General features: G+C 60.3%; 2 protein-coding genes across 7 annotated transcripts; both read left to right on the top strand.

The window, feature by feature from the left end:
* The first annotated feature begins 7,632 nt into the window (after window positions 1-7,632).
* On the top strand, window positions 7,633-22,239 carry ARFGAP1 (ARF GTPase activating protein 1). 5 transcript variants are annotated; one of them, XM_087444985.1, is made up of 13 exons: window positions 7,633-7,817; window positions 10,774-10,837; window positions 11,042-11,151; window positions 11,413-11,584; window positions 12,105-12,205; window positions 13,045-13,131; window positions 13,735-13,831; window positions 15,649-15,705; window positions 17,273-17,305; window positions 19,108-19,164; window positions 19,737-19,796; window positions 20,463-20,533; window positions 21,559-22,239. In XM_087444985.1, exons 1-13 carry the CDS (start codon window positions 7,633-7,635, stop codon window positions 21,893-21,895), a joined length of 1,431 nt encoding a protein of 476 aa, XP_087301111.1. In that variant the 3' UTR covers window positions 21,896-22,239. The 5 variants fall into 5 exon arrangements, with proteins under 5 accessions (XP_087301111.1, XP_087301110.1, XP_087301112.1 ...); XM_087444984.1 differs by having other exon boundaries at window positions 20,457-20,533; XM_087444986.1 differs by lacking the exon at window positions 15,649-15,705 and having other exon boundaries at window positions 20,457-20,533.
* Window positions 22,240-26,696: 4,457 nt separating this feature from the next.
* Window positions 26,697-62,724, top strand: COL20A1 (collagen type XX alpha 1 chain). 2 transcript variants are annotated; one of them, XM_087444983.1, is made up of 36 exons: window positions 26,697-27,960; window positions 30,477-30,587; window positions 38,368-38,511; window positions 38,820-38,963; window positions 39,231-39,353; window positions 40,284-40,442; window positions 40,773-40,892; window positions 41,489-41,653; window positions 42,446-42,610; window positions 42,863-43,032; window positions 43,463-43,592; window positions 44,388-44,533; window positions 44,616-44,739; window positions 44,902-45,038; window positions 45,595-45,724; window positions 46,210-46,352; window positions 46,502-46,634; window positions 47,007-47,149; window positions 47,347-47,476; window positions 50,195-50,233; window positions 51,244-51,382; window positions 53,476-53,618; window positions 53,926-54,035; window positions 54,543-54,701; window positions 54,803-54,880; window positions 55,407-55,493; window positions 56,287-56,340; window positions 58,157-58,252; window positions 58,349-58,402; window positions 58,544-58,597; window positions 58,945-58,998; window positions 59,789-59,860; window positions 60,627-60,662; window positions 60,780-60,846; window positions 61,087-61,233; window positions 62,699-62,724. In XM_087444983.1, exons 1-36 carry the CDS (start codon window positions 27,786-27,788, stop codon window positions 62,722-62,724), a joined length of 4,107 nt encoding a protein of 1,368 aa, XP_087301109.1. In that variant the 5' UTR covers window positions 26,697-27,785. The 2 variants fall into 2 exon arrangements, with proteins under 2 accessions (XP_087301109.1, XP_087301108.1); XM_087444982.1 differs by having other exon boundaries at window positions 38,820-38,984; window positions 42,875-43,032.
* Window positions 62,725-68,008: the final 5,284 nt, after the last annotated feature.

The following is a 68,008-nucleotide window of genomic DNA, read 5'->3' as shown; positions in this document are numbered from 1 at the left end:
CAAGTCTTGCCTGAAAGCCAACTTACTGCTGGACTTTTCATCACATGAGTCAATAACTTCCCTTTGTTGTTTAAGCCATTTGGGGTTGGATTTTCTGTGTCTAGCAACTAGAATCTAGAAAGACTAAGATCAGTGTGGGAGGGGCTGAGTCTTGGGTGTGTGGGTCCTTACGATCATAGCCCGGGATCTGAGCCATCAGGCTTGCAATCTGAGAAGCTGGCCCAGTCTCAACACATTCTTAGCCGTGACTCCTTAGCCGGTGTGACCACGTGTCATTCAGCACAGCGGCAAGTTCCTTGGTGTTCTAGGATGTAATGAAGGCTCAGGATTTTCAGGAACAGTTGCACTTCTGGAGCGATGCACAGCCTCCCAAATTAGCAGGGCCACATGTCCTGACATCCCTTCCATTTCCTTCTGTCCTGGGCCCCAATTCTTCCTGTGCATCACTCAGAGGCAGTGGCAGGGGTTCTGATGGGTCTGGGGCCAGCCAGGCCCTTCTCCACTTGGGGCCGAGTCCCACCACCCAGCAGGCCAGAGGCCAGAGGCCAGGAGCGTGGCAGCCCCAGCCTGGGCAGACATGAGCCACCCCCGCGCTCTTCTCTCCAGACGCAGGACAAAGCCGTTTCAGGAAGGACCTGGTGGAGGAAGCTGATCAGTAGAAGACAAAAAGGAGGAGAGAACAGTCACAGGGCCTCGGGGGGGACACACTGTCCAGTAACGTGCAGTTGGCCCCCCCACCACTAAGGAGATGAAAACTCAAACAGCAATGACAACACAGGTGCTTATAGTACAGCAAAGGCAAGCCTCCTGATGACACCCCGTCAGGCAGGGTTGTGAGGAATGGGCGTGCTCACATCAGGGCCTTTAGTACCAAGGTTTGGGGAGAAATTGGGTAGAATGTGCCAGCATTTACCCAGGGATTCCACTTCTAGAGGTGGACGCTGTAGAAGCACTCACATGAACGCAGAGAGACCAGTGTACACAGAGGTCCAGCACAACCAAGACGGTGAGGCAGAGTCAAGACAATGACGACAATAATGATGGTCATGGAACCCTGGTCTCCACTAGGGGGCGGTTAGAGAACTATCGTTTGTATCCGCAGTTAGGAGGAACGAGGTTCCGATGTGGAGACGGATGAGGGAAAGGTGCTGACGGGGCCAGGCGCTGAGTGCCAGTGAGAGGATGAGGCAGTGTGTATGTTTACTCGAGAAAACCAGTCTGGGAGGGCCGCCCCAAACTGCTGGTCACGGCCACCTCTGGAGGGCCTGCACCCAGACTGAGGGGCCCCACAGGCGCCCTGGGCAGCAGGATGCACTCTCCCTGCCCCGTGAGGCCCCTGCTGGGGATGCCCGTCCACATGGGCTAGTGGGCTCCCCAGGCCTCAGCCTGTTCCCACCCATCGTGGCTTGAACCCGCTGTGATCTTGGCGGCCAAGCAGGACCCAGCAGTCGGGCAGAAGGAATTTACCAGGAGCCGCCACTGCATGAGACCCTGTGGGGCACACTGAGTGACAGGGAGAGGTCGAGGGCATGGACTGGCACTCCAGCAACTCCCAGACCACGGGGAGAGCCAGGCAGGCCGCAGGGAGGAGGAAGCAGAGGGATGAGCAGGATTCCCACACATAGAGCAGGGGAGGAGGGTGTGGAAGAACACGCAGGGGCAGGAGGGCCCAAGTGCCAGGACCGGAGGGGCAGGGCAGAGACCAGACCAAGTTCTTGGGGGGCCTGCAATGCTAAGTTCAGGGGATTGGACTTTACTCTGAGGATGCTGAGCAGGGGTCTGAGCAGGAAGGAAGAATTCCTGGATAGGAAACCTTGAGTAGATTACGTACTGACACAGGAAGGCAAACCCAGGGGCTAGAGGACACCGCGGTTCTATGTCCCATAAACCTGGGTCTAGTCGCCACAGCACCGCACACCGGCTGTGTGACATTGTGTGAGACACTGTACCTCTCTGAGCCTGTGCCTTCTCCCCTTAGTGGCTCCCACTCCCGGGGCTGGAATGGAGAACCAAAGGGAAGCAACCCAGGCCTACACAGACTAATAGCACATGTGACACCAGCTGTTGCACCCAGGAGTGACCCAGTGTGGTTGGGCTCTATCTGGCTGTGGCTCAGAGTGAGCGGGTTGAAGTCGGTGACTGAGGGGTGATGAAGGAGATGGTTCCTGAGAAACTGCCCTTCGCTGTATCTACCCACCCCTCCCCCCACCACCTCCACTAAGAGCTGTGGCATCTGTCACAGCAAATGGCAACCAAAATGCCAGCTGGGAGGGCTGGGCCGGTCTTGGGTCAGTTCCCCGGCAGCAGGGCCTGAGCGGTGACACCTGTGCAGTGACCCACTGGGCAAGGTCTCAGGAGAAGGGCCGGTGGGACGCAGGATGGGGCAGGGGAAGCTGAGCAAGGAGGTGGTCTCTGCTGGAGACAGGCCTCAGCCAGCTCCCTGGGAGTGAGGGCTCCGGAGCAGGAAGTGGTCCGTCCCACCCACTGACAAGGGGCGGGTTGCCTGTGTCCCCTCCTCGCCACCCGTCAGTCATTGTCTGCAGCCTGGTGGGTGGGGCACGCCTGGAGGAAGGCCACTCTGGAGAAGGGGGCGGCTGTGAGCCATGTGTCTCACAGGCCCACACCTGAGGTGGGTGCACCGTGGGGGATCTGGTGGGCACCACAGTGCCCACTGTGCTCTGGAATGCTGCACGGGGCCAACACTGACCTGCAGGAGGTCCTGCCCCGTCTCCCTGAACTTCGACATCAGGAGGAGCAGAGTGCCCAATGGTGCAGGTTGCTCTGATGCTCAGGTGCTGCGGGGAACAAATAACAGAAATGGGTGATGGGAAGTAAGGATTGTGCGTCCCTTTATTTCTGTGGGCCTCCCGTCATGAGGCCGGGCACCTGGGAGGGGCTTAATTCCTCCCTTGGATCCGGCTCAAACGTCCAACATGAAGCATCTGGATCCCCAGACCATGCCGGGCCCTGTCGTGTTGCCCCTACAACCCAGCACTTCCTTTATCACAGCTCGTCGTCACTGTCGCCCCAGTGCCCGTGAGGTGGGGCACAGGCCCCGCGTCCATCTGGTCCTCCTGCCACCAGCGCCCAGAAACAGCAGGCTCACTCCATGTTAGGGACGGACAATTCTGACCGAGAGCCCTCCTTTCTCGTCTGCTGGTTGTATCTTCCTTGAAGCAATTCTCGGGAGATAGAAAGATGAACTGACTGCCCTGTCAGCTTCAAGGTGGGTTGAAGCTCCCTGGAGGCCAGCGACGGCCTGCATGACCCAGATGCTCCCTAAACATCTGTGGGAGACACATCTGGACGGTGAGCTGAGATCAGCCCAGGGTGCCTGAGCTTAGCCCAACATGGGAGAGGTTTTCAAGATAAGCTAAGAGTTCAGAGGGCTCTGGTGACACTCAAGGCCAGGCCCTACCTCTCCTGGTGGCCCTGGAGCCCTGGCCAGTTGATGCAATTAGAAAGTCATTTCAAGATGCCCGGTTGGTCCTGCCACAGCCGAGGCTCCTGTCAGGCGGCAGGCTGGCTGAACCTTCAAATACAGGCAGTGAACCACCGAGTTCCCCGAGCGGGGCAGGCGCGCTGTCCAAGAGTGGGCAGCAGGGGGCGTGCGGCGGGGGGCGGGAGTGGGGGTGCGGCAGAAGCGCGAGGCCCCTCATTGCCCCTGGCGGCCGGGCGGTGTTCTGGGACGCAGCCCTCTGGCCTGGCCGTGCTGGGAGCGCCGGCGGAGCAGCACTCGGAGCGAGGGCGGGGTGGGCACAGCCGTGCACAGGAACTCGGGCGAGCTGCTGCTGGGATGCGCCTGCGTGTCGGGCCAGGGGACATTCCAGCGAGGCTGATCCCGGGGCCTCTTAGGTCGGAACGGCCTGGGACCGCATCCTTGCGCTGCAGCCACCAGCTAAGGCCATCTCTCAGCCTCCCTGAGCTGCAAGCCTCTGCAGCTGTGCAAAGCAGACAGGGCAGGACCTGCCTCTCTGGGAAGCCCTTGGTAGCACCCACCCTGGGACACACTCCAAAACCATGCATGTTGTCTCTGTGCAGATGGGGGCCCCAGTACGTCAAACCTGAGCCTAACAAGCTGTCAGGCGTGGGCCCATACACGCAATATCCGTGCACACATATGCACCACTCACATGCACACACGGACACCAAATGCACACAAATACACACATGCACAAGCATACACATCCATGTGTGTACACGCACAGCACATACTTGAATGCATACATGCATATGCATACACACGTGCACCTACACACAAGCCCACATGTGCACACTGCACACACATGCAAACCCAAACACGCTCAGACGTGTACACTTACATGCACACACAGCCCTCGCCAGCCCTGAGTAGCCCCAGCTGTTTCTTCAGGCTCTGCCACCACTGCTGGCAGCTGGCCAGACCCCCTGGACCCGGCTAACCACACCGTGGGGCCCAGAGAGGGCCACTGGTGACCAGTGTTCACGGCTGCCCGACTTCTCTGTTACTGGCACGTGTTTGGAATGAACTTGCTGTGGTTCTGACCTCAGTCTGGTGCTGGGTTTCCTGATCAGAGGACATACACCCCCCCACTCCAAGTGAACGCCAAGCTCCACACACCCTCCTTCTTCTACTCTGAGGAGAACGTTGCAGAAGCTGGTGCAAACCTTAGCTCCACTGCTTACTGCCTTTTCGACCGTGGGCAAATTACTTATCTGTTCTGTGCCTCAGTTTCTCCACTGAACAATGGGTTCATAGCAGAAAGAGTGTGCATGGTTGTATGGTTAAAACGAGATCTTTATAAAGCCTGGGGCGCAACTTCCGTCAAGCGCTCAGGAAGTGTGGGCCCCTGGCCTGAAAGGGGAATTGGAGACATCTTTTCACCAATGGGGAAACTGAGTCCAGGAAAAAGTAGTGATTTGCCCCAGGTCCCACGGCAGCTTCACAGATGACCGGCCCTCCTGTCTGGCTTGCTCACCTTGTGGCCTGGGCTGGCACCAAGAGCCCTCCAGTGCTGCAGAGCCGTTTACTCTGAGGCTTTCATTTCACCGCCTCGTGTTCCCTTCAGTTTTGTTCACATCAAGCACTTCAAGAGCCCCGGGGAGGACACCACAAAGATGATCACGTTACTATAACTGAAAATTAATGGACTGCTGGCAGTTCTAAAAGGAAGACAAATTATCTAAATATTTTATATGGAGTAATAAAACGTTTTCAATTTGCAGCTGCATGTTCTGCACCATTCACCACTTTATTGCCCAGCTTCTGCCATTGTCAATGAGCGTTTTATCCTCCCTGTTACGTGGTCACTGGACGAGCCCTGAGACCGCAGAGAGAGGCAGAGGAGGCCACAGACGCTGTGGGGCGGCAGGCTTGCCCTGTCCTTGGAAGAGCCACCCCCCTGGTCTCGGCTCTGGGGATGTGGGCCTCACTCTGGGGGTGAATATAGCCCCAGACCTCCCAGGGCTGGAGGTGGAGTAGGGGTGGACGTTTCTGCTTCATGATCAGAAAACTGAAAATCGAGCCTCCACTCGTTGTTTGCTCTACTCAGTGCCACATGTTGGGTCCAGCTGTGCCCTTTCCAGGAACGCCTTCCCTTTTCCTCACCTCCTTTTCAACATCTCATCCTTCACAGCCTGCCTCCTCCAGGAAGCCCACTGTAACTAATGCAGCACATGGCTCTCACTCTTAGAACTTGTGGGGCCTACACAGTCCCAACTACAGGATGGCGTGCTGAAATCTACATGGTCTCCTATTGCCACTTGTGTAGACCCCACTGGTGCCCCATTCACATCACCTCAGTCCTCGTCATATCTGTGAATGCCAGTGGTTTCTTACTGTGAGAGCTAGTGACTCCTTCCTGAGGACTTCCCCTGGCTGGAGGAGGGTGTTCATGCTCAGCTGGGCACAGAACAGGCTGGAAGTGCCAGGAAGTTAAAATAAGCACCCAGGGCAGCTTTAAACCAACAATGGAGGGAAAGGCACATCAAAGTGCACTGAGATACCACTCTGTACCCACCAGACTGGCTGCAATAAAAAGACTGACAAGACCAAGTGTTGACAAAGATGTGAGCACCTGGAACTCTCACACTGCTGGTAGAAGTACAAAGTGGCACAACCATTGTGGAAGACTGTCTGGCAATTTCACATAAGTTCAACACACACCTACCTCATCTCCCAGCGATTGTACTTCTAAGTAATTAAATAAGAGAAATAAAAAATATGCCCACAAGAAGACTTGTATATGAACTTCAAGGCAGCTTTATTCACAATAGTCAAAACTTAAAAATGACCCCAGTGTCCAATATGTGAATGGATAAACAAAGTGGTATATTCGTTTAATGGAATACTATTCAGCCATAAAAAGGAATGAAGTGCTGACACACGGTACAACATGGATGGATCTGAAAACATGATGCTCAGTGAAACAAGCCAGACACAAAAGGTCACATACTGTATGATTCCATTTATGTGAAATACCTAGAAGAGATACACACAACAACATGGATAGATCTTAAAAACACATTAAGTGAAAGAAGGCTTTCAAAAGAGTACATGTTGCATGATCCTATTTATACGAAGGTCTAGAACAGGCAAAACTAAGATATGGCGACCAAATCAGCACAGTGGTTGCCTCTGATGGAAATGCTCTGGAATTGATTGTGGTGGTTACACTGGGGCATATTTGTCAAAACTCATTGAACTGTACATTTTATTGAATGTAAATTATACCTCAATAACAATGTTTATACTTGATCATTCGAAAGTCACACAGACCCGTGAAGAATACGTGGCATACACAGGAAAACACAAAGTAAAGCCAGAAATCACTTGCAATTATAGCCGAGATAATCACTTTGATAGTTCCCTTTCTACAGTCATATTTTCACATATTTGGGATCCTGCTATTCACACTGCTTTGCAGCCTGCCTGCAACGTCTGCATTACGTGAGGTGCTTGCTCCATCTCTCCCGCTGCCGCTCCATACCCACTCCCCACCCCTCTCCACCTTCTTCTTCTGCACCAACGGGCTCGGACGATCGGAGGCAAAATTGGGAGATCAGAGGGCGAGAGGCCTGAGAGGCCAGGGCGTTTACTCCTGTGGCTTCCCTGCTAGGTCACCTTGGGCTGGCGATGCCCTCAACCAAAGGTGACAGCTCTTCTGGGGCAGCGGCCCTAGGGACTCTGTCCTTCCGGAGTCCAGGAACCTCCCCCTTTTCCTCGGAGCCTATTGACGTCACAGCTCTGCGGCTCCAGCCCCGGTTCTGGCAGAAATTCTGCGGTTTCACTAAGCTCGCCCACACCTTCCGAATCAGCCCCCTCGTAAATAAGCCGACCTTGAGCATCCTCCTTGAGGCCGTCAGTCCCCGTTCAGATCCCGGCGGTGCACCGGACGCGTTTTCGTGTCGCCGTCAACGATGGCAACGCGGTCCCTTGACGATCCGCTCCCACACGCGTCGCTGACCCTCCCGCCCTGCCCGGGACAGCGGCGCCGGGTCTGCAGGCCCCGACCGAGGACGCGGCTCCAGGGCTGTCCGGGCCGGGCCGGGTCGGCTCCCGGGCGGCCGCCGGGACGCGTCCCCATGACGACAGGGGCGGGGCCGGGCTTCCGACAGGCGGCAGAGGCGGAAGTCCCGCTCCGGCTTCCCGTAATGCCTTGCGCGGCGCAACGTAGCCGGAAGCTGGTGGCGGCGGGGTGGGCGGCCGGCGCGTCCTCCGTGCAGCTGCCGCCCGGCTCGGCCCGACCCCGTCGCGGACCCCTCCGGACCCCGCCCGGACCTCCGCTGACCCGGCCCGGACGCTCGCCTGGCCCCGGCGCGCAGGATCGAGCCCGCCGGTAAGCGCGCCGCCCGAGACGCCCCGACCTGGAAGCGCCCGCCCTGCCCTCCCCGCTGCCCGGGCCGTCCACGGGCCCCTCCCGGGCGGCCCGCCCCCGGACCCCCTCTCTCCTCTGAAGCCGCCTCCTCCTACCTCGGGTTCTGGACACTCCGCGGGTCCCGGCGCTACCCACCCCCATCCTCCGGGGGGGAGCCGGCCCTGCCCTGGCCCCTCCCTCGGACCCAGGACCTGGACACAGCGTCCAGTCGGCCGGTCTGAAGGGGCTTCCGCCCTGCGAGGTGGAGCTCCGCCCGCTCGCAGACGCGGCCTCGGCCAGCTCGCGTCTCCTGTCCTCCCCACCCTTTGCCGGCATCGTCGGGGGCGGGGGGTGCGTGAAGAGACCAGGAAGGGGCTTGAACACTTTTTTTGAGTTGACGTGGATTTGGGTGGAAGAACTATGCTTGTCCGAACTGGTAAACAGCTTCATCGCACACCACCAATTTTGGGAGATAATTGCTGGTTCAGTGCAGGTCTAGTCTTCCTGTGGCTCTGTCTATGAGAGCGAAGGCGGCCGAGCGGTGGCCGGGGGTCGTTAGCTCTTAGGTGTGCTTGGGCGCCCTTTCCAGACAGTGCCCTGCGAGGTTCAGGAATAATCTGTCAGAATGAGAAACTGCTGTGCTGAGACGCAGCTGCTGGGGGGGCCCTCAGGCGGTTTCTGAGAAAGAGGGTTATGTTTCTGCCTGTCTGCTGTGTGACGGCCCTGGGGGCGTCACAGTGTCCTTTAGTCATCCCTTTTCATCTCACGTGTGGGGAAGGTCCCAACGTGAGGACCACACGTGATGCAGTCTGACAAGTGGCTGCTTAGGGACCTAAGGAAAAGTGTTCTCATTTGGCTCAACCTTTACTGAGGTTACGTCCGCTGGCAGAACGAGCTGCACTCTACCATCTTGGTTTCAAGCATTAAAACAGGAGTTCTTGGATTATTTTTCAAGATAAACCATATTTGTGGTTTTGAAAGTTAGAGGTATTTGTTTTTGTGTGTTAAACTTAGGATTTCCGAGAACTTGAGGATTCTCACATCCAAAACTGGTCACTGAAGGAAGTTCCTTATAAATCCAAGCCAGGTCATTTATTTTTTGTTTATCTTCTCCAGTAGTTCTGCAGACAAGTGTTCTGCCTCACTTTACACAATTAGAAATTCACAGCAGGCTCACCCCAGTTCTGACTTTGTTTGCCTGTGTCCTGTTGGCCAGAACGTGAGCCTCTGAGGGCCAGCACAGCTCTGTGGAGAGTGTGCAGGGCCTGGTGTGGAGACCTGTATCCGGCAGGTGTGAGTCAGCTCGGCGCAGCAGCCCACATGGGGCGCTCCTGGGGCTGCCATGAGACGAACGTGTGCAAAAGCTTTGTAAACTCAAACCCACCAGGACGGCTCTCCAAGGGTCTCTTCCCTGTTTCTGCCTTTCGAGCTGTGGATGAGTAGACTGCTCAGTTTGATGACAGTATTCCACCTGAAGGAGTCCTGCCAGGGGCCGCGTTCTGGGCGGGATTATGCACTCAGGTGTTTGCCTTGGAGATCTGATGGTTTCAGTAGGACGTCTTGAAGCACAGAGAACTACAGAGCGCAAAGGACCCTAGGGTGAACTCCGGGTTTTGTTTCCGTGAATTACAGAAAACAAACGTTTATTTCCTAACTTCAACTAGCTTAAAAGTGGGCCCTGATGAACATTAGGAGTCATGAACTTCCAGATTGAGGAGGTTTGTTGGTGGAGAGTCAGGGTTCCCTTCGGTGGATAACTTATTTCTGCATACCTAAGCTTAAAGCTGAAATATAGCACGAGATTTTTCTGGGTTTTTTTTAAACCCAGAAAAATGCATTTCAACGTAAACGTCCAACTACACCATTAATAGAAAAGCTGTTCTGAACAGTCGTCTTACGTACAACGGGGAGAGAGTAGAGAGATGGCAGCGTGGAAACATCCAGCGGCAGTCTGCCACGTAGCCTCCCTGAGTGTTCTCAGAGGATGTGTGTTGCCCTGTGAGTTAGAGGGAACAGCTCGCAGGTTCCGTTCACAAGTGAGAATAGGCGAGCTGCAGAGAGGCTGCCCCCTCAGTTGTGGGCTGGTGGCGGTAGAGGTGGCCCAGAACCCAGGTCCGATCAGAGGCAGTGTGTGCAGGACCAGTGGGGGTAATTTATGTCCAACACTGCTTGGCACCCACCCCCTTCCTCCAGCTTGAGTTGTCTATGTCAATTTTCCTGGTCATGAATTCAGCGGGTCACCAGTTGAAGTTGAACTTGGCCAAGGCTAGGAGATCTGTAAAGACGTAAATGCTTTTTCCCTTCAGCCTGAACCTGTGGCTGCTGTTCCCCAGCAGTGTCCGTGTGAGGCAAGGGGGCAGGTCTGCTGGTCCATCAGCCACAGTCCTTGCCGTGGCCATGCCATCTGTCACCTCCGTCTCTCACAATGGCCCCGTGGAGGACCTACCTACAGACCCTCCCGCTGACTTCACATGTCATTCAGGGCTGCTGCACCGTGCTGGGGAGGTGGAGGGCAGGCGTGGAGTGCAGAGAACACGAGGCCCAGTCTGGTGTGTCACTGTTTTAGGTGGGAAATGAGACGTAGCAACCAGTCTCTGCGTGTTTTATAGTGACCACCCCTTGCTATGAACTTCATTTAAAAAACAGGACTTTTTATAGATTATATATAACCAAAGTGGACACGAGTAATTACGTTATTCCTAATAATTGTGTTGCTATTGGCCGGGAGCATCCAAGCTGCTCTGGATTCTGGAGTGTGGGGAACAGATTACTTCTGCAGGTGGCTCCCTGATGCTGCCTGCAGTGAGTAGCGGTTTTAGCCTACAGCTTCAAAGCAGAATTTCTCTGAAGCTGTGTTTTGTAGTGTTTTTGCATTAATTGATTTTCTCATGACGTAACCTATTTGTAAGTTGTAACAGTTTGTTTTTCTGCTTTGTAGCATCATGGCCAGCCCAAGAACCAGGAAAGTTCTTAAAGAAGTCAGAGTGCAAGATGAAAACAACGTGAGCTGCTTTTCTTTGATCCCCTGGTCAGGGTTAGCAAGCCTCTCGGAAGTTGCCTGCAGCCTCAGAGCCCTCCCTCCCTGTTGCTGTTGATCTCACTGCCAGCCTCTCCTCTGCTCCCTCTTGGGGCCAGGCATTGGGTCTTTGGGGTCCCTGGGCCCTGCCCTGAGCCGCTGGGTGAGCCACACGTGGCCCTCTTTGCAGGTGTGTTTTGAGTGTGGTGCGTTCAACCCTCAGTGGGTGAGTGTGACCTACGGCATCTGGATCTGTCTGGAGTGCTCAGGCAGACACCGCGGGCTTGGTGTGCACCTCAGGTCAGTGCCTTCTGCTCAGGGCAGCGGATGCGTTCCTGCCCCTTGGGCTCCGTGGGCATCCTAAGGTGCGGTCGGGCCTGCCGTCAGGAGCCGGGGGATGGGAAATCTCGGGCCACCTCACGTGCCAGTTCCCCGTGCCCTCAGGTGTCACGGCCAGGCGCTCCTGTCACAGGAGGCACATGCGTCTGATTCATGACCTGGTTGGGGTGGGGGCTCTCGGATACCCGTACTCGATAGTTAGATTGCTGCTCTGGTTCCTAGCTTCGTGCGCTCCGTTACTATGGACAAGTGGAAGGACATTGAGCTTGGGAAGATGAAAGCTGGTGGGAATGCTAAATTCCGAGAGTTCCTGGAGTCTCAGGAGGACTACGACCCCTGCTGGTCCCTGCAGGAGAAGTACAACAGCAGAGCCGCCGCCCTCTTCAGGGATAAGGTGAGGACCAGCCGTGTCCAGGCTGCTCTGCCCATCGGAGCCAGGAGTTGGGATTCTTCTGTGGGCTCTGACACACCCACAGAGGCCATGAGCAGTCTGTGTGCAGACAGGATGTGTGGCCCCGTCTTGTCCCAGCCAAGGGGAAGCAGCTGCCTGTCATTGGCGGGGTGGAGGACAGGCCTTCCTCCCGAATGTCCAGGACAGTGTCACATCCGGAGGCCTTTCCACATCCTGGGTAGAACTCCTGAGAACACAGTGCCCACTGGGGGCCATCATTTGGGGGACAGAGAGGTGGGTCCTCATTTGGGGTTGGAGCCACTGACCAAGAACTCAGTGGCCCTGCTGTTCAGCAGAGTCAGAGTGAGACCCAGTCTCAGTGGTCACGCGTGGCAGAGACCCCAGCCCATGCCCGAGGCTGGAGGGGCTACATGCGGGGTGCACGAGAGTGCACTAGAGTGGACGGCATCTGCGGCTGCCCCTCACAGTTCCGGGCTCTCTAACCCCTGTGTCCCCCTGGCAGGTGGCCGCTCTGGCCGAAGGTAGAGAATGGTCTCTGGAGTCATCACCTGCCCAGAACTGGACTCCACCCCAGCCCAAGACGCTGCCATCCACCAGCCACCGGTAGCTACTCTGGCCTGCTCGTCGGGCCCTGCGCTGCTCTCACCTGGCCCTGATCTTAGCCGTAGCTCGGGATCCCCATGCTGTTGCCATAACAGCTCCAGTTGTGAGGTGTTCCTAAAAGCCAGCGAGAAAAGCAACTTTTTAGATTGCGGAAGCAATACAGATTTTTAGTAAAAATTCAACCAGTAAAGAGACATCTGAAACACAGCGTACTATCTCCCCACTCCTCAGGTGCAGCCCAGCGCAGGTCCTTCCAGACACGCACCGTGACGTGTGCGGCTCTGGGGGATGTGGCGCAGCCGGGGTTGCCCGCCTCCCCAGAGCGTAGGCACGCTGCAGGCGAGCTGGTCCCCACAGCGGGTGTCCTTTGTCTTCACACGTTGGAGGCTGGTGTTCTGGGGTGACTGCTCTCAGAGAAGGCTCTCCGTTTACCACAGGGGTGCCCAGCGGCCCTCCCCTCGTATCCCCACCCTTTCTCACGCGGTTTATGTCAAAGTCTCCTTGTTGGAAAGTCTCCACACCATGGCCTGTGTGCTTGTTTTGGCCTCGGTCTCTGGCCTCTCTGCGGCCTCCCTGCCAGCACAGGCAGGCGAGGAGCCCCTGTTGAGGCCCTGTCGGTGAGGCTGCGGTGTCTCCATGTGCTTCTTGTGTCTTCAGCTGCCGAGCCTGAGCCACCTGCCAGGCAGAGCTGAAGGCTGTCTTGGCCTCTGGTGCTTTGTCTCAGAGGAGCCCAGGGGTGACCAGGTGGATGAGACAGCACCTCCCAGAGAGCCGTGCGGTCCCCCAGATGTCTCCCTGCCGTCTTTTGGCCTCACTGACCTTTAACTCTCCCGTTTCAGAGCCTCTGGCCAGCCGCAGAGCTTGACCGCCTCTTCGGACAAGGCTTTTGAAGACTGGCTGAGTGATGACCTCGGCTCCTATCAAGGGTGAGGCCTCGAGATCCAGTGTGGGGCTCGGGAGGACGTGGGGGGTGTGCCCTGGGCAGACCCGGCCATGGAAGGTGGGGTCCCTCGGGGCAGGATGCCCCTGCAGGGGTGGCTGGGGCCTGCTGCTTCCTGTGTGTAGGGGGTGCAGGGTCAGCACGTTTGGGAGTCCTGCCTGCTTCAGCCCCAGGCCAGCCCAGCTTTGAAGAGGTTCTTGAGTCAAGAAAAAAACTAACGTTTAGAAGAAAGAAAGAATACGTTTTCTTTCTTGGATCTGCCTGGCCTGTAAATGAGTTTTTGTCCCTGGAGCCATCAGATTAAACTTTTGGTGCTTCTTGCCGTTACCCTGGTTGTTGACTTTGTGTCTTGCTGGGGCTTCTGTAGCTGGACGCAGCAGGAGGGTCTTCTTAAAGAGCAGAAGAGAGCCTGCCTCCCGCGTGCTGCCAGACCACAGGATGCACAGGCGTGTCCTGTGTGGGGGGAGTCAGCACATCCTTCAGAGGGCACCTCAGGGTGGCTGGGCCATCCACGCCTCTGTTCAGGGCTCTGGGTATCTCCCACACTTGCGGCTTTCAGGAGCAGTGGCTTGCTGCTTGTTTCCATCAGGGCCCCAGAGAATCGCTACGTGGGGTTTGGGAACACGGTGTCACCTCCAAAGAGAGAAGACGACTTCCTCAACAGCGCCATGTCGTCCTTGTACTCGGTGAGGGCACACAGGTCCTGGGATGTGTGTGTGTCCTGTGCCAACCTTGAGGGGCCTCCCAGAGTCTTGGGTGGACGGGCTGGGCCCCATGGGCAGTGCTGGGCTGCCCTGGGAGAGCGTGCTGCCTGTTCTGGTTGAGGCCCCTCTCCTTTACTGAAATTGTATGTGGCTCATGTTATTCCGATCCTAGATGTATTCAGTCATTTACTTGCTTTGGTTACAAGTGCGCATTTCAAATTTATCAAGGTGCATTTCCTCCAAAGTGCTAAGTTCTGTATGGACTTGCCTGGCCGTCCTCTCTCCTGGGAGAGCACTGGGCACAGCTGGCAGCTGACCCTGCCTTACCTCCCGGGCTGATTCTTGGCGTCGTCTGTCGGGCAGCCCCATGAGGACGAGATTTCCATGGCAGAGGCGAAATACACGGAAACTGCATGGGCTCTGGCGCCCTTCAGGGATGGCGCCCTCGGCCATGTGTGTGCGTCCCCACCTGCCTCAGCCGCTCCAGGCAAACTGGCATTTGCCAAGGAAACTTTCTGTTTGTTTAGAACGATTTTTATTCATCACAGCATAGTCTGTGATACCAAGAAGGGCAAACCACCTGAGGAGCCCGGGAGGGCGGGTGAGCCGACAGCTGGTGTGTCGGCGTCTGGGTGCTGTGGGTGTAGACACGCACGAGTACGATGGGTCTCCAGTGCGCCGAGTGAGCAAGGAGGTGCAGAGTGGGGGCGTGTGTGTAGAGGTGACACTGGGACCACCCATGCTGCATGTGTGGGGAGGAGACTAGGAGGAAGCGGTCATGTCTCCAGGCCGTGGACTTGGGTCTTAACTCTGGCATGGTGGGAGGTCCTCTTTGAACCATGTATGTATTGTTCCAAAAATGAATGAAGTTGTCACTCAAAAGTTGTTTAAAAGTTCCTTCACCCTGAGGCGCCCACGGCTGGCCCTCTGGAGCTGCGGGTCATGGGCGGCCTGGAACAAGCCGGCTAGAGCCCTGGAGCCCGAGGTCTCTTCCCTCACGGTCGTTGCCAAATTGTCTCCAGGGAAGAAAGGCAAATCTTTAGTCTGAAGCCTTCTGTGTAGGAGTTTATTTTAAAAGAGGCAGCCCCCTGCTCCTCCAAATGTAGTGTTTTCACGTCTCCACGTGCCCCTCCTGCAGAACTTGAATTCTTAGTGAAGAAGCTGAATGTGGTCGTCTCCCAGCGTGAGGGTCTCTCCGCGTTTCCTTAGGAGGAAGAGGCGACATTAGCTTTAAATGAGATGTTTGTGTTTCTAGATAGCTTTAGTTTATCTTGGAGGCTTGGGAGAGCACAACCTTGAACTTAGAACAGGGTCCAGTGGCCCCCAGCCGCCACCACGGTCTGTGTGTCCAGACTGGGCACTGGATTCCTGGCCACTCAGAGGGGAGATGGGAGGACCGAGAGCAGCGGGAGGAGCAGGCCAGGCTGGGGGTGGAGGCTCTGGGGCGGGGCCGGTGGTCCCATCCTGTGGTCCAGGCCTGGCTCTTCCGAGTCCCTCCTGTCGGGGGCCAGGGACAGATGGTGAGGGCCGGGAGAGACACCGGTACTGTCCCAACTGGTGTGGTGGAGCAGGCCGGGAGTGTGGTGTCCAGGTGTGCCCATTGCAGGAATGCTAGCTCTTTGTGGCAAGTGGAGCTGTGAGCTTTCTCAAGGGCCCTCTGCAGGTGTCCTTCCTGCTGGATGTGGGTGCGGAAGCAGTTAGACCCCCCTTTGCGAGGTGATGGTGCAGCGAGTCAGAAAACCCTTCCCGGGCAGCAGCGTGTGGAGCCTCGATGTGGCCCTCTCTGTTCTTCCCCTCAGGGCTGGAGCAGTTTCACCACCGGAGCGAGCAAGTTTGCCTCAGCAGCTAAGGAGGGCGTGAGTAGCTGGTCCCAAAGTGTCACCAGGCCCTGTGGGCCCACCAGGCTGCACTGGTCTGGGGTCTGGGAGCTGGAGAAGGGTCCTGAAGGGGCGCTGACCGAGGGGTGGTGGCTGTTCAGAGGCCATGAGGCTTCCCTCCCATGCTCAGGGCCGCACACCCACCTGCCCTGAGGGACCCTTGTTCTGCTGGCCCTTCTTGCTGCCCTCAGCCGGAGTTCCCAGGGTCGAGGCAGATCCTCAAGGCCACGGAGAGGTTCTCTGCTTTGATGGTGGGCGATTGTCTTCGTGTCACAGGCTTAGCAGGCTCTAGAAGAAAGACGCGCCATGTTGCCGGGGCAGAGCAGGACCTGGATTTGCCCCTTCCCCGCAGCGTTGACCAGGCCCTGGCCGAGGCCCAGTGAAGGCAGTGGCAGCCTTCGCGTTTCCCCTCGGTCTCCAGAGCAGTTTGACAGTTGGACTTTTCTCCCTCACCCTTGCCTGCTCCTTGGCCTGAGGCCAGGGGAGGATTTGGGGGAGGATTTGTCAGGACAGATGGGTGGGGAGTGGGAACATGCTCCGGCTTCTGGCAGCAGCCTGGACAAGTGCTGGGTGGAAAGGAACAAGCCAGAAGCTGTACGAGGATGTCAGCCTAGAGGGGAAACTGTGAGCCGGCAATGTGGCCGTGGTGGAGAGAGGAAGGTGAAGAGAGGAGGGGTGCCCAGAGCGGGGACAAGAGACTGCCCGGCGAGTGACCCAGAGTAGACAGGCCCAGAAGTCAGGACAGGAGCCTTCTGAGGGCTGGAGCCAGGTGGTCGTGGGCCAGCCGGGTCCCCGCAGCCGCCTCACCGACCAGTGGGAACCACGGGGTTGGCTCTCCGGGCTGGAGTCAAGTCTCGGGGAGCGCTTCTTGGGGCCTCGCCATGGGTCGCTGTGCCTGCATCCGCCCCGTCGGGCCTGTGTGGGCAGAGGGCGCCAGCCCTGGGAGGAGCCTGGTGTCCAGGGCTCCGGCCCCCTTGGCACCCCTGTTTCACCATGTGGCTTCTGGTGGTTCTCCCCAGGCCTGGTCTCTGATGGAGGGTTGTGGCTGGGGGTCCAGACACCTTCCCGCTGGAAGATCACCGTCAGGCCTTTCTCTTCTTCACTTGCTGTAGAAGTGCCTGAGGTGCCGGGCAGAGACGAGCGGGGTGACTGGACTGTGCTGAGCCCTGAGCGGGAGGCAGCGTGGGCAGGCTTGTGAGAAAGGCCAGCGAAGACAGGGTTGGGGTGGCCCCCCCTGCACTGGTGGGCTTGTGGGGAGCCCCATCCAAGGGCGAGGAGGACGGAGTTGGCCCTGCTCCCCCAGCCCTGGGTGCTGCCCCTCGTCCCATGGCCTCCCTCCAGCCAGGAGCTCCTATCGCGGCAGCTTTGCTGGGCCCCTCAGGTCTGTCAGGCCCCTTAGACCTGCTGTGAGGTGAGCACTGGTGCCTCGTGGCCATCAGGACACAGGCCCAGGCCTGAGCGTCTGTTGGAGCCCCGGGGAAGTGCAGCCTGGTGGCCAGAGTCAGGACAGCTGATCAAAAGGCCCTGTCTTTGTTTTTCCTTTCAGGCCACGAAATTTGGATCCCAAGCAAGTCAAAAGGTAATGAAACTTCTGCATCCCATGGTCTGTTAACTCCTAGCATGAGGTCCTTTCGATGTCTGGACCCTGCCTGGTCTGCTCTCCTCGGGCCGTGTGCTTGGGAGGGGACGTTGCCATGTGTAGCCTGGACAGGGACAGGCCCGTGTGCATGGATTTGTGCCCCAAGCTCACACATCAGCAGGTGTGCCTTCAGGGTCCTGTGGGTTTAACCGGTGAGTGAGAGGCTGTACCTGCTTAGGGCCTGTGGGCTGAAGTCATGCCCCCATCCATCACAGCCTGGGAGGGAGCAGGTGCCCGCACCGTGGGCAGGAGGAAGGGCTCTGTGCTGTGTGCGCCCGGCCCAGAGCCCCCTGTCCTGGTCAGTGCTTTTCTTGGAGGTGGTGGGCTCAGGCCTTGGCGTTTGTTGATTCTTCAAATCTTGGTTGCCCAGCAGTCCCTGTGTGGTGCCAGGGGCCTCTCGGAGCGGAGGGTCAGTGCCTCACGCAGAGGCTGTCTCAGGGCTGCTCGAGCCGCCCCCATGCCCCACAGGAGGGAAGGGGTTCCCTGCAGGCCCGGAGCATCGCCTGCCTGGGGTGATTCTCGCCCGGACTCGCCCAGGGACCCCATCTCTGCTTGTGTCTGTGAGCCCCTTTTTGGGCTCCTGAGTCACGCTCCCTCACGCGGTCCTGGAAACCAGTCAGTTGGGAGTGAAGATGTCAGGTTCAGTGGCGTGAATGGGCTCCAGGGTGATTCTTGGGGACCCCTGTCGGGGTGACACTGTGAGACACATGACGCTAACTGATGTGTCAAAATGCTTCCTGGTCGTTGCCAAATGCTGCTCCTACCGCCTTTCTCTCCCTCTCTCTTTGCTCCCTAACCCGTCTCCCTGTGCCGTCTGGGTAAAGCTTTGGGGTTCCAAGCAGCAGCCAGAGCTGGTAAGGCCTGCCTCTGTTCTCGGGTATGCCCTCCCCTCGCCTCTGCTCAGCGCCTGCTTGGCTCTGAGCCGTCCCGCCTGCCGTGGCCTATCTCGTGTCGGCGCTTCCGTGTGCTCACACTCCGTGTGTCTCTCTGGCCTGACGGGCTCCCGTCCACAGTGCTCGGGGATGCGAGTCATGGGCGGGAGCGGTGGGACTCAGAGCCCAAGGGTGCCGCTCCTCCAGGGGAGCTGATAGGCCTGGGGGTGCCTGAGCTCCTCAGCAAGATGTCCACTTTGTGGTTTAATTATCTCGAGCCAAACGATCCGAAGAAGTTTTATCCCAGTGACGTGGTCCTGACACCTATGGGGTTACCCCACCCCATCCCCACGCCCCTCCCCCACCTGAACACGCTGTCTGCCTTGGCTCATCCGCCAGCTCCATCCCGGTCCCTCCAAGCTAGCTCCCCACAGTGGCTGCTGGAGGGCAGGTGGGGCCTGAACCACCCAGGGACTGAGGATGCCCCCATCTGCATCCTGCGGGGTGTGTGACCTGCCGTCAGCAACCGGCTGTCCTCACGGGATCACCTGGGGTCTGACAGGAAGATCCTGGAGGTGGCCACTGGATGGGCAGGCTCTCGAGGGCTTGTTGCCGTCCCTGGGCCCCTTCGTGTGAGCGCATAGGCGGGGGCAGCGGTCTCTGGCCTCTGTGCAGCCGGGGTGGCTGGGGGGGCCACTCACGTGCAGCCACTGCGAGAGCATGGGCATCCTGTCTGCTGGTGGGCTGCTCACTGTCAGCTGCCTTTCCTCTGTCAGCAGAGCTCGCAGCCGCGGTGCCAATGCGTGTGCTGGGGGAACACGCCACGCGGGAACTCATGACACCTCTCTCGTTGTGTCTTCCTTCAAACAGGCTTCTGAGCTGGGCCACAGTCTGAACGAGAGTGTCCTCAGACCCGCCCAGGAGAAGGTGAGGTGGCGACAGCCTGCCCTGCGTGCTCAGCTGGGTTCTCCTTGTGTCTCCCCACTTGGCCCTCGTTTCCGGGTGCAGCTGTACTCGGGGGGCTTTGTTCGGAGGCTCCGACTCCTGGAGGCGCCCTGGAACACACTGTGTTCCTGCGGCTCCCGTCCCAGGCTCAGTGAGGCCTGGCCTTGCACTCTGCTCCTTGGCGGGGTGGGGGGTGGTCCTCTTCTCCCACAGGGCTGGGTGTGCGCCCCTGGCCCACCTGCAGTGTGACCACCACAGTGCACAGAGGGGCCTCGGACTGGGCAGGAGAGGCTGTCAGGGGGCTGGGGCCTTCGGAGTCAGTACTGGCCTGTCTTCAGAAGGTTGTGGGAGACTCAGAGACCCCCGGGAGAGGATGCCGCGTTAGACCAGCCTGGGCATAGGGTGTTGGCAGCCCCGACTCTTCCCGTTCGCTTCTGGGGAGACGGGTTCCTGTGACACGGCTGCCGCAGCTCTTCGCAGCCTGTGTTGTCCTCGTACTGGGCCGCCGTGGGGCTTCTGTCCCTCAGCTGACAACACCGTTCTAATCCTCGCAGGTGAAGGAGGGAAGGCTTTTTGATGATGTGTCCAGTGGGGTCTCTCAGTTGGCGTCCAAGGTAGGGCACGCCCCACCGGACGTGCGGGCGCAGCTGGAAGCCAGTCTCCATATTCCAGGGCGCCCGGAACCGAGAGCGGGCACAGCCCGGGTGCCTCGTGCCCCAGGCACCTCATGCCCCGATCACCTCCGTGGCCTGAGCGTCCCCTGAGGCGTGAGGAGGGTCAGGTAGATGCTCCGGTGCCGATAGCTGGAGGAATATGGAAACAGCTTGACGAGGGCCTCTCACAGCCGCTAACCTGTCGCTTCTTTTCCTTCTGTCCTTGTCTTGCTGCCGCTGATCTCTCCCTGGTGAGTGCCAACTGTCTCGACGTGCTCGGGGACAGCCTGCCATCTCTGCTTTAAAGCCGGGGCTGGGGTGGCGTGTCGCCCTGCTTCCCAGCACAAGGCTCTCCGGGTGGGAGGAAGCCCGCGGAGACCCCCCCGGCGCCTGCCAGGGAGCTTCGCTCACAGCTCAGCTAGTTCAGGTTGAGCTCCTGAGGGCCACGGCCTGTCGCTGTCCACACGGGTGCCCTGCCTGCCACAGCAGATGCTGCTGAAGGCAGGGAGCCTGAGCCCTGCTGTGTCGATGTGTTTCTGAGCTTGACGAGGTCTCACCCGGATGCCGTGGGCCTGCTTGGTGTCGGTGCGGACTGAACGGCCTGCTCCTGTCTTCTTCCAGGTCCAGGGGGTTGGCAGCAGGGGATGGCGGGATGTTACCACTTTTTTTTCTGGGAGAGCGGAGGACCACTCAGACAGGTATACTGGGCCCCCCTGTCCTGACGTAGGCTTCCCTTCCCTGGGGTTCCTCTCAGGGGTCTCCGGGAGGCAGTTGGCACCCCCGCTGGGGGCAGGTGTGTCATCCCCCAGGCGTTCGGGGTCATAGTGCAGAAGCCCCCAGGCCCCTAGAGGTGTGGAGGGGACAATTGGCTTCCTGACCTCTTCCCCTTGGATCCTGGCGGGATCTCCCACTGCCCAGGGCTTGGGAGGGGTGGCAGCACTCTGAGCCGCCATCTCAGGAGCCTGGGCAAGTGGGGCGGCTTCTGGCGCTCACCATCTGCGCTCAGGGCTCGCACCGGCCCATTCTGCTGGAAGCCCAGTTTGGCTGGCTTTCTCTTCTCTGACCCTGCAGGTGGGACCCTGGAGATCTGATGGGGAGACGGCCATGGGCTGGGTCTGGAGCAGTGGCCGCCGAGAGGCTGGCCGTGGCGGGTGTTGGGACAGGTTTCCTTGCTTGTGGCAGAGTGCCACACTGCTCTCTTCCTGTGTGCTGTTTGGTGTTGTGAATGGTGTGACTCGGGTGGGCAGCAGCTCAGCTCAGGGGCTCCTTGAGGGGAAGCCTGTGTCCTGAGCTGATCCTCTCAGCAGTGTGGACAAGGCCTAAGAGCCCTGGTTTGTTTTTCGTCCTTAATCATTCCAGAAAACCAGCATTTTACGTTTTCCTTCAAACATTCTCCATTTTGGGTGAGACTGATTGAGCGTGGGCTCTGGTGGCAGGAGGCCTATCTGACTCCTTCCAGCAGGTTCCGTGCCCTTGGCTTCATGGTGGAAGCGGCACTGAGGTCGGTTCCTCTGCCCTAGAGCGAGAGAAACATCTCCCAGATCCTGAGAGGCACTGGCCGAGAGAGTGCTCTGGTGTGGGCGTGAGGTTCTGGTCCTCAGGCACGGAGCCCGGCTCTTGGGAAGTGCTGATGACAAGGGAAGGCCAGCGGCTCGGGGTGCCACCACCTCGGCTTGCGGGTTTTGTGAGGCAGCTCTTCAGAGTCCCCCTCTCTCTTCCCAAGACCCCCGGAGGGCCGGAGCTACCAGAACAGCGGTGGGGACAACTGTCAGAACAGCCACATCCACCAGAGCTTCTGGGAGACCTTCGGGAGTGCTGACCCCTCCAGGGCTCACAGGTCCCCGAGCAGTGACAGCTGGACGTGCGCTGACGCCTCGGCCAAGAAGAGGAGCTCGGATAGCTGGGACATGTGGGGCTTGGGCTCCGCGTCCAACAAGAACAGCGATAGCAGTGGGGAGGCCTGGGGGGGTGGCAGGGAGAGCAAAGCCAAGACCACCAAGAAGGTGGCACGGCCGCCAACCACGCTGGTCGATGAGGGCTGGGACAACCAGGACTGGTAGGCCCCGCGCGCCCCCAGCCCCGGGGCCACTGCCGTGTCTGCACTTTGCCCTCCTCAAGCCTTGTCCTCTTCGAGCCTCCTTCCGTTTGACCCAAGAAACACCAGCCGTGCGTGAAGGCAGCACCTTGGGCAGGACCCTGGGCCGGTGCTGCCTGCCCAAGTGGGGCGCTCAGATCACAGGGCAGAGGCTGTCTGTGTCCCTGCTCTCCTGGGATTCTGGGGCAGCCCTCGGGCCCTGGGGCCGGGCACCACTGAGGGCGGGTCCCTGCTGCTGCAGGAGGCCGGCTGTGCCCCGTCATCCGCACGTGCTAACTAATAAATCCTGCAGCTGCGTGGCACCAGTGACCATGTGCGTTCTGGAAGGGTGTTTGATTCCAGGTTCGCTCTAGTTCTCTTTGTTTTTGAGGAAAACTCACAGATGAGTATTAGAGGTGGGGCTAGAGCAGCACCAGAGCTCACCCTGCCGTCCTCTGCCATCCACCCTGCCCCACCGGCCTGTGCCCACTGCATGCTGGGAAAGTGGCCATGGCTTGCCCAGGGCCTCTCCCTTGTCCGCCTGTCCAGCCTTCCACGAGTGGCCGCACACACAACCCTGTGGACTGTGTCGCACACTGGACACCTGAACCCGTTGTCAGTGCCTGCACTCGGCTATGCCCGTTGGAGCCGATGGCGGCACCAGCCCAGGATGCCCGGACAGCTCAGAAACGTGGAAATAAGTCAGCATGGTTAGGAAGGAAGGCAGGCCCAGTGGCCCTCCGGGTCCAAGTCAGTCTCCCACCGGGTCAGGTCATTGAGGAGCTGTGTTGCAGGGCCTTCACCCGGGCAGGGGGCTCTGCCCCTGGTGTGTCTGCCTGTTGGTGCGTTGAGGTGTGTGCCGGTAAACCAGTGGTGCTTCTGACGTGTGCTTTTGTGGCAGCGGGAGTGTGGGGTGAGTTTGCGTCAGGCTAGTGTTTAGCCGCCCCACAGTGCAGTCCTTCCTGCACTGGTGGTCCTCGCGTGTCCTCTCATGCTGTCGTGGGGAGCTGTCTCCCAGGGCCCACTCGGCTATGAGCCGCTGCTGTCACCACCTCGCCCCCTGGTCAGGTGGTACCAAGAGTCTGTGATCAGTCCTCTGTCCCTGCACCCACTTACGCTGACCCTCGTGTCACTATCAGCCAAGTTTTGACAACACTGTGTGTACCTGGGGCCTCCTGTATGATTTATTTGTGTGGGACATGCCTGGCAGCCACTGTCCCATGGGACATGCCCCTCTCCCCGCACGGGTGCCCTGCTTCAGGTGACCATGTAGCCCTGGGAGCAGCCAGATCACAGTGTGTGTGGTCTGCGGCACGACCCTGGGCCAGAAGTAACGGGCAGGCTAGCGTGGGACGGCCCCGTGCTGCAGCTGTCCCTTGAGGAAGATGCCTGCAGTGGGGAGGGGACACCCCACGTGGAGCACTTGTGCCTTTGGCAGCTGTTTGAGGGTCTCAGTCACTGGACCAACACCTGCTGCACTTGGGTCGGAGACCAGAGATCAGGTTTAGGGGGATGAAAAACCCCGGCTCAGAGAAAGAGCCAAACCCGTGGTTGGTCTGCCAGCTGGGGACTAGGGATCGCAGAGTGATGGTGCTTAGGAGAGCTGAGCCTGAGGCAAGGGTGCTTGCCGGGCTGATGTGTTCTCCTTGGAGCAGGGACTCTTGAGTGCAGCCGCTGCAGGCTGCCCTCCAGGGGTCAGCGCCTGGCAGGACGAGGGCCTGGATGAGGGTGTGCGGTGCCATGGTTCCGCACCGGGGCCCTGCCTGTTGGGGTGGAGGCTCACACGGGTCTTCTGCTCTCAGTGCTGGAGGCTTCAGTGGCGCTCGGGCTGTTTTCTCCTTTCTGGTCCAGGAGGCCACGTGAAGTTGGGAGGAAGTCGCCCTGTCTGCCCGGGAGCCCCCTTCCATGCCAAGTGCAGTGATCACGAGGACCGTGTTCTGAGTTCTTGGATGTGCCCACAGGGAGGTCTGCTCTCCATACCTGCCTCTGGAACGCTGGGATGTGGTAGTCCAAGACCCCTCACGGGCGGAGGACAGACGCCCTTGCTGTTCTGCTGGTGCTGTCTGAGGTGGGGCCCAGGACAGGTGCGGGGATCTCTTCTCTGGGCTTTATCAGGTGTAAGGGCCTGAGTGTCCAGTTCCCCCTCCTGTATGGGGACACTGGTGTCACAGTAAAGCTCATAGGAACACAAGTGGTCTGGCGAGCCCCGGAGGGGCCGTTTCCAGCGTGAGTGTGGGTGGGCAGAAAGGTCTCAGTGGGTGTATGCCAGGAACCCTGCGCTGGACGGCAGCTCCTGTAAAGGGTGGGCCAGCGGAGTGGTTTGCCTGGCCCCAGGTAGAGACGCCCCAAGCCCCCGTGTGTGGGGCAGCCTGGCCTCTGCACTCTCCATCTGAGCCTGCATCCTGTGAAACGTGGCTGGGTGGAGGTGCTTCCTGCCGTCCCCGTGGGTTGTCCTGCCCTGGGCAGCGCTTTGGGGCAGGTGAGCCGAGCCTGGGCAGGTGAAGGCAGTGGGTCCCAGGTCGGGAGGCAGGTCTGGGTCCTGATGGGGCGGCCCTGGAATTTATTGTTGGCCCAATCTCCATTGGCCCCACCCACCTCCGCTGGCCAGCGGGCCTCTGCCTCTCGGGCCAGCTGGGTACAAGAGTGGACCATGTGCCGTGAAGCTGCCCTCGACTCCCTGGCCTCCTTTGTGCAGGCCATCCAGGCTCTAGCTCCAGGAGGCCAGGCTAATCCACGAACGGCACATCCACCAGTTCAGGCCTCCTGGCCAGCCTCTGCCATCTGTGTGCCCCAGACCCCCTGGCCAAGGTACCAGGACTGACCAGCAGACACACTTCAAGGCCAGACCCCTGCCTGGATTCACATCCCATTCTGGAACAGGGGTGACGTGAGCCAGCCAGGGCACTGGCTGCTGTGTCGCTTCCGGAAGGAACACAGGACTCTTGTTCAGCAAGGGGCCAGTGCCAGGCTCTGTCCTGTTCTTTCTCAGCTGTGACCCTGGGCAGCTCGAGCCCCCACACTGCTAGGTGGTCTTGGAGGCTGTGGGGGCATCGCGGACGTTGAGTGCCAGTTGGGTGCAGGGGCCCCTGGGTGGGCACATGGGTGAGGGTCCGCACGGGGTCCAGCTAGGAGTGCTGAGGGCTTGACTGGCTTGCATGCGTGGAGGGCGGCGCCTCAGTGGCATGCGTGTGAGTGCACACACGTGTCCATGGTGGCTGTGAGCCCAGACGGACGTGTGTGCCCAGTGCGAGTGTCTGCGTCTGCCAGGTCAGGCGCCCTCTGCTGGCCGCGGCTTGGGTCTGCAGGGTCTGCGGGCTCCACTGGGGCCTCGGGTCCCAGGACTCTCCCAGCGCCCAGCATCCATCAGCCCTGCAGCGTCCTGGCTTGCAGGCTCTGGTCCTTAGGTTGGGCAGCTCCCAGGACACGGCGAGTCGGGGAGCTTGTTCTGCCTCGGGGTTCTCGTGGGGCAGAAGGTCTGAGGCCCTTTCCAGCCGCAGGAGCTCCACCCGCCAGGGCGAGGGGCTGGGCACAGACGCAGGCAGGACAGGGGAGGCACTCTGAGGGGCTTGGGGCAAGGCCGCCTTGCTCATCTTGGTTTCCGTGCCCAGGCCTGAGACCTGGGCCCTCCCAGCAGCGTTTGCAGCCTTCGAGGTGGTGGACCGGCCGGAGGGGCGAAGTGGTGGAGCTGGCTGGGTCCTGCAGCGCTGCCCTGTGGCTGGGGGTTGGGGGGGACAAGAGCCCTTGTGGGAGTCAGGGAAGCCTCTTCCCGCTGCTCTGGCCCACCGACCCCTCCCAGCCTCCAGCGAATATTGAGTCTCAGCCGACTACTGTCTCCTCTTCCAGCTGGCAGCCCGAGGCCCCATGCTCTGCCCACTTCCCCCAAAGAGTGTGTCTGCCTCGGGAAGCTGACCCAGAGCAGGGTCAGAGGGCCCCCAGCAGCCTCCGGAGCACCTGGGGGTCAGCTCCGCCCACCCCTTCACTGCCTGGGCAGGGGCGGGTCCTGGGGGTTTGGTGGGGGCGGAGTCAACTGGTCCCAGGGGGCAGGTCCCAGCATAGGGGCAGGTTCCAGTTGAGGTTGGGCAGGTCCTGGGGTCTGGTTGCGGTGGGTGCCCCTGCCCAAGCACCAGTTCCTGGGGCCAGCCTGTGGGAGCCTAGTCGACCAGGCCACAGAGCCATCAGGGTGGGCTGAGAGGGCACGGGGAGGGGCCACACTTCACTGACCTTCGCAGACTGGGGAGGATTGTAGAGAAGTGACCGCTACAGAGGAGACTTCTGGGTGGGGGCTGGTGAGGGCGTTGGCCTGGGCTCTGGAGACCGCTGGAGAGGCACAGATGGCTCGGGTTTGGAGTCCTGGGTCCTGGGGACGAAGCTGGGGGAGTGGGGTGGTGGAGGCTGGTGCGGCCCCAGGGTCCAGGTGCTGCTCCAGGCTACCCCCTCAGGCTGCCAGGGACCCCAGTGCCCATCACCCACAGCTTGGTGCCCAGGGCCACACGTGGTGGCCTTTGTCCCTGAAGTGCCATCCCCCTGAGCCCATCTTGGGGACAGACCCTGTGGGTGAGGGATGAAAGGGTTTGGTTGGTGCCGTACCCCACCCCTAGCCCCGATCCCTGGTGGGATCCGTGCCACACAGTGTGATGGAGTCCTTCACGCTGGGGTCTCTGTGCCCCTGGCTTCTGGGCAGCAGATGGGAAGGGTGGAGAGCCAGGGGAGGGGAGGAGGCCAAGGGATGGAGGTGGGGGCTGGGGCAGTGACGTTGAGGAAAGGGGCCTTCACAAGCCAGGCCTCCCTGTGGCTGCAGCAGGACCAGAGTGAACCGGAGCTGGTGGGGAGCGAGGGACGCTGTCCTTGGACAGGAGCAGGTGAGTGACTCTCCGGGGGGCTGGGTGGACATGGAGAGGCCAGCAGGGGATGCACCCAGGTCTGGGCAGATGCCGTACAGAGAGTTCCTGTTGCCAGCCACGTCTTCTGTGCCCTGGTAGGGTCCCACTGAGTCAGGCCAGGTTTCTGGGGAGGGGAGGGGGCCTGGCTTCAGAATGCGGGTCAGGAGGGTCCAGGGACGTGCGGTGCCCAGGTTACCCATCCATCGCCCTTTAGCCCCTCCACAGCCCCAGGACCCCCACAAGCTCAGCAGTCAGGCAACAGGCCTGTCCTCGGCCACTGCCTGCCCCGGGTGTGCTGGGTTGAGGGTGGCCAGGGACCTGAGAACCTGCGCTCGTGTCCCCTCTGCACTGTCAGCAGAGGCCCAGAGGCCGCCCCCGCCCCCTGGCTGTGTGCAGCTCGAGGTGGGAGGGGCGCCCTCAGAGGGTTCCCCCAGGACCCCAACCCCATCTCCATGGGCCTCCCCCTCCCCCTGAGGGGCCAGCTCTGGGGCCAGTCCTCAGCCAGGACACCCCCTCCGGGGGCCGGCAGAGGGGCAGCTGTGCCGCCCCCGAGGGGTTCTGCTCAAACTGGGGTCCTAGTTCCCAGCTCTGAGCTGCTCCGGGCTGCAGGCAGGGCCCGCCCCACCCCTACCTGGCCTCAGTTTCCTCCCCAAGCTCCTCAGCCCTCACAGCGGCCGTCGCAGTCTGGTCTAATGGCGAGTGAGTGACCAGAGCAGTGGTCAAGGCCCCATGCTGGCCTATGGAGAGTGGGCATGTCCCAAGGGTGGGATGCAGGACCAGAGGCTGTGACTGGGCAAGACGTATCAAGGGACAGGCAGCTGACCTCTTGCTCTGGGAAGCTCGTGGTCAGGTCCTGCAGGATGCCTGCCTGCTGGGGACAGACGGGCAGGGGCGGCTGTGGGGTGCAGTGTTGCCTAGGTGAGCACTTTGGGCCTCGGGGTCTCCGCACATGTGTGTGTGGGTGCCCGGCATGGGCTCAGCTCGGCACACAAGGGCATGGACGGAGAAGCTGTGGCTTTGCAGTCAGGAGGGGATGGACTGATGGACAGATGGCTGAGTGGCCTCTCCTCCTTCTGCAGGCTGAGCACCATGAGCGCCCGGGGGCGCCCCTACCTCGGGGTCTGCCTCTGGCTGTGGCTGAGTATCACCCTGGGACTCGGCCAGGGACAAGGTAAGGACATGGAGTCGGGGGCTTCCTGGGGACTGTGGCCCCCGCTGCCCCCACAGCCGCCCACTGCGGCCATACCTGCCCAGGGCAGAGGCCCTATTGCAGGCGAGCCTCCCGTCCCCGCTCCCGACCCTCCCCAGGGGCTGCTGTTCCCTATAGAAAATGTGCTCAACGAGTGAAGACTGGACGGCCCGAGAGGTCGTCTGTGTCCTTCTGCCCGAAGCCTCATGCTCAGCCTGCACTTTGACCTTTGGCCTCATGGTCTCTCCCCTTGCTTGGGAATGCTTTCGTGTGTTTTCTGGTCGGTTTTTTTACATTATTAACACACTGTGTGTTTAATTCTGTCATGTTAACGTTGTGTTTTGAATTATTCCATGGATGCCTTTTCGATGTAAAATTTTCAAACAGCACAAATCTGGAGTAAAAAGTGAAAATCCCCTTCCCCTAGTCCCCTCCCCAGAGGAAAGCACCGCGAATGTGGGCTCTTGGCTTCTAGCACTTTCCAGCTTGTTTGAGGCGTGCAGAGCATGCGCTCTTAAACAGCTTTTCTCCTCGCATGGCACTCGCATGCTGCCTCACACGTGGTGTCACGCTCCAGGCCACGCCTCTTGGTAGTCTGCTTGCTCCCCGGTGGGCATTCACGGCGTTTTCCTTCCGGGTCACGTTCATCTCCGTGTCGTCGGTAATACGTCAGAAGGGACACTGCCAGCGACGCTGGTGGGCATCTTTGCCAAGCTTCACTCCTGAAGGGCGCTGGCCTGGATGATCCCGGGAAGGCGGGCATCTGCGGCCTAGGGGGACGCTCTGAGGCTTCGCCCACGCGGCCAGCGCTCGGGTCCTGCTCCTGCTGAGTCCCATGAGGGTGGGAGAAGGCACTCATCGCTGTTTTAAGCTGCGCTTTTGGGTCACTGCCGAGGTCTGACTTCTCTGTGGCTGACTCACGGTTTCTGTTAAAAACGTCTCTTCTGGGGCTGGCCCCATGGCTTAGTGGTTAAGTGCGCGGGCTCTGCTGCTGGCGGCCCGGGTTCGGATCCCGGGCACGCACCGACGCACCGCTTCTCTGGCTATGCTGAGGCCGCATCCCACGTACAGCAACTAGAAGGATGTGCAGCTATGACATACAACTATCTACTGGGGCTTTGGGGGAAAAATAAATAAATAAATAAAATTAAAAAAAAAAAAAAAACGCCTCTGCTCGCCCGGTGCCGTGTGCAGAGCGGTGGGGGCACACCGCGTGGCCAGACCCAGTGTGGAGCCACGGGTCTGCTGGCTGCTCTCTTACTTTGTGGCACGTCTTCTTGGTTTTGGTTTTGCATGCCTTTGGCGACTGCCGCCTGGGCGGGTCCCTCAGTCCCTGGGGGTCTGACAGGATCACCAGATGGGGCTAAGTCCCTAAGCGATCACACAGACAACTCGAGTTCAGGACGCAGCTCCTCCGAGGTCCTTGCCCACTCTGGGCAGACCCCCTGTCTCACGTCCCTGAGGACTGGAGTAGGCGGGTGCCCCAATGTGTGGGCTGACCTCCCCGAGAATGGTCCTGGGGAGGGGGGTGCTTCCCACTGGCTGGCTGTCCTACACCCTGCCAAGGCCCCTGACGTGCAGACCCCCGAAGGCAGCCCAGATGCCTCCCCCAGCGTGACAGAGGCACCGTGAGACACAGAGGGCTCTTCATGAGCAGGAGCCGGGCCCCTGCTCACAAGTGGCTTTTCAAAGCCCCCACCCCCAAGACATTGCTGCCTTTCAACTGGGTGCTTCCGGGAGCAGCGGTCCCATCCGGAGACCCGGCTCAGCTGCTTCCTGCTCTGAAGCGGTCATTGTGTCCGCCCTGGGCACCCCCAGCCCCTGCCCCAGCCCCGGCAGTCAGTGGGGCAGCCACAAGAAGCCCATCTCTGTCTTCATTTTCCAAAAATAGCCACCCCCACCACGGGGCTCCCGGAAGCTTCCCCAGGAGGTCAGGCTGTGCCCGACCTCAGGCTCAGGCCTCCATTGCCCCTCCTCCCAGGACAGCCACGCACCCCACCCCACGGGGCACCCCACCCCAGATGGTGTGAACCTGGCTGTGACCTTGGCAGCTGGGGGTCTGTAGCTGCACAGCTGCGTCTCCGGCTGCTGGGATGGGACCCCAGGGCGGCTCCAGACCCCGGGCAGGCTGGCAGCTGCTGCATTGATTCAGTGCCTGTGGTTGCCGACCGGGCAGCCTCAGATGCCGGCCTGAGCCTTACTGGGCAGGGGCAGGCGACACCCCTAGGAGAGCCTGGCAGGGGCCTCCCTGGGTGGGGTGGTCTCCTCACTGGAGCTATCAGGCGGCCCTGGTGCCTCAGACCCCTAAGGAGGTCCAAGTGCTCCTCCAGCCCGGGGCAGGGCCACCTCTTCTCAAGTCCCCCCAGTGGGGCCACAACCTCCTCAGAACCCAGATGGGGCCGTGCCCCCTCACACCTCTCAGGGCGGGTCCCCCTGCCCCAGAGCTGGTTGGGGTGGTCACTGGGGTCAGTCCTGACCACCCCGTCCTGTCTCTGCAGTGAGCGGCCGCCTGAGGCTGGCCGTGCTGCCTGAGGACCGGCTGCAGATGAAGTGGAGGGCATCAGAGGGGAGCGGCCTTGGCTACCTGGTGCAGGTGAAGCCCGTGGCAGGTAAGGGGCCTCCCCTCCCCGACCCCCGTGAGGGCCGCCAGTGACAGTGGTCAGCAGAGCGGTCCCTGTGCTGGCTGCTGTGTCTCAGCTCCCACATGCCCCTGTGATTCTGCTGTCCCTCCTGTCCGTCTGCCCCACTAACATGGGGATGGAGGCCCTTAAAATTCCCACTCCTGAGTCCCCCCATCGAGCACATGCAGAAGGCGACCAATCGACGTCTTCTGAAGGCACAGTGAATCCCTCCTGGAGCTAAGAGCCCTTCCAGGATTCTGTGGTGCCGGCGACCACTGATCGGGCGTCTGATGCACAATATTCACCCGCGGTTTGCAGGAGGGAGGCCGAGGGGCTTGAGCAGGATGAGCACAGGCCCAACCACAGAGCCCTGCAGACTGACCACGGCTGCCAGATTACAAACCTACAGAAAAGCCCACAAACACGAGTGTGTAAACACAGGAGCCAGCACCCTGCGAGTGCAAACCCGGGCTCACCTCTCAGCGTGTAAAGAAGCACATCCCAGCCCCTCAGGCCCTTTCCGGCCTCCGCCGCTCTCTGCGCCCAAGATAACCCCCTTCTCGCCTTGGGTGCAGTTTTCTAGTATTTTAATGAAGCCAAATTTATCTACCTTATTTTTCAAATATTTTGTATTTTTATTAATTTTTTTGTCTACTTATTAGTTACTCAGAGAAGTATCTTAAATCCCCCACCATGATTCTGTAGGTATGTCTTTCTCTGGTTGTCTTGCCAGTCTTCGTTTTATGTGTTGAGGCTCTGTTATTAGGTGCGTACAGATTTAGAATTATCGCATCATCCTGGTGGACTGAGCGTTTTCCTCGTGGAGTGTTCCTCGTTACTCCTAGTCAGGTCTCCTCACATCCTGCTTTGTGTGGATCAGTATTGCTCCCCAGCCCGTGTTTGCACTAAATGTCTTTCCCATTCACTGACTCAGCCTTTCTCTAACCTTTCATTTTCCTTGGAAGATGCATCTTCCAAGGAGCACATAATTGGTATTGTTTTTATCCAATGTGACCATCTTTGCCTTTTGATTGAAACATTTTTTCCATTTACACTGAATGAAATTACTAATTATATTTGGGTTTAAATCTGCCATCTTCCTATCTTTTTTCTTTTTGTTACACCTGTTATAATTTTTTCTTCTCCTTTGTTGTCTTGTTTGGAACTGAATTTTTATGTAAAAATTTAAACACATGCAAAGGAAGAGAGCAGAGTATAATGAAACCTCGGGTTCCCAGGATTTAGCTTCAACAGTATCAACATATGGCTGATATTGTTTCCTGTCTCTCTAACCTTTTCCATATATTGAATTAGCTTTGAGCAAATCTCAGACATCATATACTTCTGTCTGTAAATATTTCAGTGTGCTTCTTTAAAAGGAAGGACTCAACAATAGCTCCAGTACCACTATTATGCCTAAGAAATGAAAGTATTTCAAACCTTCCAGCTTGTCTGATAAATAGCCTTTACAATTGACTTCTTTGAATGAGGATCCCAACAGAGTCAGCACACCGTCTGGTTCTCTTGTCTTGGTATTGTTTTTATCCAATGTGACCATCTTTGCCTTTTAATTGAAACATTTTTAATTGAAACTGTTTCATCTGAAACAGTTTCCCCTCTCCCCCTTCTCCTTGACGTTTGTTTGTCGAGGAGGAGGATGGTCTGTCTGTGGAACTTCCCACGTTCTGCATTTTGCTGATGGTGTCCCTGTGGTGCCACTGGGATTGTTCCTCTCTCCTGGCATGTCCTGTAGATTGACAGTTAGGTCCCAGAAGTTTGGTCAGAGTCAGGTTTGCTTATATTTTGTTAAAAATAATTCTTTTTCAGTGGTTCTGTGTCATTCCTATGATGCCACAACTGGAGGTGCACGATGGCTGGTGAATCTTTTTGTGTGAGGTTAAGGTTGATCAGCAGGTGTGAGATGACTGAGCACTGTTTCTTATTCCATGTCCCCAGTCTGCTCGAGGGTCGCGTGTTCCTTTGCTGCTGCAGTGACCCCCGAGACCGCAGCACGCACGTTAACTGATCAACATGTGATACACATGACAGCTATGTCTCCCCCCCAGGTGGTGCCGAGACCTAGAACGTCACAGCTGTGTTCGTCCCCCTCTCGTGCGTGTCAATTCTACATCGACATCAAATCTCAAAACACATTTTCATTCTTGTAGTTGTGTCTACTCTGTATTAATATAGACCAACTCACGTGTTTACCCTTTCATTGTTTTCTGTTCCTTCCGGAGTCTCCTGATCTGGGATTGTTTTTCTTCTGCCTGAAAATACTCTGTGGTGTTTCCTCTCGTATAGGTCTGCTGGTTGCAAATCCTCTGTTTTGAGGGGGTTTTTTTGTTTTGTTTTTTGTCTGAAAATATCTTTATTCCACCTTCATCCTTGAAGGATGTTTTTTCTGGGTGTAAAATTTAGAATCAGCACTTTCTTTCAGCACTGTGAAGAAACTTTTTGTTGTCTTTTGGTTTCTGTTTTTGTTTTTTTGAGAACTGAGTTGTCAATCCAATCATTGCTCCATTGGATGTAATGTCTCATTTTCTTTTTTTCCTGATTGCTTTTAAGATTTTTTTTTCTGTTTTAGTTTTCAGCACATTTAATCTGATGTTCATAGGCGTGGATCTCTTTATCTTGCTTCAGATTCATAGGACTTCTTGAATCTGTGTCTTAATCTTTTACAGTTTTGGAAAATTCTTTAGCCATATGTCTTCAAATATTGCTTGTGTCCCATTTTCTCTCTCTTCTCTTGGTGGGGCTCTAATTACACACATGTAGATCCTCTCAGTGTATGCAGCCTCTTATTCTTTCTTCTGTATTTTCATTCTCTTTATTCTTAATTCTGTGCCTTTTTTTGTGTGTGTGTGAGAGGAAGATCAGCCCTGAGCTAACATCCATGCTAATCCTCCTCTTTTTGCTGAGGAAGACCAGCTCTGAGCTAACGTCCATTGCCAATCTTCCTCCTTTTTTTCCCCCAAAGCCCCAGTAGATAGTTGTATGTCATAGTTGCACATCCTTCTAGTTGCTGTATGTGGGACGCGGCCTCAGCATGGCCGGAGAAGTGGTGAGTCGGTGCGTGCCCGGGATCCGAACCCAGGCTGCCAGCAGCGGAGCACGCACACTCAACCGCCAAGCCACAGGGCCAGCCCAATTCTGTGCCTTTTATTCTGACCTAGCTTCCACTATTTATCTCTTCATTTGTGTATTAGAAGCTAAGTCATCCTTTGAATTCCTAACTTCAGTTTTTGTGTTTTCTCCATTCTACAATTTCCATTTGGAAATTTTCATCTGGTTTTTCCATTCCAGAATTTCTTTTTTATTGTTTCTGATACCCAATTCATAGGCTTGTCTTTTAAATCCTCAAACTGGTTAGCATGGTTATTTTAAAGTCACAACTCCATTATCTGGCTGTTATCAGAGGTTCGGGGATTCGATCGGAGATGTAAAAGACACTTTCCACTCCAAACAAATGGGCTGAAGGTATATTTTATTATATAGAGGATAGTAAAGGTGACAGTCTGCAAACAGATCAAATAGGTCAAATATTAAGAGGAAAAAACATCAGCCCGACTGGAAAGGGAAAACACCCACATCGGCTGAAGAGAAATGACACAAATCAACCGGAAAGAGAAACACCAGGTTAACTGAAAAGAGAACACATCAAATCAATTACTTCACATCAAATCAGTTACTCACAACATCCACGCCCCACTGCCGGGAGAGCCCTGTCAATCGACGCGGCTGGGCAAGGATCACACGTCCTGGGCAAGGTGTCCCTTCCACAGGTGGAACTCTCACTGGATCTCAGTCTCCAGCAGTTTTTATACCATCAGTAATTTTCAGAGTAAGCAACTACAGAGTTTGCAGAGCAAGCATTTAGTGTTCCCATGCACAAATGGTTATCAGTGGCGTACGTGCACTGAGCCCCCTGGCTAACGTCCCAGCCCAGTAGTTGCGTACGTGCATTGTTCTCTTTGGTTATCGTCCCAGCCCGGCACAGATGGCCAGTCCATCCCGTGCTACGACGCTCCAAGAGCCTTGAAATGTTACAACTTGCAACTCCCTCCGTGAGAGAAGGGCCAGTTCCCACCACGCAGAAAGCAGCCTTGTATTTCTTTTTTGTGCTGGTGGCTGTAGGTCAATGGAGCGGCCAAACATGGCTGTACTCATGTCAAGACACTGGCAAACCCATGAGTCTCTTTCTGTTGTCTGTTGTTTCTCTTAACTTTCAGTCATCTGGACTTGCTCCTTTGTATGCCTGGTTACTTTTCCCTGAGGGCCAGACATTGTGACAACTTTCAGAAATAATTCATGGCCTTGTGTGATGTTGTTTTCCTTCAGATACAATTTGTGTTTGCTTCTGACAGATGTGAACTAGCAGTTTTGGGTCATCTTCATTCAGTTTTACAAGTGAGGATTATTTGACTTTGGGCTTCAGTCCCTTCAAGGTCCAGTCTCTCCCCGTTAACGCTTGCTCCTAGGGGTAGCTCTTCAGGGTCTCAACCCAAAGAATTGGGGGAGTGTGCCAAGGATTCGCTTCCTCAGAGGGCCCTGGACTCCTGTTCGTGTCCCTCAAGCCCCTCAAGCCCACTCGGCCTCTCTTGCAGCCACCCTGTCTTAGTCCATTCGGGCTGCTCTAACAAATTACTACAGACTGGGTGGCTTAAAGAACATTTATTTCTCACAGTTTGGGAGGCTGGAAGCCTGAGGTCAGGGTGCCAGCACAGTCATGTTCTTGGTGAGGGCCGTCTTCTCGCTGTGTCCTCACATGGTGGAGGGGGCCTCTTCATAAGGGCACTAGTCCCATCCTGGGGGCTTCACCCTCATGACCTAATCACCTCCCAAAGGCCCCACCCCCTAACACCATCACTGCAGGGCCTAGGATGTCAACAAGTGAATTTGGAGAATGCAAGCATTCAGTCTATAACACACTCCTGGTGTAAGAGCAACAGTGGCTGGGCTGACTTCTCTGGGTTTTGGATCATGGCCTTGCAATTCTTCTGCCTTGTTAGCTCTCGGCATTCAAACAGATTCTTAAAAAGAATTCTATCCAGTTTTCCTAACTCTCAGCAGGAGAGTTGTCTGACGCACCTAGTCCACCAGCCCCAGAGTAGAAGCCTGGCCGCTGCCATTGCATGTTGTCTCTGCACTGGTGTGGATGGATGGGCAGACGCCCCGTAGAACCGGTGTTTGCCGAGATCGTCAGGCATGAGCAAAGGCAGCCTCGGTCAGTGCTTGTTGAGCTAACGCATTAAAGCTGCTCACTTGTGATCTATTTAATGTTCTGTCTTTAAAAAATGCTTAGCTTCTGTTGAAAATAACAAGCCTGTAAGAGTGTGGGGGCATATGGGATTAGGACTTTGTTCTTGTGTGCGGGGCTCTGACTGCGTGAAGCCGGCCACCGGCACACAGCAGGTAGGGGGCAGGCGAGGGACAAGTGTGGGGACAGGAAGGGCTGTGGGGGGACCGGAGAGGGGTCGGAAGAAAGAAATGACAGGCCTTTGGTACGGCAATTGTGAGCAAAGCTGATGCTAAGGAGTCAGGGGTCCCTAGTCCCCGAGGCCAGTGACATGGGTGGGCACGGAGCGGGGCAGCGTGTGTGAGCACATGTGAGCGTATGTGTGTGAGCGCGCGTGTGTGTGTGCACGTGTGTGAGTGTGTGCACACGTGTGTGTGCGTGTGCATGTGTGAGCACGTGTGTGTGCACACGTGTGTGTGCACACGTGTGTGTGCGTGTGCATGTGTGCACGTGTGAGCACCAGTGTGTGCACGTGTGTGTGTGCATGTGCATGTGTGCATGTGTGAGCACGTGTGTGTGCACATGTGTGTGTGCGCACACGTGTGTGTGCGTGTGCATGTGTGCATGTGTGAGCGCGTGTGTGCACGTGTGTGTGTGCACACGTGTGTGTGCGTGTGCATGTGTGAGCACGTGTGTGTGCACGTGTGTGAGTGTGTGCACACGTGTGTGTGCGTGTGCATGTGTGCATGTGTGAGCACGTGTGTGAGTGTGTGCACACGTGTGTGTGCATGTGCATGTGTGCATGTGTGAACACGTGTGTGTGTGCACGTGTGTGAGTGTGTGCGCACGTGTGTGTGCGTGTGCATGTGTGCATGTGTGAGCACGTGTGTGTGAGCACGTGTGTGTGCATGTGTGCGTGTGTGAGCACGTGTGTGTGCGTGTGCACACGTGTGTGTGCGTGTGCAGACGTGTGTGCGTGTGCATGTGTGAGCACGTGTGTGTGTGCACGTGTGTGAGTGTGTGCACACGTTTGTGTGCGTGTGCATGTGTGTGCACCTGTGTGTGTGTGCGTGTGCATGTGTGCGCGCGTGTGTGTGCACACGTGTGTGTGCGTGTGCATGTGTGAGCACGTGTGTGTGCACGTGTGTGAGTGTGTGCATGTGTGAGCACGTGTGTGTGCGTGTGAGCACGTGTGTGCGTGTGCACACGTTTGTGCTCGTGCATGTGTGTGCACGTGTGTGAGTGTGTGCACACGTGTGTGTGCGTGTGCATGTGTGCATGTGTGAGCGCGTGTGTGAGTGTGTGCACACGTGTGTGTGCGTGTGCATGTGTGCATGTGTGAGCGCGTGTGTGTGTGTGGGCAGACATGGATGTGACTCCTGTCATCTGTTGCTTGTTAATCTCACATCTGTGGAGGCGGGCTCAGGAATCTGACAGACCTGGTTTAAATCCTGATTCCACCACTGAGTGACTGTGTGACTTGGTCCTTGGAGCCTCAGTTTTCCTGTCTACAAAGTGGGGTAATGGGTTTGCGAAGATCTTGCAGCTCGATGCATGTGAAGTGCCCGGGTGGCTGCCAGGCACACAATGAATGCTCAGTAGAAGTTAGCCATTAATCACAGTGACCACGAAACGCCTGTCTAGTGACTCCTATGACACCCCCCCAACCCCCCGCACCTGTCCCACCTCCACAGCGCGGGGCAGGACCCGGGTCTGGGGGCCATCTGTCAACAGGACGGGCAAGGTCGGCTTCCTCTCCAGGTGCAGGAGCCAGGGTCCTTCCTCCTCATTCCCCTTTGTAGCGTCTGGGACCCGAGAGTCGCCGAGTGCTTCCTGATGTCTGAGCACAGTCTCTCCGGCTCTGATCCTGGGCCACGTCCTCTGAGAATATGGCCATGTCCCCTTTGGAATCATCTGTTTGTCTTTAATGCTTGAAACCCAGCCCCCAAGCTTGGACTCACGGAGTTAGACGCTCGCTGGCGTCATGCTGTTCAGCCCTGTGCACAGGGCGGGGGGCCCAGGTCCCTCCGGTCATCCTCTCTCTCCACCTTCACACCTGCATCGTGTCCCGAGGCTGTTGTGCGGGGCACTTGCGGGGTTTATGGGTTCTCCTCATGGATAAACCCCTGTGGGGAGGCTTTGTAAAGGACGTGTTATTGTTTTGTTGTTATTGTTTTGCTGGAGGTACGTTCTCTCCCAATTTATTACCCAGGAGCACAGGCCCTCCCATCAGATGCTGCGGAGAGGGGCAGAGACCCCCCACCCTGCCCTGAGGGGAGGAGCCAGGGGCGGGGAAGAGGAGGAGCCTGGAGGATTTGACCTCTCCCCGACACACATGCGTGCACACCTGCATGCACGCATGCACACGCAGTACCCAAGAGGGCACACAACCCGTGTACACATACACACATGTGCACATACACACGTGCACTTACACACATGTGCACATACACACGTGCACTTACACACACGAATACATGCACCCGCCCACCTTGGCGGCCTCGACAGCTCTCCCCACCCCTACGCCAGGGGACCCAGAGCAGGAGGTGATGCTGACCACCAAGACTCCCAAGGCCACAGTGGGCGGCCTGAGCCCCTCCAAGGGGTACACCGTGCAGATCTTCGAGCTCACCAGCTCAGGGAATGTCCTGCTGGCTCGGAAGGAGTTTGTGAGTAAGTCTGCTGTCCCCACACGGAATTCCAGCCTCTGGGGGTGAGTGTGTGTGGGAAGGAGGCCAGAGCTGGACTCTGGGCTGGGAGCCCCAGGCCTGGGTTCGAGTGCTGGCTCCCCATGCAGCCGCCCAGGAACCTTGCTTACAGCTCCTGACACCCCTGCTTGCCTCTCAGGGGGCCGGGGGACCCACAGAGCCTGCAATGTGCCCTTGTGGGGAGGGTTGTGTGTGCAGGCCCCCCATGACCCCCAGGCCTCTGCTCCCACCCTGGGCGGTGGGGTCCTGACAGCCCCTCGGATCTCTCTGCAGTTGAGGATTTGAAGAGTAACTCCGAGGGCAGGAGCAGCCAGAGGCCACTGGGGAAAGCCCTGGAGCCCACCCGCTCCCACGGGGGGAGCCCAGGCCCTGAGCCCCGAGTTGCCTTGGTCCCAAACCAGGACCCGCCCCCTCTTGGTGGGTCAAAGTGGGGTGAGGGTAAGTCTCTGGGGGGAGGAAGTAATCCTCAGCATCTCACGTTTCTCTCTATGTGGCTGGGAAGTTCCTCCTCACATCTGACCTCACACTCTCTAGCTTTACCTGAAGCTTGCCTGCCACCCTCCTGGGTTCCCTCTGACCTCTGAGGGCAGGTCATCTGCTGGGGGTATACACGGGGCCCCAGTGCCCGGTGCCCCCAGCCTGAGTGTGGCAAGTGAGAGATGACACAGCTGTGACCTCCCCCAGGAGTGCCCGGCGAGGAGCAGCACCCACTGAGGGGCCCCGGGGGGAAGGCGCCTGCTCAGCCCACCCTAGACCTGGAGAGGCAGAGCTGCACCAGGGCGTCTGCTGGAGGGAGAGAGAAGCCAGGTAGAACGGCAGGGCACCAGCCTCTGCCGGCCTGCGGGGCGGGGGCCACTGTGGGACCCGGGGCAGGGAAGACAGGCCTGGCATTTTCTGCCGGCCCACGAGGCTCTGCGGGCAGGGCTGTGCCTCCTTCATCAGACCTGGATGTTCCTGACTTTGTCGCCCCATCAGACTTGGAAGGGAAGGAGGTGTTTCCCTCCTCAGAAGGCCATATCCCCTCTCACGTAGGGTCTGGGGTCCGGGGCCCCTGCTGTCTCCAAGTGGACTTGGGGTCCGCCGGGGTGGTCTCCCCACCATGCAGGGCCTTGAGAGCAGGGCTGTGCCTCCCCATTTGACGGGGGTCTCACCGCACTTACCCTGCCCAGGAGGCTCCGCATGGGGTCTGGCCCTGGTTCTGGGGCTCCACCTGGAGGTGCTGTCTGTGTAAAACTCTCAGGCAGCCCCAGACCCGGGGGTGTGGTATTGTCTTCAAAGAGACCCTGGATCCTCAGGACCTCCCACCCCAGACAGTGGAGCCTCAGCCCAGAGCTGGGCAAATGGGCGGCTCCCAGCCCTGCCTGTAGCTGTCCGCGGTGCTGACCCCTCACCCACCCCAGCCACTGCCCTCTGCTTGGGTGTCCACCGGGCTGGGAAGGCAGACCCACATAGCAGCCCCCCGCATGGACACCGCGCACAGTGACCAGCCCTGCCAAGGCCGCTGGAACACCTGGTGTCTCATTGACCGTTTTGTGGGGCTTGGACCCAGGTTCATGTGGGGTTTTCTAAGTGGTGAGATCTAACCGCCTCACTGGGGGCCAGAGCCCCGTGGCCCCTCACCCTCCACCAGCCCCAGGGCAGGAGAATCTGGGGGCTGGAGCCCGGCTCAGAGCAGCTCGGGGTCCTGTAGCGGCCTTGGGCGTCACCTGGCATCTCACCTCCTCCTCGCCTGCCCAGCCGGCCCCCAGTTCCGCTGTACACCCCCCACACCCGTGGACATGATCTTCCTGGTGGATGGGTCCTGGAGTATTGGCCACGGGCACTTCCAGGAGGTCAAAGACTTCGTGGCCAGCGTCATCGAGCCCTTTGAAATCGGGCCGGATAAAGTCCAAGTAGGTGGGTACCCAGCCCCAGCCCAGGCCAGACCCGTCCCAGGAAGCTGGCCATGGAGGTAGACTCGGCAGCCTCCTGGGGAAACCAGAGGAGAGCTCTCTGCAGCCCACGGGCCGACTGCCCCACTGGCCAGGACGGGGGGTGGGCCCTGGGCTGGAGGAACGGCCTGCCCTTTGGGGCAGTTCTGTGACTACTCTGGGTGGGAAGCGGGGCTTTGCCAGCATGCACCCTCTCTGGTGACCCCGGGTAAGGCTGCATGCAGAGCAGGCACTGGGGACGTGCGTCTTGCCCCCTCGGCACTGCAGCTGGCCATGCGTGGCCTCTCCCCTCCAGGCCTGACTCAGTACAGTGGAGAGCCCCAGACCGAGTGGGACCTGAACGCCTTTGGCACCAAGGAGGAGGTGCTGGCAGCCGTCCGCGGTCTCTGCTACAAAGGGGGAAACACGTTCACAGGTCTGCCTGGGCCCCGTGCCCCCACCCTCGGGGGTCTGCTCAGGTCTGTCCTGTTGCCCCTCGCTCCATCCTGCGGGTCAGCCTCCTCTTACCCGCTCCCAGAGCTGAATGTGTAATGAATCAGGCCCAAGGGTTGTGTGGACCCTGAGCACCACTCATGTCCCTGTAAAGGGCACGTCAGCCCTGTTAGTCTGGAAAAACGTGGGTTTCTGTCGGGCAGTCTTGCTGAGACTGACAGAAGCTTCAGGGAGGGGCCCACCAGTGGGCTTGGGCGTGGCCTTGGTGGAAGCAGCCCCCTTGGGGTGCCCCCCACGGGCAGACCCCTCCCTGTTCCCGCATCCTAGGGCCTCGATGCTCCCAGTGCTGATGCCAGCTGGTCGAGGGGCAGGGTGTGGGGAACTGGCCCTCGGGTCTCGAGGTGCCGTTGAGGGAAGGAGAGGTGGTGTCCCTGCTCTGCAGGCACCTCCCGCTGGATGGGACCAGGACTGACACGGCGGGCAGAGCGCTGGGGCCAGAGGCTGGTGGAGCGGTCTTGGGCAGGGAGGACTCCAGGAGGGGTGTGGGGCTGCATGTGCTTCTTTCTCACTGCACCTAAGGCCTGGCCCTGACCCATGTGCTGGGGCAGAACCTGAAGCCTGCAGCGGGTCCCCGTCCAGAGGCAGCGAAGGTGGTGATCCTAGTGACGGACGGCAAGTCCCAGGACGACGCCCGCACTGCTGGCCACGTCCTCAAGGACCTGGGTGTGGACGTCTTTGCTGTGGGTGAGCAGCCCCCGGGCTCTCACTGGAGTTCTCACAGCTGGCTCGGCCCCTGGCCGCAGTGGGAGTTGGCACCCCGGCTTCACCCTGGGCTGGAGGTCTCGTGGCCTCTCTGAGACTCAGCCCCGCCTCTTTGAAACGGGGAGGACAAGTCTCGGCTCCAAGGAGCTGGGTGACGATGTGCATAAGCGAGGAGCTGAGCGCCGCGGGTGTGCCTGCCCCCTGTCCTGGCGAATTGGCCAGTTTGCAGCTTCGTCTGTGGATACCTCCCGGCCCAGCTTGCCCTCTGCATGGTGCCCTGCTCGCTGCACCATAGCCCAGCTCCCGTCAGGGCCTCGCTCGACTTGCTTAACTGGCCAATTACTAACTCTGTCCTTTGAGAAGGAAACTCCAGATTTGGGGGCAGATTCTGGGAGCAGAGACCCTTCTTGCTCCCCCAAATCCTCTCCTGCATACTCCACCCCAGCTCCCTGGGTGTTCGGTTAGATCAGCAGGGCGTGCTCAGGACCCCAAGGAAGGCACACTGGCCTCCCTCCTCGCCCCAGATGCTGCGAGACCGCGGCAGGCACAGTACCGCCTGCAAGGGGCCATCCAGGGCCTCGCCCCACCTTTGCACCAGCCCCCAAGCCATCTCTCATGGGCACCTGCCAGGTGACCCCTCTCTGGGGCCCATGGGGTCTTGGGTACGTGGCTTGGGAAGGCCCCCCCACCCGCTGGGTGGCTCAGCCTGGGGGCCCAGCAGTCCCAGCTGTAAGATGAGTGGGCACGTCCTTACCCTCTGCACCGTGTGGGCAGGCGTGAAGAATGCTGACGAGGCAGAGCTGCGGCTCCTGGCATCCCAGCCGCTGGATGTCACCGTCCACAACGTGCAGGACTTCCCCCAGCTCGGCACGCTGGCTGGCCTGCTCAGCCGCCTCATCTGCCAGAAGGTCCAGGCCAGGAGCCCGCGTCAGGGCCCAGGTGAGCAGGTGGGTGGTGACGCCAGGGCACGGTCACCCACGCCGGCCACTTTGGGCAGAGGGACAGGGCCTGTGGCTCCGGTAAGGAGTGCACTGAGCTCGCTCCCACCCCAGTTCTCATGGCCCTGACGGGGTCTGCAGTCCCACCTGGGGAACACTGTCCCTCCTGGAAGTGGCCACCAGAGGGAGCAGATGGAGCTGCTAATGCCAGTCGCCCACTGGGGCTGTTGACCATCCCCCTCCCCGCCCACAGTGACGCAGGTAGCTGCCGCTGTGGCCCTGGACCCCCTCTCAGCTCCTACCAGCCTGGTCCTGACCCAGGTGACCTCGTCCAGCGTCCACCTGTCCTGGACTCCAACCTCGAAGACACCCCTCAAGTATCTGATCGTGTGGCGGCCTTCCAGGGGCGGTGCCCCCAGGGAGGTGAGAGCTGGCCCCTGCCTGCCCCTGCAACCTCAGGGCCCACGGGTGACCGAGTTGACGTGGAGAGAGTGGGGCGCAGGTGGGGTGGGGAGCAGAGTGGGGGGAGCGGAGTGGGGGGGCGCGGAGGGGGGGGCGCGGAGTGGGGGGCGCCGGTGGGGTGGGGAGCGGAGTGGGGGGAAGCGGAGTTGGGGGAGCGGAGTGGGGCGCCCTCCCAAGCCCGCAGCCACCACGAAGCCAGAGTCCTGAATGTCCTCCGACTGCCAGGGGCGGGGCGACGCTTCTGGTGACAGGTGGGTGGCCAGGAGCTGCTCTGCTCCCAAAGCCAGGGACGCCGCCAAGCAGGAAGCAAGCCCCGACCCCAGCCCTCCCTCGAGCTGTTTCCCGGTGCCCCCTGCGCCCACCCTGCCCGCCACTGCCGCTCCTCTTCCAGGTGGAGCTGGAGGGGCCCACCGCGTCCCTGGAGCTGCACAACCTGACTTCCAGCACGGAGTACCTGGTGTCTGTGTTCCCCATCTACGAGACTGGGGTCGGCGAGGGCCTGTGGGGCCTGGTGACCACAGGTGGGCAGGATGGAGGTGGGCCCAGGCTTCTGGTGGGGGCGGCTTACCCCTACCCACAGCATCCCTTTGGAGCCTGGCACCAGCAAGGGTGGGGCAGTGGGCAGTCCTGGGTCTTAACCTGGGTGGGGCACCTTCCCCAACTTGCTGTGTGACCAAGGCCGAGTCACTGGGCCTCTCTGACCCTCAGTGTCCTTTTCTGAACACAAGCAGCATCATTGTGTCATCACCATAGTCACAGCTAGGGCCCATTCCTGTCACTGCTCAGGTGGTTTATGGAGCTCCTGCCCTGCCTGGCCTGCAGGCCCCCAGGGATGCCATGAGCCCCTTCAACAGCTTCACTGAGATATACCCTACAACTCCCCACTTAAAGTGTGCAATTCAGTGGTTGCTAGTGCATTCACAATGGTGCGCCCGTCACCCCTAATCTGCTTTCTGTCTCTGGGATTTGCCATTTCTGGACCTTTCGTACAAATGGGACCGCACAGTATGTGGCCTTTCCTGTCTGGCTTCTTCATGGAGCCCTTTTAACCCCTAGAGGCCACAGCCCTCCCACCTGAGGGTAAGTGGCCTTAAACAGAAACCCACGGGGTGGCCGTGTTTCCCCAGAGCTGTGAGCCGAAGACTTGGTCCAGGGTGGAGTCTGGGGACAGGGACGCAGAACTGTCTGCGGGCCTCCTGCCCCAGGGCTGTTCCTCCGCCTCTGGGTCTCATGGAGACACACGCACGGCACACTTCCAAGATCCTGGGTGGGATTCCTGCCTGTGCCCAGTTCCGAAAGTGCCCCCCCTCCCCCAGCGCCTCTACCTCCGCCCCAGGCACTGACCCTGGCTGCAGTGACACCCAGAACCATCCACCTGGCCTGGCAGCCCTCAGCCGCGGCCACCCAGTACCTGGTGCGATGCTCACCCGCCTCCCCCAAGGGCGAGGAGGAGGGGAGAGAGGTGTGTGGCCTCAGCCTGTGAAGGCGGGGGTGAGAAGGGGCCGCAGCCGGCAGGGGTCACCGTGTGTGCCGTGCCCCTGCAGGTGCGGGTGGGGCGGCCAGAGGTGCTGCTGGACGGCCTGGAGCCGGGCAGGGACTATGACATCTGGGTGCAGAGCCTGCGAGGGGCAGAGGCCAGTGAGGCCAGGGGTGTGCACACCAGGACCCGTGAGTGCAGAGGCCCCACTCCGGTCCCCTGAGCCTTCCACGGGGTAGAGGATACCAGACCCTACCTGGTGGCCCCACCAGCCCTGACCAACACCCACCCTTCCCCCATACACGTGGGGAGGGGGTGGCAGCAGGTCCCTGAGGCATTGGTGTGCTCCGCAGCCGCCCTGGCCCCCACCAGACTGGGCTTCTCAGATGTGAGCCACGACTCGGCCCGCGTGTCCTGGGAGGGCACTCCGAGGCCTGTGCGCCTCTTCAGGGTCAGCTACGTCTCCAGCGAGGGCGGACACTCAGGGCAGGTGAGGGCAGGCCCTGTCTGGGGCCCAGTGTCCTGTGGGGCCACTGGGGCACCTGGCATCCAGGGGGCATGAAGTGTCCACGGGGGGCCCAGTGCCCTCAGTGCCCCCCAGCCCCCCGCCCCCGGTGCACCCCTGCATTTGCTGTCACCGGGTGTTGGCTGCGTCTCCCAGGCACCAGCCTCGGCCTGGGGCACAGAAAGCTCAGAGCCGTGTCCCGGCCCTTGGGGGCCCCAGGCTGGTGGGGGCGGGGAGGAGACAGACATGGAGCAGACATCAGACAGATCCACGTAGAAGACAGCGTGAGGTGTGCGGGGGCACGTGGTGTGGTGAGAGGCTGTCTTGCGGGGGCAGGTGAACGAGGCCCCAAGGCCCCAGTGTGGCAGGTCCCACAACCCGTCCCCCGTCCGTGCCAGTTTCCCCACTCTGGGGTGGCCATGGGGCAGTCCTGGCTAGCCGGTCCCGGGCCTGGGTCTCCATCCTGGCAGGGGCTACCCCCTCCCTGGCCTGGGGATTCGGCTCCAGGCCCTGCCGGTGTCCCCCCCCGCCCGCCTTGCAGACAGAGGCTCCCGGGAATGCCACGTCGGCCACCCTGGGTCCCCTCTCCTCCTCTACCACGTACACTGTCCGAGTCACCTGCCTCTACCCTGGGGGCAGCTCCTCTACGCTGACCGGCCGCCTGACCACACGTACGTGGGCAGAGGTTGGGGTGGGGATCCCAGGGCCGGGCTGCATCCTTCTGCCCCCACAGACAGTTCAAATCAACACATATGCTTAGGCATCTGCTCTGTGCAGTGCTGAGCCAGGTGGAGATGGGTGGACAGGTGTGATGGTGGCGTGCAGGGCCCTCAGCAGGACACAGGGTCCCAGGGGCTGAGCAGAGACGGGGGGCTGGGGCACCTCCAGGAAGCAGGGCCTGTGCCCAGCCTGCAGCCCAGTCCTGGGAAAGGGGGAAGTGTGGCACAGCTGCTGTGTGGGGCCTGGGGGTCCCCTCTGCCCCCAAGAGCCTTCTCTCCAAGTGTGGCCCTGTGCCAGTGAAGCCTCCTACGGGCACCTGAGCCGGGGATGGGGGAGCAACCTCTGAGCCTCAGGGGGGCGGGGGGCCTCCTCTCCAGGCAGTTGTCCTGCTCTGGGCCCTGCTACCCAGCCTCTGTCTCCCTCTTCCATCCTCCAGGGAAAGTCCCCAGCCCGAGCCAGCTGTCGGTGACAGAGCTCTCTGGGGACAAGGTTCGGCTGGAGTGGGCAGCGCCAGTGGCATCCGGTGTGCTCGTCTACCAGATCAAGTGGATGCCCCTGGGAGACGGGAAGGCCCATGAGGTGTGGGGTGGGGAGAGAGGACCCGTTTCCCACACCCCAGCTCCAGGGGACGCTCAGACCCCAGTGGTGCATCTCAGGGACAGCTGCCTGCCCGTGGCCTGTGAGGACACCACTCCACAGGGTGGACACCTGGTCCTTCCTCTCTGCAGATCTCTGTCCCAGGGAACCTGGGCACGGCCATCCTGCCCGGCCTGGGGAGGCACTCGGAGTACGAAATCACCATCCTGGCCTACTACAGGGACGGGGCCCACAGCGACCCCGTGTCCCTCCACTATACCCCCCGTAGGTGACCCCTGCTCTGCCCCTCAGCTGCGTGCTGGGCAGGAACAGCCCAGTGGGACCCCAGACCCCCCAGTTCCATGGCCCAGGACCCCAAACTCCCAGAACTGCTGACAGGCAGTTCCCCAAGTCCCTGACCCTCCAGCCTGCCTGCTTGGTCCCCAGGGCCTCCCTGAGCCCTCCAGGCAGGTGTTCCTGGGGTGGCTGAGGGTCTAAGTCACCACGTGTGACACAGTGCTCAAGACGGTCCCAGAGCTGACCTGGTGGCCCTGTCTGTGCTGAGGCCACCAGGCAGCAGGCGTGGCGGGGGCAGTGGGGGCAGTGGGCGTGGTACAGAGCTCAGTGGGCCCTCCACCACCTGTGCTCTCCTCACAGTCAGCCGGAGCCCGCCCTCCAACCTGGCCCTGGCCTCCGAGTCACCCAACAGCCTGCGGGTCAGCTGGACACCCCCGAGCGACCACGTCCTCCACTACCGGCTCACCTACATGCTGGCCTCGGGCTCGGGACCCGAGAAATCGGTGGGTCTTGGTGGAGCTGGGAAGCTGACGCCCCTCGTGGGTCCCTGGGTCCTGGGGCAATGGGGCAGACACAGCCACCCTGTCTGTTGAGAGTGGCAGCCCTTCCGGGGCAGGACACGCAGACAGAAGGGAGTGAAGATGCCTAGACGAGCAAAGACGCTTCGGAGGGGCATCTCAGGGGAACCTGTCCCCCCCAGATCTTCGTTCCAGGACCCAGGAGCCACGTGATACTCCCAGATCTGCTAGCAGCCACCAAGTACAGGGTTCTGGTCTCTGCAGTCTATGGAGCAGGGGAGAGTATGGCAGTGTCAGCCACGGGCAGGACGGGTGAGTGGGCGCCAAGACCCAGACCCCGGCCAGACCCCAGACGCCAGACCCAGCCAGGCCCCAGACCTTCAGACCCAGTCAGGCCCCCAGACCTCAGCCGGACTCCCATATCCCAGCCAGGCCCCCAGACTCTATCCAGGCCCCCAGGCCCCACCTGGGCCCCAAGGCTCCAGACCCAAGCCAGGTCCCAGACCCCAGCCAGGCTACCAGACCCCAGCCAGGCTACCAGACCCCAGTCAGAATCCTACACCCTAGCCAGACCCCAGACCCTTAGACCCAGCCAGGCCCAAGATCCCAGTCAGAATCCTACACCCTAGCCAGACCCCAGACCCTCAGATCCAGCCAGGCCCCAGATCCTCAGACCCAGCCAGGCCCCAGACCTTCAGACCCAGCCAGACCTCAGACCCCAGACCCCAGACCCCAGACCCCAGACCCCAGACCCAGCCAGGCCCCTGATCCTCAGACCCAGCCAGGCCCCAGACCCTCAGACCCAGCCAGAGCCCAGACCCTCAGACCCAGCCAAACCCAAGACCCCAGACCCCTGCCAGGCCCAAGATCCCCAGACCCATGCCAGGTCCCCAGACTCAGCCAGACCTCGGAAGCCAGACCCAGCCAGGACCCTAGACCCTCAGACCCAGCCAGGCCCCCAGACCCCAGACCCAGCCAGGCCCCAAACCCTCAGACCCAGTCAGGCCCTCAGATCTCAGCCAGACTCCCCCACTCCAGCCAGGCCCCCAGACCCCAGCCAGGCTACGAGATCTCAGCCAGAATCCTACCCCCAGCCAGGCCCCTGACCCTCAGACCCAGCCAGACCCCAGACCCTCAGACCTAGCCAGACCCCAGACCCCAGAGCCAGCCAGGCCTCAGACCCTCAGACCCAGCCAGGCCCCAGACCCTCAGACCCAGCCAGGACCCTGACCCTCAGACTCAGCCAGACCCCAGACTCTCAGACCCAGCCAGATCCCAGACCCTCAGACCCCTGCCAGATCCCCAACTCAGCCAGACCCCAGATGCCAGACCCAGCCAGGCCCCAGACCCTCAGACTCCTGCCAGGTCCCCAGACCCAGCCAGGCCCCAGACCCTCAGACCCAGCCAGGCCCCAGACCCCAGAGCCAGCCAGGCCCCTGACCCTCAGACCCAGCCAGGCCCCAGACCCCAGAGCCAGCCAGGCCCCTGACCCTCAGACCCGGCCAGGCCCCAGACCCCAGAGCCAGCCAGGCCCCTGACCCTCAGACCCGGCCAGGCCCCAGACCCCAGAGCCAGCCAGGCCCCTGACCCTCAGACCCGGCCAGGCCCCAGACCCTCAGACCCAGCCAGACCCCAGACCCCAGACCCCAGAGCCAGCCAGGCCCCAGACCCTCAGACCCAGCCAGGCACCAGACCCCAGAGCCAGCCAGGCCCCTGACCCTCAGACCCGGCCAGGCCCCAGACCCCAGAGCCAGCCAGGCCCCTGACCCTCAGACCCAGCCAGGCCCCAGACCCTCAGACCCAGCCAGGCCCCAGACCCCAGAGCCAGCCAGGCCCCTGACCCTCAGACTCGGCCAGGCCCCATACCCCAGAGCCAGCCAGGCCCCTGACCCTCAGACCCGGCCAGGCCCCAGACCCCAGAGCCAGCCAGGCCACAGACCCTCAGACCCAGCCAGGCCCCAGACCTCAGCCGGGCCCTGACTCTGGCCAGCCCGAGAAGTCCAGAACCTGCTTGGAGGGACTCCTCACCAGGACTGTTTTCCCTGTCACTCCCACACGCGGCCCAGCACTGCAGAGCTTAGAAGAGGGAACTCAGGGTTTTCATGTGAAACCTTCCACGTCGAGAACGTCACTCGCTAACCCCGGGGTTAACAGCGCCCCCATCCAACCGAACTCTGCAGGCTGACGCAGCGGGGTTCCAGCCGTGACCTCACCTGCAGATGCCCAAGGCTGGGGAACAGGCCTGTGCTCCTCCTGTGTCTGCGTCCAGGAGGTGCAGGGCAAACGTCCAGCCTGCAGGAGCGGGCAAGCCGCGTGCAGATCACAGGGCGGGCAATGTCCTTGGGTGGCTGCAGCTGGAGCCCAGGGGCCCCGGGCTGGCCCCACCTCGATGCTCCCAGCACGCGGAGACGGCATCTGTCGTCTCTGGGTCCTGCCACCCGCAGGCCAGGACCCAGCTGGGAGGAACTTGTGGCTTTTGTTTTGTGGTTTATGCTGATTCTCTTGGACCATCGCAGATGCTTGGAGCAGAAGGCCCTCAGAGGCTGGTCAGCCTGACCACCCCAGCTTCCTTCTGTGTCCCCTCCGTGAGATCTACTTTTGGCTCGAACACCTCTAGGGACGGGGGCCTCACTACCCAGTGGGCAGCTGCCAAGGCTCAGCACCCTTCACATTCGAGGAGAGAACTGCTTCTCGCCCTGTGGGTCCCGGTTCCTGCCTTCACTCACCGGGGCACGCTTCCGAGCACCTACTCTGCGCCTGGCAGTGGAGCAAGCCTGCACAGCCAGGCCCCAGGGCGGCACATGCCCCCGGTCGGCATGTCTGCACACCCAGACATCTCCCTGGCCCTGCCGTCTGGGGCACGTTGGGGTGGCTGGTACCCTCTAGGGGTGAGGCCCCCAGTGGGAGCCCCCCAGCCGGCACCATCTTCCCCGAGTGGGTAGAAGTGAGACCCCTGAGGTAGCAGGACCTCCTGTCCTTTCCCGTCCCTGAGGCGTGGAGACCACTGACCCTGCCCCTGTTGCCTCTCAGCAGCCTGCCCGGCCCTCCACCCGGACGGCTCCCTCCGAGGTAGGTCCAGCCCCACACCCACTGCTCCTGCTCTGGGTCCTCGTGGGGAAGGGTGGCCCAGAGCCTAGAGGGCTTTCCAGCAGGGCGCAAACCTTTCCAGGGTCGTCTCCGCGAGGCTGGCTGGTGCCTTTATTCCCACTCACAGTCGAGGTCACTGAGGCTTGTCCAAGGTCGTTTGTCCAAGGTCAGGGCTAGGATGTGGCAGAGCAGGCCCGAGGGGTCACACAGCGTCTTTAGTGCTTTGTGGGCCTGAGACCCTCCCCAGAGAGGGCTGACGTGTGGGCGCCAGCTGTGGTCTGCCCCGAGTGGAGCAGTGGGGACAGGGTGCAGGGATGGTGGCCGCGTTGAGGGCTGAGTCTCCCTTGGGGTCTCTGGTGAGCTATGGGGCTGCAGCTGCTCAGACCCCACTGCAGGGCAGGGCCTGCTCTGGGCAGTGGGGGGAACAGGCAAGCTGCCCGCTCCTGCCCTGTGGCCGCCCTGAGCACCAGTGAACGAGATCTACGTTCACTTTGTACCGTCAACGTCAGGGAAGTCACAGGCGCTTTGGGCTGGCCTGGTGGGTGGGTGGTGGACCGCCGCTGGGCTCGCTGGGTGGGTGGGATGCAGGGTGGTGGGGAGGCTGAGGGTTTGAGCGTACAAGGGGCAGGCAGTGCTGCCTGTGTGTCCTTCCCCCCGGTCAGGATGGAGGTGAGGAGAGGGGCAGCTGGGGTGGTGGTGCCAGGGGGGGCTCTGGGCACCTGGGCAGACCCCCGCCCACCACCCAGGCCCTGAGCTCCCATCTCCCACCTGCCTGAGGGCCCTGTGTTCCCCTCTGGACATCTTCATGTTCATCCATCCCCGTCTGCGTCCCCGTCTCCCCATTTCTGCCCATAGCTCTGGTCTTGGGCTCCCTCTCTCCCCTCCTGCTCTCTGTGTCACCCTGACCCCTGGTTATCCTCTCTCGCCTCCTGCCCCTCCCTCCTTCCCTCCTGTCTCTGACTGTCCGCCGGTCGTCCCCATGTCCCTCCCAGGCTTTGACCTGATGGTGGCCTTTGGCCTGGTGGAGAAGGAGTACGCCTATGTCCGCGGCGTGGCCATGGAGCCCTCGGCGTTTGGCCCGACCAGGACCTTCACACTCTTCAAGGACGCTCAACTGACACGCCGGGCCAGGTGGGAGGGCGGGGATGGGCTATGACCTGAGGGGTGGCAGCCGCAGTGGGGGCACCCACCACGTCCCCACCTGACTCTCCAGGGGAGGTGCAGGAGGTGCAAGTGCCCAGGGCCCAGTGGCTCTGCCCCCCAGAGCCAACCGGGCCCCTGGAGGCTGCGTCAGCAAACAGCACTCACCTTGGCGTGTGGGCTCCAGAAACCTGAGGTTTACCTCAGTAAATCTCACGCCAGTGGAAGGAGGCCACGTGTGGGTCCTTTTCCCCGTGTGGCCCGAGGATTGATCCACCTGCGGACATCTACACAGGAGCCGCCAAACTTGTCCCCTTGAGAACTCTTGCTTCCTGTGGGTGATTTGATTTGATGAGGCGAATCTGCGGACACCCTAGCTTGTCAGAAGCGGCTGCCCTGAGACTGCCCATGAAGAAGGCTCGCGCTGATCCCCTGTCCAGTGACCACCCTCCTGTTACAGAGATATCTTTAATTATAGATCGAACTTCAATATGCACAGCACAATTTTTTTAAGTTAAGATGTTTTAGACTACAAATGTATGTTACAAGCTCTGTAATAGAAATTTTAAAACTACAAGATATATAATTTTACAAAACCCACCCAGTGAACGCTGCTAAGATTCAGGCCTGTTTCTCCCCAGACAGCACCAGTGTGGCAGGCGTGGCCACGGCAGGTCTTTGTGCTGGCCGCGTCACACGTTGCATTTTGTGGCTGAACTAAATGCCTGCCCGCGGCTCCCTTCATCATCTTCTGCCTCACGCCCAATCTTTGCTGTGAACATCCCCCTGCCATCTGTCCCTGTTTTCATTTATTTTTGGGGTGGGGTGCAATTTGCACGTTTTGTGCAGGGAGCTGGCACCTGTCTCTTCCTCGGTGGCCTCTCCTCCTGTCCAAGCTTTAGTCTAGTCTCTGCTCCTGGTCCCCCAGCTCCGACTCTCGCAGCAAACGCTGCACGGGCGAGGCGGCCCCAGCGATAAAGTGCTGCGGTGGCTCTCCCATAACTGTCCCTTTTCTGCTAATGATGGACTTCTCTCGGGGCACTCACAGTGTGACGGGTGCTTCATGTTTTCCTGTCTGCCCTTCTGGAGCTCACAGCCCAAGATGTGGGGCAGATGGTCATGCAGGTGTGGCTCTGCAGCACAGGTGTGGCCCCAGCACAGGTGTGGCCCCAGCACAGATGTGACTCCCAGAACAGGTGTGGCCCCAGCAAAGGTGTGACTTCCAGCACAGGTGTGGCCCCAGCACAGGTGTGGCCCCTCAGCACAGGTGTGGCCCCCAGCACAGGTGTGGCCCCCCCACCGTGATAGCTGCCATGAATGGAACTCCAGGGCCGCTAAGAGTAGAAGGGATCCTTCCCTGTAATGGGGTCAGGAAGACTCCCTGAGGAGGTAGCAGATGAGTAGAGCCACTAGGGAGAGAATGGGGGAGAGAAAGGGCACCCAGGAAGAAGGAGCAGCACGTGCCAAGGCCCCAGGCCAGTTCCAGCAGAAATGTGGCTGGCTGGGTCTTGTGGGCCCTTGGTCATCTTGAGAGCAAATGAAGGCAAATAGGAAGGGTACACCATTAGGAACAGTTTTCCTGGGTGACCCAAGGCCCTGTTCCCTGCCACCCTCACCCTTCAGTCCCCTGGGTAGCCACTGGCCCCAGCAAAGAGCCCCCACTGCCCGCCTGGTCTGAGGCCTCTGACAGCAGAGCTGCCTCTGGGCTTGTGGGCTCCTGACCCCCAGGAGGCAGGCGCAGAGACCCTCCTGTGGGCCTTCTTGACCTGCACCCTCTCCACCACACAGAGACCTTGAGAAATGGGGTCTTGGCGAGCCCTGCCAGGGACCGTGGTGGACGCTGGCTGTGGTGGGATGGCCTTCGGTCCCGGCCAGCCTCAGGCGACAGAGTGTGTGCCGTGCCTGGGAGCACCTCTTGCTGACTCCCCGACGGCCCCAGGGGGGAGGTCTGTCCCTCACATACCCCATGTCACTCATGGGGGAACCGAGGCAGGAGAGGCCCCAGCCTAGCACTGTGGACCCCTGCTCTGCTGTCCCCTGGCCTCCTCTCAGGCCTGCGGTCGCCCCCACCTCTGCCCCCACAGTGACATCCACCCAGCTGCCCTCCCTCCAGAGCACACGCTCGTCTTCCTCCTGCGCCTGCTCCCGGAGACGCCCCGCGAGGCCTTCGCGCTGTGGCAGATGACGGCCGAGGACTTCCAGCCCGTCCTGGGGGTCCTGCTGGACGGTCAGGCGAGAGGGAAGGGAGTGGGCCCAGGTCGCCCCTTGAAGCCCCACAGGCTGTGGGTCCTGAGCAAATCCGCCTCCGGGCCAGGACGAGGCCGCCCCAGGCAAGGGCGCCGGCGCCCACCCTCAGCAGGAGGCGGGCGTCCACGGGGGCCACTTTCTGCAGCCCGGGCCTCGGGGGTTTGGGGCACAGGGGGCTCTGCTTGCCTCCGTGGGGGCTGCCCCCGTTCCACTCTGGGTGGGCGTGGGGGGTCCTCCCCGTCTTTCACTCCGAGAGGACTCACGTCCTCTTCTCCCTGCCTCCGCAGCCGGCAGAAAGTCGCTGACCTACTTTAGCCACGACCTCAGGGCAACCTTGCAAGAGGTCACCTTCGATCTGCCCGAAGTGAGGAGGATATTCTTTGGGAGCTTCCACAAGGTCCTGGACTGTCCTGGAAGGATCACAGCCGCCTCCCCCTGCCTGTGACCCTCCCCGGCCCCCCAGGGTCTGGAACAGACCCCTCCACAGGGCTCTGCAGGACGTGCCCACCTCCCAACCGTGGGCTGCCCCAGTGGCCATGGTCCCCCAGGGTGCTAGAACTTTCCTAGAGGGTCATACTGGCCCATCTGGGGCCTCTGCCCTGTGGTCCCCTCTGCCCCGACATCCCTGTCTCCATTTGGGCTGAAGAGCATCCCAGCTCTTCTTTCTGGGTCCCACAGATTCCTGGGAGGGGCCTGTGGTGGGTCTCATTTGGTCCATTTTGCAGAGGGGAAACTGAGGCCCAGTGATGGGGAGTCCCATGAGAGTTGGAGTGTAGCCTGGATCCTGACCCCAGGCCCCAGGTGATGGGCACTTACCACCTCCCAGTCTGGCCCTGGCCTTGCGGGCAGGAACAGGTGCCCACGCTGGCTGGGGCTGCAGGGGCTCCTCCATGGTGTCTCACAGGTGCACGTGGCCGTGGGCCGCTCCAAGGTCCGGCTTTATGTGGACTGCCAGAAGGTGGCCGAGAGGCCCATCGGGGAGGCCGGCAGCCCGCCTGCCGCTGGCTTTGTCACTCTGGGGAGGCTGGCCAAGGCCCGGGGCCTCCGGAGCAGCTCAGCCGCGGTGAGCCTGGGCCTCGTCCTGCCGGGTCAGGCCAGGCGGGGGCCAGTGGATCTCCGCCCCGAGCTGCCTCAGGCTGACTCTGCTCGCTGCCTGCCTCGTAGTTCCAGCTCCAGGTGCTGCAGATCCTGTGCAGTGACTCCTGGGCAGAGGAGGACAGGTGCTGTGAGCTCCCTGCCTCGGTAGGTGGGCAGTGCCCTCCAGGGCTGTGGAGCCTGGGGTAGATGAGCCGTCCAGGTCATGTGGTGCTGGGAGAGATTAGGGCAGGCTCCCTGGAGGAGGTGGCCTCTAGGGCCAGAGCCGGAGCCCAGGGTGGCTGGATGGGAGGGTCCTGGAGGTCCTGGGGGCAGGGCAGGCTGGAGAGGGCCGGGAAGCCCTCAGCCGCAGGGGTGGCTGTTGCTGTACTCGAGGGCCGTTTCCCCTTTCTGTGGGTGCAGGTGTGAGCAGGGGTCATCACTGACTCCCCGTGTACCCACTCTGGGCTTGCTGGGGGCCTGTGAGGGAGGGAGAGAGAGAGTCCTGCCCGGGGCTTGCGCTGGGCAGCCTCGGGGGTGGGCACCCAGGACCAGGTCCTGCCCCTCAGCCCAGCCTCCCAGGCGTGGGTTTGGAGATGCCCTGGACCAGGTGTCCGTGGCTGCCCTGAGCTCTGGGGTCAGACGAGAGCCCGGAAGAGGGTCCATGTAATGAGCAGGGTCTTCTTTCTTCCAGAAGGATGGAGAGACCTGCCCGGCCTTCCCTTCTGCCTACACCTGTTCGTCACAGACCCCTGGGCCCCCGGGGCCGCAAGGACCTCCGGTGAGTCCAACAGCCCCTCCCCTGGGGGTGACCAGCAATATCTCACTGCCATAGCAGACAAGGGTGCCCCCGCCCACGCCCCCTAGATGGGATCCTGGCCCCAGCAGCCGGCCCCAGGCCTGCAGCACAGATGGGACCCACTTCATGAGTCTCCTCACTGCCTCGTCTATCCCCGGCCCATGAGACCACTCCTGGCGAGCCCTTTCTTTCCCACTGGCCTCCCTCTGCCGAGCTGACCCCTCTCTGGTGTGGGATGCAGCATATCCCAAATTCCCCTGTAGGAGTGGGGACCGAGGCCCAGCCAGTCTGTAGCACTGTGCTGGTGGTGGCAGGCCAATGTGACATGGCCTGGCCGTGAGTCACAGCCACATAAGCAGTCTCTGTCCTGGGCGCTCTAGGCTGTGCAGCATCCCTGGGGAGGGGGGCCTTTCCACCCAGGCCCCCAAGGAAGCAGCTCTCCAGGCCCTGGGCCCCGCATGCGGCAGGTCCAGCCCCTCTGCCAACCCGAGGCTCCAGGGCACTGGGTGAGGAGGTCAGTCAAGGCGCGCTCACTTCATGCTAGGTGGTCCACAGACCTCACAGGGAGGGGCCAGGGTTTGAGCTCAGACCCACCTGAACCTGAGTCGGCGCCTGACCAGCAGCTGTGGCAGGGAAGGGCGGTCCAGGATGCCCTTGTCACGGAAGCCCCTTCCCCTAAAGGCGGGGCTGGCGTCCAGGGCAGTGCTGTGGGCCCCAAGGTGCAGCGGCCTCGGGCGGGCAGTGCTGGGGCTCAGCCCTGCTTGCACCCCTGCAGGGCCTCCCCGGGAGGAATGGAGCCCCAGGAGAGCAGGGCTTCCCAGGGCCCAGGGTAAGTCGTGGGGAGTCCTGGGGGTGGGGGCCCTGGGTCCCATCTCCCAGGAGAGGAGCCCCCAGCAGGTTCACGAGGGCACAGGAGTGAGCCGCACGTGACCCAGCCCCAGGCGGGCAGTGGGGGGTGCTCTCCAGCCAGGAGCAGGTGCCCTCCCCCTCCCTGGAGAGGGGCCAGCTCCCCATCCCCCAGCCCAAGAATCGAGAATCGCAGTGATAGGTGAAAATGCGTGTCCACGACGTTTGAATTTGCGTCTCTCTTACAAGCAGCTTGACGCCCTTTGACAGTTGCGGGCTTTTCTTTTGGATTTGGTCCTTTGGCCCCTTCTCCACTGGGGCCCTGTTCCTCGTCCGTTCCGGAGTGCTCTGTATGTTATGGAGACTAACCAGCCGCCCACCTGGGGCTGAGTCCTGACGAGGTCTATATGGTTTCGTTGTCTTGCGTGACCTTGTTCGTGGTGTGCGTGTCGGTGTAAATTTTTTAAGATGACCTTTATCTGACTGACCTTGTCGGTCTGTCTGCTGTGGGTTCTGACTCTCGCAGCCCATCTCAGAAGGTCTTTCTTAGTCAGAGTGCAGAGTGCACTTCCTCGATGTTCCTTCTAGAACCTTTTACATATTCAAATGTCAATTCTTCTGAATTTGTCTTGCTTAAGGTGAGACCACCACCCAGGCCTCGCTGTACCGTGACCGACCACCAGCCCCTCCCTGATTTAAACACGCTCTTGATCCCAAGCTTTCCACAGACTCGAGTTCCCAGCGGTGACTGCAGACAGCCTGCCCGTGGCTGCTGGCCAGGTGGAGACCGATTCCTGGCGCTTCCGGCTCCGCCGTCCTCTTGCCCGAACCTCGGTTCTCTGCGTGTTAATTTGTGCTCTCCTTTCTTACTCAACTATCTCATTTGCAATAATTTTTTATTTTCAGATGGTTTGCTCAGAATTTCCTGGCTTACATTTACATCACCTACAAAACATTCCTTCATTTTCTCCTTTTCGATTTTTATTACTCTCATTATTTTTCTTGGGTAATGGCGTTGGTGAATACTGCAGAGTTCTGTCACAGAACAGCAGTGACAGCAGACCCCCTCATCTCCACTTAGTGGAAAGGCTCCTAGTGTTCATCCACTGAGCATGGTGCTGGCCTGGGAGCTGGGACAGATACATTCTTCCTGGGATAGTCAAGTCCATTTACGGTCAGGTGCCACATCACAACGTTTCAGTCAGCGACAGACTGCACAGAGATGGTGGTCCCATAGGATTAGCACCATAGAGCCCACGTGTGTCGGGGGCTCTACCATCTAGGTTTGTATAAGTTGCTCTGTGATGTTCACACAACGAGGAGATCGCCTAACGACGCATTTCTCAGAACGTATCCCCATCATTAAGCGACATGTGGTTGTACTCTTATTTTATTATGAGATTTTAAAAATCAAGACTGGATGTTAAATAAGATTCAGTGCTTCTTCAGCTGCTGTGGACAAAATCAAATAATTTTTCTCCTTGGAGCTATTAGTTTGGTGAATAATTTCAGTATATCCCTCAATACTGAACTACTCTTGCATCCATTATCTACCCTGACGCCTGTTCGCCAGCTCTGTGACTGGAAAAGTGACGCCAGGCCCAGTTCCTGGCTTTGGGCAGGGCCGTAGGAGGACCCCTCCCAGGGTGGGCAGTGTGGGTGCAGACGCCTCCATGTGGGCCCGGAGCTGGATACCACGGCCGGCTGGAGGGCTGGGAGGGCCGGAGAGGGCGGGATCAGGGCGGGGGCTGCCAGAGGGGCCCCATGCCGTCTGAGCCCCTCCCCGCCTGTGTCTCCAGGGAGAGCCGGGGCCGCCTGGACAGATGGGACCCGAGGGTCCTGGAGGTCAGCAGGGGTCGCCAGGGACCCAGGGTCGAACAGTACAGGGACCCGTGGTAGGTGTTGCCTCCTCTCCCCCTCCTGCTTGCTCTGCCCCCACCTTGGCCCCTCTCTCCCCTCTGCCTTGGTGCCCAGTCCATCTTCTCCTCCAGGGTCCACCAGGGGTCAAAGGAGAGAAGGGGGACCATGGACTCCCAGGCTTGCAGGTAGTGGGCTCAGACCACACTCTGGGCGTGGTGGGGGAGGGAGGTGCCCCATGTGCTCAGAGGAGGGTTTCCCAGACAGGGCCCCCTCCACTGCGTCAGACCTCGGCCCCAGCCTGGCCAGCCATCTCTGTTCTCTTCCAGGGCCACCCGGGTCACCAGGGCACCCCCGGAAAGGTCGGCCTCCAGGGACCAAAGGTGAGAGAAGCCCACCCAGGGAGGGTCTTGAGATGGAGGCTGTGGAGGGGAGCTTTCTCCTCGCCCCCCACCCCATTCCTACCCCATCCTGCCCCCACCGGTGGCCTGGCCGGGGGGAGGGGAGTGTTGGTCCACGGGGATACAGGTGTGGCCACTGCCCGGGGCGGGGGCAGGCCCCCTTGGCCGGCCTCATCTGCTCTCAGAGCAAGGTGCAGGCGTGTACCCTGCCCTCGCAGGTGTGGGTCACAGGGTGTCTGGGTGCTGCTCGTGGGGGCCATGTGGGTCACTGTGGGAGGGCGTGTGGGGTACCAGCCCCAGCCCCAGCTCACCCCTTCCTTTGCCCTCAGGGAATGAGAGGCCTGGAGGGGACTGCTGGCCTCCCTGGACCCCCCGGCCCCAGGGTAGGCACCACCTCCTCCGTGAGCCCCCCACCCCTGCCCCCACCCACACCACTCCCCCCAAGGTTCCTTGGGGCTGAACTGAAAGCTGGGTCACCCCCAGGAGGGAACCTGGGGAGGCCTCTCTCTCCTGGGCGGAACCTTCAAGGGCCCTGCTGGGCATGCGAGTGTCCTGTGCCCAGGGTGTGGCAGCAGCCACTCTGGCGAGGGTGTCTCTCGCCTGCACTGGGCAGGTTGGTATGGAAATGCAGCCCCTCAGTCACACCTCCACCCCGATTCCACATGGCAGGGAGGTGCCTGGGCTCCCAGGCTGGGCCTGGGGAGGGCAAACGGGTGAGGCTGGCTGTGGGGACATGGCCTGGGCCCCCTTCACCCAGCCCGAGGCCACCCCTGTCACTCCCGAGCCCGGCAGGTCCCAGGGTTCAGTGCTGAGCTCAGTGCCTGGGACCTGCTCCGCGGGGGCTCCGGGGCAGGCAGCTGAGACCCTGCCAGGATCCCCCTGGGGCCCGACCTGTGGTCACACTGGGGACAACTGTACACAGCCAGGGGACATTTAGTGCAGAGTCAGCGCCGACGGGTGGGGCGGGTGGGGTTCTGTCCTGGGCGCAGGGTGAGGACAGCAGGGCCTGGACAGGGTGATGGGGTACAGCCTGAAGGGAGGCTGGGAACAGGCGGGGGGTCTGGTCTTGGTCCAGGGCAGTGGGGACCCGGAGGATGAGGAGCCAGGGCTGGAGGAAGGAGAGGCAGACTCGCTGGGGGCCACAGTTGAGCCCCGGCCTCTGCATCTTCACAGGGCTTCCAGGGCACGGCAGGTGCCAGGGGGACCAGCGGGGAGCGAGGACCCCAGGGGGCCGTAGGGCCCACGGTAAGTCCCCTCCCCACAGCAAAGGCGGGAGGGGAGATGAAGGCGTGCAAACTTGTCCTCACTGATGGCTCAGGCCTCGCTGATCACTCAGGGACTTCCTGCGGCCAGCGCACTTGTACAGCGAGGTCTGCGTAGGGCTTGGGTTTGGGGCTTACGGGGAACAGAGAATCAGGGCGCTCCTGCAGGCCCAGGACAGACCAGGCAGGGGCAGGTAGTGGGGCTATGGGCTCCGGGGGGTGGGGGTGCGGTGGGGGCAGACGTAGGCCTACAAATCAGGTGGGGGCTCCAGAAGGTTCCAGGAGGTGGACGAGGGCAGGGCCAGGGGGCAGGAAAGCACACTGTGTGGTCTGGCTGGGTTCTGGGCCTGGGTGTCTGGCTGTGGGGGGTTCAGAGGGTCTGTTCTCCTGTGGGCAGCGGCCTCCCAGCTGCTGGGGACCGGCTGGCGTCAGCGAGAAGTGGGTCCTTTGCCCCTGAGGGCTCCCTGCCGCCAGCCCTCCTAGATCAGGGATTTGGGATGGGGCTTCGGCTCTGCCCGCCCCGTGGGTCTTGAATGCCTGGTCTCCCTCCCCCCATATGGATGGGACCCCCATGCTGCGAGTGGCAGTCACGGCTGCCTAAAGTCAGGAGAAGCTGACCCAGGCTGCTAGAGGCCTCCATCGCCCAGAGGGGAGCCTCTGGGGGCTTGCGAGGGGGTAGGAGGGCGTCCAGAGTCCCTTGGGTCGTCTCTCTCTGCTGACCTGCTTTTCTCCATCTCCCCCTGCTTCAGGGGCTGCCGGGGCCCAAGGGGGAGCGAGGAGAGAAGGTGAGTGTGGCCAGTGTCTGGGGTCCAGGCACTTCCTGAGGGGTCACCAAGGAGGCACCAGCCCATGCCGGCCAGCTGGTCACGGCGCTCAGCCACATGGCCTGTCTTCCCTCGCAGGGCGAGCCCCAGTCCCTGGCCACCATCTACCAGCTCGTGAGCCAGGCCTGTGAGTCCGCCATCCAGAGTGAGTGGCCCAGCCTCCTGGTGAGGACCCCAGAGCCTCCCATGCCCCCACGCCATCTCTGTCCTCACCTCCGCCAGGCTAGAGGGAAGCCTCAGGGCCCCAACACTCACACAGCCAGCCTGGCGGTCATTCTCCCCGGCCATGCGCCACGGAGAAAGGGGAAAGCAAGCAAGGGTCTTCCCTGCACCCTGCTGTCCTGCTGACGGCCCCCTCCTTGCCTCCACCCCTCCCTCCCCTCAGCACACGTGCTGAAGTTCGACTCCTTCCTCCACGAGAGCGCCAGGCCTCCCATGCCCATCTTAGAGGTCCCTGGGCCCCCCGGCACACACAGTGAGGCCCAGCTTCCTGGAGAAGTGGGACGTGGTGGCCACAGCCCTGAGGACAGAGGTACCAATCGCCTAGGGGAGGGTTCTGGCGAGACTGGGCTCTTCCCCCAGTGCTGGGGCTGGTTGCACTGTGTGGCCCATGGCAGCCCCAGCCCCAGCACCAACCCCCAGGCCCACAGAGGTTGGTCCCGCAGAACTGGAGGCTGCCTCCTTTCTAGGGTCCTCAAAGTGGCCCCTTCCCCAATCTCCCAGGGAGTCTGAGCTGGGGCCACCACTCCTCCCTCTGTCCCTCCCTCTGGTCCTCTTTCCTGCACACATGCTCCTTCCCTCGCCTCCTCGTCTCAGGTGCAGCGGGAGGCTTGGTCCAGTGACCTTGTCATGAGTCTGTCCTTCTGACTGGGCTGCAGTCACAGCTCCGGTGCTGAGATGGATGGGGACGCTGATGAGGGGAGACGGCTCGTGGGCCTCAGTGGGAGAGAGGAGACTGCAGGGTGGGACTGTGGCCTGGCAGGGAGGACAGTTCTGCACCGTGAGCGGGGGTGAGGGTGGGGAGAGTGGAGGGGAGGGGGTGCCGCCTCGGCCCTGCAGCTGTGCATCTGAGGAGAGAGGGTCCCGCCTGTGGGAGCCCCCTGGGGGCCCACATGCCTGTCACAGTGCCCCACACTTGCCTTTGGGATAAACACCCTGTCTTTCCTCCCGCCATCTACACAAGGTTGGCAGGCACCGTTATGAGCCATGAGCCACTAAGCCATGATAGGGACCTGTTTCGGGCTCACAGACCCCCATCCCTGAGCTTTCAGCCTCGACCTGAGGCCTGGACCTACTGCCCCCAGGCCTGAGGAGGGGCTCAGGCACCCACCTTCCCCTCGGTCCAGCACACACCCCCTTCCTCTCTGGTGAGCCTGGAGCCCTCAGCCAGACTGGCAGCCCTGGGCCGAAGGGGAACGAGCCTCCAGGACCTCTGGGAGGAATGGGGACCCCTGCCTGTGGGGAGGAGCAGCTCCCAAGGGGCGTCCGGGGTGGGGAACACAGCAAGGACAGACTAGTGGACCCGGGGTTGGGGCAGCAGGGGTGTGTGGGGGCTCATGGGCCTTGAGGGAGCCCAGGAGGACTGCAGGTGGGTGTGGGGAGCCGGGAGAGGTGCCAGGACCTGAGCTGGCCCCATGGGAACCCAGGGGGGCCTTGATGAGGGTCAGCACAGTAGGTGTATGGAGCAGGTGTGTGGAGCGGGTGTGTGGGGCAGGCGTGTGGAGCAGGTGTGTGGAGTGGGTATGTGGAGCAGGTGTGCACCACAGCACACACCTAGCCCAGGTGGGTGCTGGGATCAGGGCAGGGGGCACAGGAGCAGTGCCCCGAAGAGCAGGCTCATGCAGAGGGCTCACGGATCACTGCTCAGCCCACAGCCCAGCTGGACACACCGGGACACTGGGGGCCTGGGCACACGGTACCGGTGGGCTGGGCCACTGTGTCCTGACTGGGCGCCAGCTGTCCACCTCCCAGACCTGCCTGCCCTTCTCTCCTGCCAGGACGTTCCCCGTGCTGCCCCCAGTGAGCCTGCGCTGCCCCCGGATTCTCTGGACACCAGGAGCGGCCGGCCAGAGAGCCTGGGGAGCGAGTCCTGGGCAGGGCCTGGGCGTGGAAGAGAGGGAGGCCGAGAGGATGGACCTGGAGGCTTCCCTCTGTGCCTTGTCCACCTTCAGATAAACCACCGAGTGCTTGTCAAGGGAGGTGGCTCATTATGGGGGACGGGGGTGTCCCGGGCCCCAGTCTGTCCCTGTCAACTGGAGTCCGAGATTCCGCACCCCCGTCTCTGCAAGAGAAGCTGCCGCAAAGACCCCCACCCCACGGACTCCCTGTTACCTTGCAGCTCACCCCTCCGTCCCAAGAGGCCGCTGTAGCCCCCGGCCCCAGCGGTGCAACCCAAGCCCCTCCAGAGCAGCCCCGCCCAGGCCAGTGGTTCTCAGCCTTGGAGCCCCTGGTGGGGGTGGCCCTCAGATGCTGATGTGACCGTCCTGGGCCAGCCTGGGCATCAGCGTCTGGGTGCCCTCGGGGGGCTCCCACCTCCCTGGTAGTGGCCTGTCTTCTAACGTAACATCCACTCACCTGCTGGCCCCATGCCTGGTCACTGCCCAGCGCCCCTTCCCCCTCCCTCCCACCAGCCTGGAGGCTCCCCTTGGCCGGCCGGCCACACTTACTCACCTGGAGACCTTGCCAGCTGTGGGCCCCTCAGCGGCACCTGCCGTGGCCAATTCAAGGCCAAGTAGTTTTCTAAACCCAGGAAGAACTTGGGGCGGGGGCTCCTTTACATCTGGGGGCCAACGAAGTCTTCCGAGGTGACCTCTGAGCCGAGACAGGAACAAAGCAGGGAGTGGGAGATGGTCAGACATTCCAGTCAGGGGTATACACGTGCGAGGCTGGAGGCTGGACCCGGCGGCACCACCAGACAGGCAGGAAGGTGCAGGGCCAGGAGAGGGGTCAGCGGGGCGGGCGCTGGGGGGTCTGGGTTGTGTCCTAAGAGCAACTGGAAGCTGCTGGGGGTTCCGAGCAGGGAACTGACGTGCCCTGGGTCTGCTTTAGACGACCTGTAGGTGAGACCTCAGGGAGCCCAGCGGGGCGGGAACTCCTCCCTGGTCCACTGAGTAGAGGTGGCTGGACTGTGGGGAGGCGGGTTCGGATGGGCAGATGGCCTGGAAGGGGAGGGCGGGCGTGAGGCTGAGCCCCTGGGTGGGTGGGGAGACCCGGCAAGCAGGTCCTGGTGCCTGCAGTAGCCGGGGAGAAGGGCAGGGCCTGGTGGGTTCACGGGGGCAGAAGTGTGGGTACCACCATCTCAGGGGTGAGTGGCAGCCACGGGCTGGCTTCCCTGAGTTCCCAGGATGGAGTCCCAGGCGCCGTCATCAGAGGCCGGGAGGGGAGAGCCATGGGCAGCGGCAGAGTGTGGGTGCAGGACCCTCGTCAGGGCCCTGCCCGAGAGGAAGACAGGAGGCACTGAAGCCACGGAGTCTCTGGTCCAGGAGCAGGGGTGGGGACGGTGACACCTCTTCAGCAGCTGCCGCTGTGGGAGCCGAGAAACGGCAGGAGCTGGCTGCCCGCCACCCGCCTGCCCATCCAGCCACATCCCAGCCTGCGGGGGCCAACTCGCCTCTGGCCCCGGCTCAGCTGGCTGGAGAAAGAACCACCCAGCTGCCGGCCCTTCGCACTGACCCGTCATGGCTGATTGCAGTCGTCCACATGAAGTCACCACAGGACAAGAAGCCGTCCCTCCCAGGGTCTCGCCACACACGCACACATGCATCCACATACACACAATGTACACACACACGTATTTCCCCATACGTGCATGCACACACATCCACACACACGTATATCCCCATACGTGGATGCACACACGCATCCACACACGTGTACATACATGTATACCCCATATGTCCACACACATACATGTACACACGTGTATACCCATATGTGCACAACACACACACATTAACGCACACACACATAGCCATATCCCCATAGTGCACACACATTCCTGCACACACAACGCACTCGCAAACACACACACGTGTATCCCCATACGCGTGCACTCGCACACACACACACACACACACACACACACATTCACGCACACACAGCACTGTTCCCCGGGTTTGGGAGGTGAGTTAACACGGGGAAAATGAGACATCTGGGAGCAACAGCGCTGAGCAGGACCGACCAGATGAAGAAGAATGCACGTGCCCTACAGTCTATTAATTACAAAAGTCATTGCATCCTCAAAGCGAGAAGGATGGATACTAGTAACGTGAAGCCAAAATTAACAGGTATAAGGAAAAGCCCCTTGGAAATACGGTGCAGAAAACATCCATGGAGAAGTAGGCAGAGGAGCACGAGGCCGGGTAGTCGGGGCACAGACAGTGGGCTGTGAGGGCCGGGAGGGTGGAGGAGAAAAGGCGAGTGCGGCCTCCAGGGGCTGGCCCAGGAGGAGGGACAGTCAGCATGTGAGGGTGGGGATGCTGAAACACGTAGTTTTTAAAGAAGGGAGAATTAGAGAGAGATTTGAGATCTCAGATTGAAAGGCTCAGAGTGCCAAACAGGATCGATTTTTAAAATGTATCCTTGGATTCATTAATGCAGAACCTACTGAAGACAGTGGAAACCTTCTTTAAAAATCTTTCTACAGAAGAATAAGAGTCGGGTCCACTTCAGAAGATGCGAGGATAACGACCTCAAAGTGCTACAGAGAAAACACTCGAACTTCATACCCAGTAGAATCATCACTGAATGATGGGGCAAAAGCACATTCTGAGACCCACAGTCTCAGAGGCTGTAACACTCTTTGAGACACGGTTAGGGGAGTGTATTCCGCAGAGACGGAAAACAACCAGAAATTAGAGCCGAGAGAGCAGAAATCCCAGGGTAGTGAAGTTCACTGTTGACAGAATGACGGAGCCCTACAGCCAACCGGAACCAACCCGAGTGTCCATTGGTGAGCAAACACACGCTAGGCGAGCCATGAACACGGATGAATCCCATGTACACAGCAAGGCAGACAAACAGCCAAAACGTTGTGCTGAACCAGAGTCCAGACGCCACGGAGAGTGTCCCCTTACGTGAGGTTCTGGAGCACGTGAGAAGAGTCCACAGCAGACGTCAAGCAAGTGGCTCCATTCGGGGCAGAGGGGTTGGCCGCGAGGGGAGGAGGGAACCTCCCGGGCTATGGGGACGTTCTATCCCCTGACGGGGGGGGTAGTTCCCTGTCGTCTGCAAACACCCTTATGTGCAGTGGCGTGATGGGGGGTGTAAGAGGCGCAGCAGTGAAGCCCGTTGAGAGGGAGCTGAGTGGCTGCATTACTGCCAGGAAAAGTAGACTGGAAACACAGAATATCACAGAACAAAGGGGGACACCACACGCGATAAGAGGGGCGATCCGCCGAGAGGGCACAGCCGTCCCCAGTGTGGCCACTGGAGCTTCAAATGCAGGACGCACAAGCGAGAGCCAGGAGGAGGACGGGACAGACCACAACCGTCCCGGTGACTCAGTGTTCCTCCCTGGGGAGTCGAGAGAAGACGGAGTCAGCCAGGACTCGGGAGGCGGGAGCACACTCGGCTGGCCTGGCCTGCTGGCATTTCTAGAACATTCCCCGAACCACAGCAAGCGACTCCTTTTCAAGTGTGTGTGGAACACTGACTGAGAGACCACACTCTGGGCCCAAAACAAGGGTCACAAATTTAAAAGAACTGAAATCAAACAGAATATTCTCTGTCTACAATGGAACTAAATTAGAAAAACTGACAAAAGACAAGAAGGGGCATGTTATGGGACAACATGAATATCGATGAACACCTGATGAGACACCCGGCCTCAGCACTAGCAGAGACACGCAGCTGAGCCCATGAGACAGCCACGTCCCAGCGACCGCAGGTGAGGAGCCCCGACGGCGGCGAGTCCACATGGCCGCTGGGAACCACCTGGTGGCAGCTGACACAGCCAACTGCACACGCTCCTGTGGTCACGCCCCATAGAAACATGCCCCCAAGCGTGTTCCCGGGAGTTCACAGCAGAATTACTCATAACAGCCCAAATGGGAAACGACCCAGCACCCACCAGCAGGAGAGCGGTTGACCACATTGTGGCACAGCCTCACACGGGATCCTGCAGAAGAGCAGGAACACGCAGACGTGGTACGTGTAGCAAAGGGATGAAGCTCCGACTTCAGGTCGAGAAGGAAGCTGACACAAGAGCACGTGCTGTGTAACCTCTACCGAAATCCAAGAGCAGGCACAGCCAGAGGAGGGTGTAAGCTTACCTCTGGGGCGTGGAGGCCGTGGCCTGGTCATGGGGCTGTGACCTCGATGATGCCCTCTCACCCATGAGCCAGGCGCATACCCAGACGCCTCAGCCAGGATGCGAGTGGGGGTGCCCACGCCCCGGCAGCAGGGGTGCAGTGGTGGAGCCCCATGAAAGCATTTGGCACCAGCCGCTCCTGCCGAATGCGAACCCCAGGGCCCCCGTGCACTCCTCGGTCTTTGTCCTGAGTAGTGCGCTTCAAACTGAGGGTCAAGAAATCACTTCGGGGTTGCAACCAGCATGTTTATACAGATTGAAATGGAAGCGACTAGAATAAAAAATAGTACCCAACCTGTCGTCAAGGTAACTGTGATCACAAACATTCTCGTAAAGGGCCAGGCAGCAAAGTTTCAGCATTGCGGCCACCGGGTCTCTGTCGTAACCATGCAGGCCTGCCCTTGACGACAAATAAGGAACGGCGGAGTGGCTGTGTGCCCAGAGAACTTGACTCGTCATGGCCTGCCAGGGAGGTCGAGGGTTGGCTGGCAGACGTTTCCAGTGGGAAAGCAGAGTGTTCGGCCACTTTGGAAAACTGAACATGCCCGCACTCCATGACTAGCAACCCCACAACAGGCCTGCCTCCGAGAGTGCCCTGTGCCTGGTTGTAACTCATAAAGGTGACCTAGGGATGCCACAGAGAGGCCAGCGCCTTTGAAAGAAGAACCTGTTACTTCATCTCCCGAGAGGGCACGCTGTACCCTGCAGGGCCACAGGGAGGCGCCCTGGTCAGGAGGCAGAGGGAGTGAGGGGAAGCCCAGGCCAGAGCCTCTCCTGGGGTTTCCGAGGACAGGCCGGGCAGGGCGGACAGCCCAGGACTGGCCAGTCTGAATAATCCTCATGGGCCTTGGGGCACAGGGGCTGTCCTGAGTTGGGTGCTTGGCCACAGGTGACGTGGGACAGGGGAAGTATGGCATGGTGGGTGAGGGCTGGACAGGAGGGAGGTGGGGCAGGGCCCCGGATGGGCCTCTGCACCTGAGAGCTGTGCTCCAGGCAG

The sequence above is a fragment of the Ceratotherium simum genome, chromosome 21 (genome assembly GCF_057802395.1).
Source record: "Ceratotherium simum simum isolate JZ-2026a chromosome 21, ASM5780239v1, whole genome shotgun sequence".
Classification (NCBI taxonomy): Eukaryota; Metazoa; Chordata; class Mammalia; order Perissodactyla; family Rhinocerotidae; genus Ceratotherium; species Ceratotherium simum.
This window is presented reverse-complemented; position numbering and strand designations above follow the sequence as displayed.

Coding starts and splice junctions, on each gene's coding strand:
- ARFGAP1 (XM_087444984.1), top strand. CDS start 7,633: ATGCCTTGCGCGGCGCAACGTAGCCGGAAGCTGGTGGCGGCGGGGTGG. Junction 11,152..11,412: donor GGGCTTGGTGTGCACCTCAG/GTCAGTGCCTTC, acceptor TCTGGTTCCTAG/CTTCGTGCGCTCCGTTACTA. Junction 19,797..20,456: donor TCTCTCAGTTGGCGTCCAAG/GTAGGGCACGCC, acceptor GTCTTCTTCCAG/GTCCAGGGGGTTGGCAGCAG.
- COL20A1 (XM_087444982.1), top strand. CDS start 27,786: ATGGACGGAGAAGCTGTGGCTTTGCAGTCAGGAGGGGATGGACTGATG. Junction 45,725..46,209: donor GACCGGCCGCCTGACCACAC/GTACGTGGGCAG, acceptor TCCATCCTCCAG/GGAAAGTCCCCAGCCCGAGC. Junction 58,253..58,348: donor GAACAGTACAGGGACCCGTG/GTAGGTGTTGCC, acceptor CTTCTCCTCCAG/GGTCCACCAGGGGTCAAAGG.